Raw genomic sequence first — 72,089 nt, forward strand, 5'->3', positions numbered from 1 at the left:
ATGAAAAGAACAAATTATTTCAACTATAGTTTTATATCCATCTTTTTCACCTAACATTATATCAGAAGAATTGTCCCGTGTGATTAAATTCCTTCAGAAATTCCTTTTTTTTAGGTATAATAATTTGTTACATGGCTATACTGTGATTTCTTCAACCTTTTTTTATATTATTAATCACCCTTTTTGTCACTATACAAAGCATAGTGTTGCTGCAAAAAAGAGGTCAGTATAGCAAGGAAATTGAAAGTATGAATCTTACCATTAAAAATGGTGAATGGGAAATAAGATTAAATATAGAGGGTATGTTAGATGATATTTTTACATTAATGTTAAATGTCCCACCTGCAATAATGATATGTACTTAAGGAAAAGAATGTTTTCATTCTTTGTGTTACATGCTGAAATATTTTGGAGTGTACATATATACAGAAAAAAAGAACAAATAAAGCAAAAATTTAACAACTGGTGAATCGGATTGAATAGATGAATGGTTCATTGTACTCAGCTCTCAACTTTTCTATAGACTTAAAAGTTTCAAAATGGGAAGAAAACTATGGACCTTGAATTCCGTATACCTAGGTTTTTATCTCAGTTTTACCACTTATGAGCTGTGTAATCATTAGGTAATTAACTTTATTGGGCCTGTGTTCTTATCAATAAGAGAGAGGCAGCAATAGTAAATATCTTATAGAATTGTTCTGAAAATGATTATATGGGTTAATAATTTTAAAATTTTATCACAATTCCTATTGTATAGTAAGTTCTTTATGATGCTCAGCTATTATTGATATTATTATTCTATATAATAAAAGGCTAATATGCAAATTGTCCCCTCATCCGGGAGTTTGACTGGGAGTTCGACCAAGAGTTCAACCAGGGGGCAGGGCTGGCTGGCCAACTGCCCATGGCCCCTACCCCCAGCCAGTCCCACCCCGATTGGCTCCCCCACCCTGATCAGTGGCAGGGCCGAGCGAACTCCACTCATGCACAAATTTGTGCACTGGGCCTCTAGTATATAAATGTTTGCCTACATTATGCATTATTTAGACTATTATAATTTTTTCCTTAGGTGAAAATCCTAAAAATACAATTACTGAGTCAAGGAATATGGGCATTTTGGGGGCTTCTGACTGATAATAATAAATTGCTTTCTGAATAGGTAGGATCAGTTTACATTCCAGCAGCAGTCTTTCCAATATTGAAGATCTTTTTTTTTAATCAAGGATAGTAACTAATTAGATTGCATCAATTGATTATCTTAATATGTCTTCATTATAATCAGTGTCAAGCAAGCATTTTAAAAGCTTACTGCTATCTCTAAAACTGAAAAGCAATGCTGACATTCATTCAACTTGCTAAAAAATAAGACAGTAGAAGGAGAATTGTTTTCAATTCTTAACCTGAATAAAACAGATTCTGAGTGTTGTAGATTGCACATATTTTTCCTTGTTTTTTTCTTTTTCTAATTATTCTGATTTGAAACATGTATTATTTATTACCATCATTAGTAAAATATAAAGGAAATTACTTTTCTCACAGTGTTTTTAGAAACCTTAGTAAAGGAGGAGGCTTGAAAAGAGTGGCTACACTGAGCATTGGTGGAGGTGGAAAGGTTACTGCTGCTTCACATGCCCACTGATTGCAGTTAAATTGTGAATCTAGAGAAATTCTATTTCTCAGGCAGTTTGCAAATTTTGATGTTTCACACAAGCCTACCCTATGTTAATCACAAATTCTTATTCCTATCCACATATTTTATATACTTGCCATGCACAGAGCAAACTTAATCACAAAGACAATAGTCCTCATGTGTAGGAGGCAATGAGAAATGAACACTGTGCTTAAAGAAAAAAGAAGATTTTAGAAAATATGTAATCAAAATAGTTCATAGACTATTACATTTTTATAATATGACAGTTATTTCATCTGTAATTCAATGCACTAGAGCATAAAGGATTCACATTTTAAAGGCAAATAAACTCTGAAAAACCATCTCAAGTTTTAGCTTGTTTACAAGATTTCCACTTTAATTCAGATTCCAGTGGTTTTAAAAAAATCCATAATTTTGACTATAAAGGAGGAATTCTGGAGTAAAATCAATCAATAATTAGAAGTCCTGAACATCAATTAGCTTTCATCAGTTTCAGAGACAATTCAGGAAAGCTGTTGAATAATTTCAAGCATAGTGAATCCTGCTGTACAAGTAAACCTTCATTGGGAGCATAACTTCTGTTTACAGTCCAATAAAGAAAGTCTCTTTAGATTAACAATGTTCTCTGTGTTTTTGACACAATGACCTACATCAACCAATATTATGGCTTTCTAAATTGAGATTGCAGACATCCACGCTTCCCATTGCATCTTTCAGTTCAATGTAATGAAAATTATCTCCTTATATAGGTCTCCTTGGGTCATCAGGTCTACCTTTTTCATTTCTTCTTTCATTGATATTTTGAGCGCATCAGATCTTTCTGCCGTTTTTCTTAAGATATGTTCTAAGTATTGCATGTGTGTATGGGTGCATGCATGTATGTTAGCTATACCATAAACTTCTAGCCAATAGCTTGCTTTTTCTAAGATTATATCTGAGTCCTCTAAAAGGAGACTCTTCAAACAAAAATAAGACCCACGGAAAATATGTATCAATTCTAGATTCAAAAACAGCCCTGTAAGCACAAGGCCATTTTAAGATCCTCACTGAACCTAAGGTTCTGACATTTGGAGGCACCACTCAAACTAAAACAATTTTATTAAAATACATCCACATGCCACAATAAATAAAATGTTTGCTGTAAAAAGTTGACAAATTTTTATCATTTTGTTTTTCAAATTATTTGGCCATGAGTTAATTTTTTAATTTGGTTATAATTTTTATGGCCATTAATGTGAACGATAGTTGGGGATTTTTGTGAAAAGAAAAATATGTAATATGCCAAAAATGATAAAATATAATGCTATAAACCATGAATTAAAAATTGATAATTTTTAGTAAAGAAAATTAAGATTATACTCACATGCACATGTGCACATGCCAATACATAGAAAGCACATTAAGCATCAGCTTAGCTCTCAGCCTCAATTGTCTCTTTTTCCAGTGATGGCTGGTAAGAGGAGAAAGCCTCCATGGAGGAGGCTGAGGCTTAATTTGACAGTATGTTAACTCATCTCCACACCAAATATCTCTCACATCCTGCACTGAGGTTTCCCCAAGAGATACTGCTCAACACTCATCATGTTCAACCTGGAAATTTGGGAGAGTTACAGTTATTTGGGTTAAATTTTCTTCAATTAAAGGTAGAGGCTATTTTCTTCAATTAAAGGTAGAGGATATATTCTCTCTTCCTTTCTTCTTTTTGGGGAAGTCAGGCTATAATGTTATTTACATATAAATTTTCTGTAAGAGGTACTTAAGAAAGAACACTGGTTAACAAGAAAACAAAAGTAATATATTTTTATTTATTCATTTTCTGTCATTTGAAAATTTTTTTTTTTAAATATATTTTATTGATTTTTTACAGAGAGGAAGGGAGAGAGATAGAGAGCTAGAAACATCGATGAGAGAGAAACATCGATCAGCCGCCTCCTGCACATCTCCTACTGGGGATGTGCCCGCAACCCAGGTACATGCCCTTGACCGGAATCGAACCTGGGACCTTTCAGTCCGCAGGCCGACGCTCTATCCACTGAGCCAAACCGGTTTCGGCAGTCATTTGAAAAATTTAATGTGTTTATAGTATACTTAACTAAAAATGATTTAACAAATGCATTAAAAAGAATAATGACTTTATGAAGGCAGGGTAAACCAAAAGAATCTTAAAGGAGAAACCAAGATGGCGGCATAGGTAAACACCAGAAATTGCTGCCTCACACAACTACTTCAAAACTACAACTAAAAGACAAAACGGACATCACCCAGAACCACAGGAAGGCTGGCTGAGTGGAAATTCTACAACTAGAAGGAAAGAGAAAAGCACACTGAGATTCAGAGGAGGTGCGGAAGTAAAGTGCAGAGGTACAGAGGCAAGCGCAGAAAGGACTGGCAACTTAGGACACAGTTGTCTTTTTCTTTTCTTTTTTTTTTAAAATATATTTTATTGATTTTTGATTTTTACAGAGAGGAAGGGAGAGAGATAGAGAGTTAGAAACATCGATGAGAGAGAACCATCGATCAGCTGCCTCCTGCACACCCACCAGGGATGTGCCCGCAACCCAGGTACATGCCCTTGACCGGAATCGAACCTGGGACCTTTCAGTCCGCAGGCCGACGCTCTATCCACTGAGCCAAACCGGTTCCGGCCACAGTTGTCTTTTTCAATCAGGAGGGAGACACAAGCTCCCGACTGCTCTGAACTCCAGTTCCGGGTGAGTCTCTGGGGACCCAGGCTCATACCGGGAGAAACTGAACAGTCTGGCATTGGGCGGAACTCGAGGGCAGCTTTCTCTCAGAGGTGCTTGCAGTGATTACCGCGGGACACTGAGACCCAGGGCCTCTTAGGGCAGGGCTGAGGATCAGCCATAGCTGTTTGCTCCACCCTGTTGATTCCCTGAGACCCCGCCCCACCCAAACTGTGCACAGAGGCTTTTGCATGTGAATGGCCTGGTCCTTTGCAATCTAAAATTACCTAACAAACTGAAGCTGGGTCAGAGAGACCCAGAACATCCAAAAGAAGGCCCAAGGCCCCACAGCAGCTTGCATTGTTTCACAGTTGGGCCTCATCTGGGCACCTCCAATCCCCAAACAAATAAGAGGAATCTGCAGATCTCTCTGTAGCTCCTACTGGGTAGCCTCAGGAAGAAATTAGGACCTCCTTAGAGATCCAAGAGCCAGTGTACCCAGTGAACAGAGTGGGACCATCCAGATTACAACTCCTCAGATCCATAAGGGACACACTCAGGGGGCAGATTCAGTGAGCACCAAAGCTCCACTGAAGCAAGTCTTGTCCCATAAGGATGTCTCCAGCATAGAAGTTCTCCCACTGTAGACACAGCTGATTCTCACAGCCAATTGGCCTGGAGGTCAATTCCTCCCAGTGATACCAACAACAATCAAGGCTTAACTACAACCGGACTGTGCACACAGCCCACAAAGGGGTGCACCAAGAGTGTCCACCTCAGGTAATTGGGGAGGCTGAGTCACTGGGCCCTGAAGGACACCTAGCACAGAAAGCCACTCTATCAACACACGGAAGCAGCCAAAATGTGGAGACAAAGAAACGGGTCACAAATGACAGAAATGGAGGAAAGCAAACTACTGGATATAGAGTTCAAAACCACGGTTACAAGGTTTTTCAATAATTTTCTAGAAACTGCCGATAAATTTAGTGAGCCCCTCAATAAATCTAGTGAGACCCTCGAGGATATGAAAAGGACCAACTAGAAATTAAGCATACACTGACTAAAATAAAGAATAATATACAGAGATCCAACAGCAGACTAGAGGATTGCAAGAATCAAGTCAAAGATTTGAAATACAAAGATGCAAAAAACACCCAACTGGAAAAGCAAAAAGAAAAAAGAATCCAAAAATACTAAGCTAGTGTAAGGAGCCTCTGGGACAACTTCAAGCGTACCAACATCCGAATTATGGGGTGCCAGAAGAAGAGAGAGAGCAAGATATTGAAAACCTATTTGAAGAAATAATGACAGAAAACTTCCCCTACCTGGTGAAAGACATAGACTTACAAGTCCAGGAAGCACAGAGAAGCCCCAAAAAAAGGAATCCAAAGAGGACCACACCAAGACACATCATAATTAAAATGCCAAGAGCAAAAGACAAAGAGAGAATCTTAAAAGCAGCAAGAGAAAAACAGTCAGTTACCTACAAGGGAGTACCCATATGACTGTTAGCTGATTTCTCAACAAAAACTAAGCAGGCCAGAAGGGAGTGGCAAGAAATATTCAAAGTGATGAATATCAAGAACCTACAACCAAGATTACTTTACCCAGCAAAGCTATCATTCAGAATTGAAGGTCAGATAAATAGCTTCACAGATAAGAAAAAGCTAAAGGAGTTCATCACCACCAAACCAGTATTATATGAAATGCTGAAAGGTATCCTTTAAGAAGAGGAAGAAGAAGAAGAAAAAGGTAAAGATACAAATTATGAACAAATACATATCTATCAACAAGTGAATCTAAAAATTAAGTGAATAAAAAATCTGATGAACAGAATAAACTGGTGAATATAATAGAATCAGGGGCATAGAAAGGGAGTGGACTGACAATTCTTGGGGGGGAAAGGGGTGTGAGGGGTGCGTGAAGATACTGGACAAAAATCGTACACCTATGGATGAGGACGGGGGGGTGGGGGGTAAGGGCAGAGGGTGGGGTGGGAACCGGGTGGAGGGGAGCTATGGGGGAAAAAAGAGGAACGACTGTAATGATCTGAACAATAAAGATTTAATTTTAAAAAAAGAATCCTTAAGCTCTGAGGCTGTCAAGACTATAGCACCTCTGATGGACATCTCTAAGCAACTTATTTGGGGAGAAATTACATGTGAAACCTTGGAGTTGTAAAAAGTCAAGAATGCATAAAATTAGTGCAGTTTGGACAAAGCTGATTTTTAAAAATATATATTTTATTGATTTTTTACAGAGAGGAAGGGAGAGGGATAGAGAGTTAGAAACATCGATGAAAGAGGAACATCGATCAGCTGCCTCCTGCACATCTCCTCCTGGGGATGTGCCCGAAACCCAGGTACATGCCCTTGACCGGAATCGAACCCGGGACCTTTTAGTCCCCAGGCCGACGCTCTATCCACTGAGCCAAACCGGTTTCGGCTGATTTTTTATGAAGTCTGAAAAATCCTTCTTTTTACATTAAACACAAGGATTACTTTAAAATGTATACAATACCTTAGGAGAAAACTTCTTTAATAATCCTGAGATTCAGCAAGTGAGAAGGATCAAATTGGTATTGGTGTCCAAGAACATGCAGTTCCTACATCCTGTTCTCACTCAAAAATAAACCACAACCACTGACTCTGTAACATGAGCTATATTAAGGCTGTGCACATTAGTACAGATAAATAAGCAGCAACTAAAACAAAGTATATCCACCCAAAATTCGGCTCAATTTGATAAGGTGGGAGGTTGAAGAACTTTTAGTTGAATGGATTAAAAGATATATAACTGAGCCTTTTTTATGGGAATCAGAATGACCTAGAAATAGAAAAAGGACTAAGAACTGAACCAAAGTTAATTATAGTCATTTTCTGCATCTTTCAGCTGAAGATATTAAAGCAAACTTTATTTGGTATAAGGTGGGAGGAAAGTGGTAATTAGATATTATTTATTTATTTTCCTCAGTCAGCCTCTCACTTCAGCAAATTTAAATTTAAAATTTCCAGTATCCTTAAATGTTTCAGAGACGCAGTAAGATTACCATTCCATGCAAATTACTTTAAAGGGCAAGTTTTCATAACTTCAAAATTGGCCCTTAAACTGGTGTTTCCTGTAATTCGTATTAATAAGACAAAGAAGTACTATTTCTCAGGACACAACGTGAGAAACACTGGTGGAAGCAACTGTAGGTTAGGGAGACAATGACCTTCTCCTTGATTTTCACTTCTATATCTCAAGAAGCAAGAGCCTAGGTACTCAAGTGGTTGTGAATTGACTGCTTAACTGACTCTACTAGTAAATCAGTGATTGAAAAAAAAACAAATAAATCCAAGAGATGCAAATCAAAACAACAATGAGGTACCATTCATGTCAGAATGGTTATCATCAACATACCAACAAATGACAAATTTTGGTGAGGATATGGAGAAAAGGGAACCCTCTTACACTGCTGGTCGGAATGCAAACTAGTGTAGCCTCTGTGGAAAAGAGTTTGGAGTTTCCTCAAAAAATTAAAAATGGAACTCCCATTTGACCCAGTGATCCCACTTCTAGGAATATATCCCAAGAACTCAGAAACACCCATCAGAAAGAATATATGCACCCCTATGTCTATAGCAGCACAATTTACAATAGCTAAGATTTGAAAACAATAGCTAAGTTCCCAACAGCAAATGAATGGATTTAAAAACCGTGGTACATCTATACAATGGAATACTACACAGCTGTAAAAAGAAAGAACTATTACCATTTACAACAGCATGGATGGACCTAGAGAGCATTATGCTAAGTAAAATAAGCCAGTCAGAGAAAGATAAGTATCACATGATCTCACTCATATGTGGAATCTAATGAACAACATAAACTGATGAACAAAAATAGACCCAGAGACATAGAAACATAGAATAGACTGTCAAACCTCAGAGGGAAGGCAGGGGAGGTTGGAGGGGGGGAAAAGATTGACCAATGAACTCATATGCGTATATGCATAACCCATAGAGACACAGATAATAGGGTGGTGAAGGCTTGTGGGGAGAGGGATGGGAGAAGGCAATGGGGGAAATAAAGGGACATACGTAATACTTTCAATAATAAAGATGTATAGAAAAAACAACTAAATGGGTGGCTGACTGAATTAGTACTAGATGAGTAATTGAATAACTGAATAAATGAAAGGATGAATGAATAAATAAATGCATGAATTAGTGAGTTAATAAATTCATAGGTAAATTAAACATTGAAACACGTAAAAATACTACAATTACATAAACTGAAAGAAAAGTGCCATTTTTTTCCTTCTTTATTCCAATGGCCTTCAATTCTGCTTGCACATTGGAGTCACTTGTGAAGCTTCCTATATAATAAATGGTTAATATGCAAATCGACTGAACAGCAGAACAACCAGTCGCTATGATGTGCACTGACCATCAGAGGAGCGCCGCTCAGCCAGAAGCTGAGCTCACAGCTGTTGAGCGCAGCAGTGGTGGTGGAAGCCTCTCCCACCTCTGCGGCAGCATTAAGGATGTCCGACTGCCAGTCTAAGCCATCAGTCAGACATCATTTGAGGGCTCCCAGACTGCAAGAGGGCTCAGGCCAGGCTGAGAGACCCTCCCCCGCCCCTCCGCCCCAAAGTGCATGAATTACGTGCACCAGATCTCTAGTTAAACAATAATACCAGCTGCCTCAGCAATGAAATCTCATTTCATTGGTCCAGAGCGAGACCCAAGTATGGGTATTTTATAAAAGACCCACTGGTAATTCTATTGTGTAGCCAGGGTTGAGAATAGCACCTAGACCAGGGGTGGGCAAACTTTTTGACTCAAGGGCCACAATGGGTCCTTAAACTGGACCGGAGGGCCGGAACAAAAGCATGGATGGAGTGTTTGTGTGAACTAATATAAATTCAAAGTAAACATCATTACATAAAAGGGTACGGTCTTTTTTTTTTTTTTTTTTTTTAGTTTTATTCATTTCAAACGGGCCGGATCCGGCCCGCGGGCCGTAGTTTGCCCACGACTGACCTAGACCTCTCTCTTTTAATCACAGAACTCTTTTCAGCTCTGTGTTTTTTATGCTTTATTTCTTTCTCTAAAATCCCCTGTATTTGCATCTCTGAGTACTAATTTCCTTTCTTTTCCCACCCTGCCTCATTCCTGAAGCCTTGGTTGACAAATGGGGGCCATGAAAGCTAATGTATTTTTTCAAGACTAGTTAAACTTTTGTGTTTTTCAGATAAGTAGGCTGAAGATATTCAGATCACAGGGTCAGAAATAAACGTGGAGTGTAACAGATGTAGAAGATTATAAATTTATATTAACAATGACTTTCGTAGACATCTTCCTGTAGCTCAAATATGAAAACTATACCAATACACATAGGATGGAAACAATCTTGTTCATTTGAATTTGTCATAATAAATGTGAACATGATGTGGTGGTTTTAGAAGTTAATCATATGATTTAGCCCTACATTATGGCTGAAGTATATTAATGCTGGGAAATATTATTGGAAAACTACTCAAAGAAGTCAAATGATAATAAGTGGCACATATTTGGAACTATACACATATGGGTTCAAATCCTGGCTCTACTATTTACCAGTTACATTAACTGGGGAATGTTCTAGAACCTCTCTGAAGCCCAGGCCCCTTACTTGTGAAATGGGTTAGTAATAACTACTTCACTGGATAGTTGAAGTAAATAAATTTGATGAAATGTCTAAAATTACCTTCAAATTGCTGGACAGAGAATAATTGCTTGATAAATAAAACTTAAAATAAAAGGTAACACAGATAATCAGTACTAGAGAATGTAAACTCTACCTTTTTTCCATTTCACTCTATAGCCTATCACAAGATATTTTCTGCATATTCTTACAGCAATACATTTGACTAATTTTGTCTCATAGATAATATTCCCTGTATCAGGACTAATTCATTTAGTTTGCCTAGAAAACCCAATTTGAACTAGCCTCGAGCAGAAAAAAAAAAATGGAATAGTACAAGAGTATGTCTGACATCAGGCCCTGCGGGAAGCAGATAAAAATAATGTCATCCATATCTGATTTTATTCATTCGAAGGGCTCTTTCCTCATGGCTGCAAAATGGCTGCCAGAGTTTACGGGACTGGCAAATCCAGTCCAAATGAAAAAGAGTCATTTTATAGAGCCTCTTGTTCTGGGAATTCTTTTTTTTTTAAATATGTTTTTTATTGATTTCAGAGAGGAAGGGGGAGGGAGAGAGAGAGATGGAAATATCAATGATGAGAGAGAACCACCAATCAGCTGCCTCCTCCATGCCCCACACTGGGAATTGAGCCCGCAACCTGGGCATATGCCCTGAATCGAACCATGACCTCCTGATTTATAGGTTGACTCTCAACCACTGACCCACACCAGCTGGGCTGTTCTAGGAACTCTTCATAAGAATCTACTCTGATTGGCATGGCTTACATCACCTCCCCATTTCTGAACATATGAATGGTGACAGAGCAGTGGGGCGCCTCTTTGGCTTAGATCTGTTTCACATGTCCACCTGGAGCCCTTGTGAGCAGGGTTGCACCTCGATGACATGAGTGAAGTGTGGAGATGATCTGAATCTCCAAATAAGAAATGCCGATCCTTTGTATCAGAATCATCTTTTTATATACAAAAAGGGATAGATGCAAATATCCCTTCCATGTCTATATTTTACAAAGGCAGAAATTGTGTTCTGGCTAATAAATCTTTGCCTACACTCTCTTGCACAGTTATTATTATCCATGTTTTCTTTAAATCTCTTATAGTTTTGGCTTTTATTTCTAGGTCTATGATAACATGGAAGTCCATTGCTGTATTATATACTTAAAAGTTGCTGAGACTAGAGCTTGTGTTCTCACCATAAAAAAAGAAATGATCATTATGTGACATGATGCAGGCATTAACTAGTGCTACCATGGGAACTATATTGCAACATATAAGTGTATAAAATCAATACATCATATGCCTTAACCTTACACACTATAATGTGACAAGTATATCTCAGTTTAAAAATTGAAAGAAAAAAAATGGTAGAGCCATCATTATGTACAGCAGGTTTTCCTGGTTTCACCGTGTCACTGACCATCACAAATTTGCCTACCAAGGATTGAGAAGTAGATACCCCAGAGAGGATGCTAGAAAAAACCGTGAGGCATTTGTGGAAAAATTTATGTCTCATAAAGTAAGATATGGAAGCAAACTAGCAAGAAACCTGTGTTTTGTCACCTACTTTTATTTCTCGAATTCTCCAATCTTTCCTCTCTTTTGTTGATTATTAGATTAACTAAACTCTTTTTGAAAATTATAGGCTATCTTAATTGTATGGAAAATACCAAGAGGAGGTGATTTTATCCACATTTAACTGAAAGCTTTAAAAAGGGAAGAAATGTGCCTGGGTTGTGGGCTTGGTCCCCAGTGTGGGGCGTGCAGGAGGCAGCTGATCTATGATTATCCCTCATCATTGATGTTTCTCTCTCTCTCTCCCTCTCCCTTCCTCTCTGAAATCAATAAAAATACGTTTAAAAAAGTAGGGGAGGGAGAATGGATCTCTGGGGTCAGGGTGGAAATAGCAGTGGGCCATTCCCCCAAGACTCCCTTACCAGGACAAAAACTTCAGAGATTCTAGGCTTTGTTTTAATAAGGAATATTTTATCAATTATTAATTTCTCACAGAATATTGAAGATTAATTCAAAATGTCAGCTTTTATTTTTTAAAATAGGTTCATTTCATGGAAACAGCTAAAGCAAAATATATATAAAATATTCTCCCCAAAGAATTAGTTTGTTTGATTAAAGATTCTCCTTACACTTAAAATCCACAGGCAGAAAGTCATAGAGCTTTTAAATATTTCTTATTTCTTTACCCACCAGAAACTTTAAAAATACAAATGAAGCATGCTATGAAACCTCTGCAGGTGTTGGGGAATAAAGATAGGCATCACTTCAGTAACCAGGCATTTTTGGAACATAACATATATTGAATAAACCCTAACTTCCATCTTGCGGCATAAAACTATAGGTTCTCAAAAGGAGCCTAACACTAATACTGAATTTCTAAGGCGTTCTCTGACTTGCTAAATATAACTATTTTCTCTACCCATGAGTTTTCAATTTCTCATTCTGTCTCTGCTATAATCTTAAAAGTAAGAGAAAGAAAATTATATTTAGGGAGAAGAAAAATAGAAATTTACATTTATTTATAACCTATCCTGTCTCAAGAAGGATTTCTCTCTTATTATTTATGAAGATATGTACAGATTTTTAGAGTGCAGCTCAATTAACTTTGACAAATGCAAACAAGCATGTAACCCACAAACCTACAGAGAACATTTATGTCACACCAGAATTTTTATTCTGAAAAACTACTAAGTCAGTCCCACCATGCCATCTACCTCTCACGCAGACCAGACCCGGCAGCCCCATTAGGATAATTAGTTTGTTCCATTGTATTGCTGAGTGGTAGCTCATGTTTCTTCATTCTCCTGCTGGTGTGTATTTGGATTGTTTCCAGTTTGGGGATTTTATGAATGAAATGGCTGTGAGCATTGTTGTCCAAGTGGTTCTGTGGACATATCTTTTCATTTCTGTTGGATAAATAATTAGGAGTGGGAGAGCTGGCTCAGAGTCAGGATAGGACTTTAAATTTATAAGACATTTTCAAACAGGTTCTACCATTTTACATTCCCACTAGCACTACAGAAGAGCTACAGTTGCTCCACATCTTCAAAAATACTTGGTATTTTCAGTCTTTTCTATGTTATACCATTCTATATGTTATGTCATTTGCATATTTCTGATAAGTAATGATGCTGAGCATATTTCATGTGCTTATTGGCCATGTATCATCCTTTTGAAATGTCCATTCAGGTTTTTGCTTGTTTGGAGGTTGTTTTTCTACTATAACCGAATGTTAGTAGTATTTAACATAATCTAGATACAGATTCTTCGTCAGATATAAATAATGCAGATATTTGGTGCTAGTATGTATTTTGCTTATTCATTTTCTAAAAATTTTTAATTTTTATGAAGTCCAATTTTTAATCTTTTGAATTTTAGACAAATCTTAATGAATGTTTAACATCCACTTACAAAGAATGTGTATCCTACTATGTAAGGATTTAGTGTTTGTGGATATCAATTAAGCCAAGCTGATTGACAGAGATTGCAAGTCTTCTCTAGCCTTTGTTTGTTTACTTAATCTATCAACAATTTTAAAAGGCTTTAAAATCTCTATATTTATAGATTTTTCTAGTTTTCTCTTTAGTTCTGAAAATTATTGATTAATATATATTGAATGCTGTTATTTGTTATTCCATTATATATCCTCTATACCAGCGGCTCTCAACCTGTAGGTCGCGACCCCTTTGGGGGTCTAATGACCCTTTCACAGGGGTCGCCTAAGACCATCGGAAAACACATATATAATTACATATTGTTTTTGTGATTAATCACTATGCTTTAATTATGTTCAATTTGTAACAATGAAAATACATCCTGCATATCAGATATTTACATTACGATTCATAACAGTAGCAAAATTATAGTTATGAAGTAGCAACGAAAATAATCTTATGGTTGGGAGTCACCACAACATGAGGAACTGTATTAAAGGGTTGCGGCATTAGGAAGGTTGAGAACCACTGCTCTATATTCTTGTAATTTTATCTTAGAGTAATTTTTTAAAATATATTTTATTGATTTTTTACAGAGAGCAAGGGAGAGGGATAGAGAGTCAGAAACATCGATGAGAAGAAACATTGATCAGCTGCCTCCTGCACACCCCCAACTGGGGATGTGCCGCAACCAAGGTACATGCCCTTGACTGGAATCGAACCCAGGACCCTTCAATCCGGAGGCCGATGCTCTATCCACTCAGCCAAACTGGTTAGGGCAGTAATTTTATTGGGGTTATGCTATAAGAACCATCTAATTAATTATATACCTGCATTTATGCTGTTTTCTTCCTTGTGCCATTGTTGTCATAAATTTTGGTACATATTTTATAAATGTACCAAAATAACATTTCATCATTATTTTTCTTTGAACAGTCCATTATCTTTTAAAGATAGTTGAAAATTTTAAAAAATATATTTTATTCTAGTTCATATATTTACCATTTCTGGTTCTTTATTTCTTCACACAGATCTGCGTTTCTACCTGATACCATTTTCCTTCAGCCTTAAGAACTCTCTTTAATATTTCTTTTAGTGCAGATCTGCTGAAAACGGATTCTCTCAACTTTGTTAATCTGAAAATTTGGCCTACATTTTTGAAGTGTATTTTCACTGGATATAGACTTCTAGACTGACAACATTTCTCCCACTGCCCTCACCCTACAGTTTTAAAGATGCCATTCCATTGCCTTATGCCTTATAGTTTCTGGTAAGAAGTCAGTGAAAATTCTTACTATTATTGTTTTTAACACCTTTTTAACCTTTTATTTTTAGCAATTGCACTACGATATACTGAGATGTGGTTGTGTTTATTCCGCTTGAGATTCTTTGAGTTTTGTGATGTATACTTATATTTTTTTCACTAAATTTGCATTATATATCCTCTATATCAGACACTATTTCTTCAAATATTTGTTATGCCCCTGTCATCCCTCTTCTTCTATTGGACTTTGTTTCCAAAAACAAAGACTTGTAATCCATGGACACAAAATGTTCCCAGTCTTAGAATCATAACTGTTTTGTTCTGGCCAGCAAGGGTGGGGTTGTTAAATTTATGAGTTTGGACAGGTCTTCTATCATATCTCTGATACTGGTCTCAGAATATAGCAATTAGAAGTGTCAGGTTTTTATTAAGACTCTATAACTTTTAGTCTCTATCTCTCATTTTTGGGGGGAACCTTTCTAGTCTGTCTCCTAACTCTTTCCTTTAGTATGGCTTGCTGGACATTTAGAAAAACCCATTTTCAGTGGCTATGGGCAAAGCGTCACACATATTGAATACTGAAAGATTTAATGATTTTAAAAAGACTCTTCTTGCCAAAACCGGTTTGGCTCGGTGGATAGAGCGTCAGCCTGCGGACTCAAGGGTCACAGGTTCGATTCAGGTCAAGGGCATATACCTTGGTTGCGGGCACATCCCCAGTGGGAGGTGTGCAGGAGGCAGGTGGTCGATGTTTCTCTCTCGTCGATGTTTCTAACTCTCTATCCCTCTCCCTTCCTCTCTGTAAAAAATCAATAAAAATATATATTAAAAAAAAAAAGACTCTTCTTCCCTTTCTCCCCTACATTTTATCACTCCATATGCCAACTTCTGCTCATTTGGAAGTCTTCCAATTCCTGGCTTTCTTTTTAGATAATTTCTTCCATTTTACCCATAAGACAATATTGACAAAGCATAATTTGCTTATCACCATTTCCTCCCGCTTTTTCTACTACTTCAGTATCACAATAGTTCTGTGATTCTCCATTTATCTGGGAGCCAGACTTCTGAAAGCCTGACTATCCCAGAACATAGTCGTACATTCATAATGAAGAACACAGCCTCTGGGCTGTCAACAGAACCTTCCAAAAACTCAAGCCCTTTACTGAACCACGTCCAGCACAGCCAGGGGTGAACCTGAGGAGGGGCAATGAAGGATTAAAGAAGACAGACAAGAGAATATAGTTGGGACCAGGTGGATCACTGTGCCTGGATGAGGAAACAGTGACACAGCCTGTAAGCCTAGTCTTTATTTTATAGTCAGATCACACAAAGCAAAACAAGAGCAAGATGTTTACAATGTTCTTGCAAATTTCAAATGGCTTCTTTCCTGTTGTTGCCATTCTCTGAACTCTATCAAGCTTTGTTTAGGCAGCACTTGCTGCACCCCCTGCAGCCCACATCCCTTAGCTACCTAGGACTGCAGGGTCAGACTATAAGGTCAAGCTTACAACCATAGCCTTTTGGCTATACTTGTACTGGGAGGGCTTTGCCCTCCAAACTGGGACTTGTATGTGGCTTTGCCACAAGTCAGTCCAAGGCTTGATCCTGTCCAAATGCTATAGCCGCTCTCCACACTTTACTCCTTGAGATGCCAAATGATTTACATTATTAACCACACTAGAGGCCTGATGCACAAATTCGTGCACCAGTAGGGTCCCTCAGCCTGGCCTGTGGGATCAGGCTGAAACTGGCTCTCTGACATCCCTCAAGGGGTCCCAGATTGCGAGAGGGTGCAGGTCAGGCCAAGGGACCCCACCGGTGCACAACCGGGGCCAGGGAGGGACATAGGAGGTTGGCCAGCTGGGAAGGAACCATGGGAGTGTTCCAGGGCATGTCCGACCCATCTTGCTCAGTTCCAATCAGCCGGACCCCAGCAGTAAGCTAACCTACCGGTCAGAGCTCTGCCCCCTGGTGGTCAGTGCACATCATAGGGACTGGTTAACCGGTTGACAGTCTGGTGGTCAGTGCATGTCATAGTGACTGGTCAACCTGTCGACTCTCTGCCTCCTGGTGGTCAGTGCATGTCATAGTGAGCGGTTAAGCGGCCTTAGCATATCATTAGCATATTATGCTTTGATTGGTTGAACTGCCAACCAATCAACTGGACAGTTAGCATATTAGGCTTTTATTATATAGGGTGATATGCAAAGCTCAAAAAAGTTTAGTATAGAGGTTACCTAGCCAGAGAAAATTGGACATAGACAATTCAAATGGAAGTAAGAGGTAGTTCTATTGAGGCCCACTCATGTCATCTGTGAGAGAAGTGACATTTATAGCAAGGCAAGAGACAGAGCAACTACTAAAACAGAAGAATTATACATGCTCAACAGGGTAGAGCCATTAATGTAGGTCAAACCAAAAAGGTCAGATTAAATTCAGTGGAAACCATTTAGGAAGGCAAGGAAGTGTGTAATACATTTCAGAAAGGTTCCTATCAAATTATTTGTTAGTGTTTATTTGCTATTTAGTTTTAGAACTTAAATGGCAAGTTTGAATTTTATTAAGAACTCCACAGCACTAGAGGATGATGAGGCATTCCTGTACCACAGAAAACAGAAGTAGCTCCCATGCTTTCATCAGTTTTATCAGCAGCATCTTGTTCTGATTATTTTTGTCTTGTTTTTCAAACAAGATACTGAATAACTACCTCGCCTCTCACCCACACAAATTTTAATATATCTAGTTTTTTTCTCTGTTTGTATCTAAAAATGTCTATTTGCAGTAACATCTTGCATGAAACATGTAGTACAAAAATAAAAGTAAATTATATAGTTTCTTTACACACCTGTTTAGGTGATAGAACTAATGATGAGAATAATTTAAAATGGTTCCATGAACTCTGTACATAGATTCAATTTATTTTAGTATATTTTGTTTTAAAGCTCATTCTTCTTATAAAAATGTTTTAAAATTTTGAATATTAAAAAGAAGAAAAATTAAAATAATTCTATTTTGATTTTTAATATCTTTCTGATTTTTTCTATCTTTGCATATTTGTCATGATTGTAATTATGCTGCATTTATAATCTATTTTGCTTTTCATCTAATATTATATGCTAATTAGAGGCCTGTTGCATGAAGAAATTCGTGCAATAGGCCTTCCCTTCCCTTGGCTGCTGGCACCGGTTTACCTCTGGCACCCAGGACCCAGGCCTTCGCTATGGCCGGGCTCCTGCCAGAGCCGGCCCCAGAGCCATCAAGCTTTGCTGCTCAGGCCCCGGGGCCGTCAGGCTTCGTTCTGCCGCTTGGAGCCTACGTATGCAAATTAACTGTCATCTTTGTTGGGTTAATTTGCATACTCTCCTGATTGGCTGGTTAGCATAGTGAAGGTATGGTCAGTTTACATGTTTGTCTATTATTAGGTAAGATAAGTATTGCTGCCATATTTTATAAGATATATATCTTATAGTAAAATACACTTAACATGAAATTTAATATCTTAACCACTTTATTTTATTTATTTATTTATTTATTTATTTTAAAATATATTTTATTGATTTTTTACAGAGAGGAAGGGAGAGCGATAGAGAGTTAGAAACATTGATGAGAGAGAACATTGATCAGCTGCATCCTGCACATCTACTGGGGATGTGCCCGCAACCCAGGTACATGCCCTTGACCAGAATCGAACCCAGGACCTTTCAGTCCGCAGGCCAATGCTCTGTCCACTGAGCCAAACCGGTTTCAGCTTAACCACTTTAAAATATGCAATTTTTCAGATTTATTAAGTGTTCATCTTAAAAATTTTATAATTGTTCTATTGTCCAATTGTTAGATATTTAGGCCATTTTCCCCCCAAACTCTACATAATATGATGATGAACAAATCTGTATACCTAAATGTAAGGTTCTTAATTTTTTTTCTTAAGATACTTTCCCTAAATGAATCACTAGTTTCAATTGACCATGTCTTCAGCAATGTATGAGCCTAACAATTTCAGAGCTAACTTTCAAAGACGTCTATGGCAGATTATTTTCATAATGCAAATACTTGTTTCTAATTTATCAGATGTGTTCATTCATATTTTATATTTCAGAATCTCTTAAGTCAAGGCATACATGATTGCTTAAAAACTAAAGTTCTCCAAAGCACAATCAATGCCATTGACATACAGAATAAATTAGTTCTCTACTACTTTCTATGAAAACAAGACAGGATCTACAATGTTTAATGGTTTTATTTTTAAGACGAATCATTGTGATATTTAAATTATAGCAGCATAGCAATTGCAGATATGGTAATGGCTGGCAATGATTAGACTGACCGTTTTGAATTCTCTTTGAAATTTTCAGACTTGTCTTCACCATCAGGTAGACAAACAGATGATCAAAATTCAGTTTAAAAGGTAGAAGTATGTTTTTATCAAAAGAATATATAAATATAAATGTGTTAAATAATAAAGTATGCAGGTGCTTAGAAAGAGTAATTGGAAATTTGATGTCAATTGTCAAGATTAAAATTAAACATCAAATTCTAAATATATATACATATGCATATACATATATACAGATATATGTCTAGATAAGTTCTTTTTAGTACATAGCTACTCATGATTGCAATGATAAAATTCCAACCAAGTTGTTTCAATGGCTGGATTGTTTTATCTTCATGCACCAAAAGAGACAGGGAACGATGTGACTGTGTTTGCTGGGGAGGGGAGGCAAGACAGCAAATAAGACTACTGGAGGAAAATGTGTCACCATAATAGTCTAAAAGCTATGACATAAAGACATAAAGACAGCTCTTATCACAGATTCTACTGTTGTTTTTTTATGGTTCAGAGGCTTCAAATACCCCATATTAGTCCTTCCTAGTGTGTACTCAACTGGTAATCTGCCCTTTTCATTTTCTTATTATGACTTCTATGACTATTCCAAGGTTGGCCCTCATAAGTGAAAGATTAAAACAAATCCTATGAGAGGTACAAAAGCTTTATGAAGGTACTCTAGCAAGTATCTTCATGAAAGCTAAAATTCCTTTAAAAGACAAAGCACCTAATTTCACAATTCCTGATGAAACTTAAACTGTAAAACTTAAAAAAAAAAAAAAGACATCATGGGGAAGGAATACACTTTCTCAGAAAGAAACCATTGATTTATTTGGTCAACAATGGCTGCCCAATAGAAATACTGGGGAGCTTCTAAAATATTCCAATGCCAAGACCTCAGATCAATTAGATTAGATCTCTAGAGGGAGGGGCCCAGAGAATGGCACTTTTTTTTTTCTTAAATATATTTTATTGATTTTTTACAGAGAGGAAGGGAGAGGGATAGAGAGTTAGAAACATTGATGAGAGAGAAACATCGATCAGCTATCTCTTGCACACTCCTTACTGGGGATGTGCCCACAACCAAGGTACATGCCCTTGACCGGAATCGAACCTGGAACCCTTGAGCATCTGTAGGCCGACGCTCTATCCACGGAGCCAAACCAGCTAGGGAGAGAATGGCACTTTTGAAACTTGCCCCTACTCCAGGGTCTAGCCAGGTTTCACTGCCAGGCTGTAAACAATTCTGCTCCTAATTGATTACATTTTTACAGCACTTTACAATGTCCAGAACACTTTCTCATTCATTATCTCATTTGATCTTCATTAGCAACACGATAATTAGAGCTCACAGATTAGAATCCTTATTTTATAAATCAAAAACTGTGAAGTCCTAAGAAATTAAGAGAATTCCCCCAAATTGCACTATGCAGATTTTAAGATCACAAAGAGGGTGCAAAATATAAGCTATAGAAATTTAGAGGTATTTGGTAAAAGAGGCCCCAGATTCTACGAGAGATGCATAGAAAAATAAGACCCAGGCCACCAAAGACAACATTTGCCTGTGTTTTTTTTTTTTGTTTCTATTGTAAATCTTATAAACCCAGAACCTATATGGTCTATTACAGAATACTGATGAGGATGGACAATCTGTAAATCAGAAGAGACAACTATATGCAAAGCACCTGCAAGCTGGAGTCCTTGAGAGCTAGTCCTTGGTTGACCTTTAGCTCTCCTGCTTTCCCCAGCGACTTCCCAGGAACCTTTTTTTTTTTTAATGACTAAATCAAAGTAAAATGTTAAATTACCTAAAAATATAAAATTGTATTTTCCAGAATTTGAAATGAGATTATGAAATCCTTAGAAACACTAATTTAAAATCTGTTTTCGTTCTACCCATCTTTTAACTTGCAGCTAATCCACTACAGCTTTCCCCACCGTGTCTTCCACCTCCAACCCTCTCTTGGCAAATGCTTTTCGTTATCAATTGCACTAAGAATCCTTCCTCTCTAGGAGAGGAAAGGAAGGAGAGAAATTGATTTCAAAATAACAGGGTTAGTATTAGGAGAGGAGAAATCTGTGACCATGTCCATATTAATAATTTATGTTCAGACACACTTGCCCAGCTGGAAAATGGGTAACTTCCCAGGAAACAAACATGAGACTCTAGCATTTAATACTTCCCTCCCTAAGGCATTGTCTTCCTTATGGGGAGGAGAGATTGCATGGGAGCATTTAGCCACTAGATACCCCACTTATGTCACACGTCACAGTAATGCTGCTTCTGTCTTACTGGCAGCATATTAGTGGTCTATTTTCACGGGCCTGGATGAGGGGCATCCTACAATTAAGCCTAGTGGGACCTCCTTATACCCACCCATGTGCCTAAGTAAGATCTAGAACCCCACTGACAATTTCCAAAAGACTAATTTTTATAAATTTGATCTTTACATAGTCCTGACTTAAATTAGTGGCATGGCCCTAACTGGTTTGGCTCAGTGGCTAGAGCGTCAGCCTGCGGACTGAAGGGTCCCAGGTTCGATTCTGGTCAAGGGCATGCACCTTGGTTGCGGGCACATCCCCAGTTGGGGGTGTGCAGGAGGCAGCTGATCGATGTTTCTCTCATCGATGTTTCTAACTCTCTATCCCTCTCCCTTCCTCTCTGTAAAAAAACCAATTTTATATATATATATAAATTATTAATATATATAAATTAGTGGCATGGTTTGAGGGAATACAATTAGCTACCAGAGGAATTTAAAAAAACAAACACACCTCAAAATATTGCTGTATGAAGCAAATAACAGTGATACCTTAAATACATAGTCCTCAGGAATCCTCTTCGTTCTCCTCTCTAGTGCTTTTATTTCCCAGATGTTTCAGACAACCTCATCAAAATTTTCCCAGCTTTTTCTCCATATCCAGGCCCCATGCAAGTATTTTCTTCTTTTCTACTCTCTTACAATTTCATCATCATATGCTGTACATTGACCTAACATTTATCAATTAAACACAGTGTCTCTCAAAGAGGAGACAGGGAGCAACATTTGGGCCACTGTCATAGGATTCTGGAGAGGAGAAAGCTGTGAACCTATTATTGTTCACTCTTGTTGCATAACATAATGTGGGGAGGCCAAACTATAGTTTGAATTAGCGTATCTTTTACTTACCTGTTTCTTAATAACCAACTTTTATCTTCTTGGTATAATATCTCAATAAATGTAATTTGAGAAAGCAGTACACATTTTATGGAATATAGTCCTCCCAATTTCTAGAACAGCTGTGAAATCCAAGAATAGCAACCGTGATTGTACTCAGCACCAAGGGATAATGTTAGTCAGAGGAAAGACGATAAAAAATTTTGTGAAATTGTAAGGACAAAATGAGAACAAAAGAAATAGTCTGAAAACTTAGAACATCAATGCTACAATGAAACTCGTCTTGAAGATGGGAAAATGAGCAATTCAGGTATAAAAATGGAAAGACATTGAATTTAAATTGATAATATGACAATGGGCAATTGTATTGGATAGCTTCCTTCGGCCCTCTGGATCCACACCCTACCGTTTCCCACCAAACTCTGTTCTCCAAAGGGTTGATCTATATAGATTTTGTCCACGAGCTCACTTGCATTTTGGTTTCCCTTTGGTTTTTGCAAAAGAGAAGTAGGGGCAAGAAATAGCTGGATGGGAAGAGAGTAAGACAGGCTAAAATTTTTGTGTTTCCAACTCTCTTCTACATGATTTAATTGCTTCCACTACAGAAGCCCATGGGCCTATTAGACCTTCCCAGGCAGTTCCTCTAGCAGGGTGCTGCCTTGCCTGTTCTTGCTGGCCCTTTGGTATTGCATATCCCTTGTTGAATTCTCTGTTTACCCCACAAAACCTTCTATAAATGGTTCCTTTATCAAATTCCCCTCAATTAGTAGTTCAAGTTTGCTGTTTCCTGACACTACCTTAATTCAGATTTCTTAAATTAAAAAAGATAGATTTCTATGTCCTGAAACAACACTGAAAATCATTTCCCAACAAATTTTCTAATCATACATCAACTTCCCATAATTTTCTCCCATCAATATTCTTTAAGTATGCTACATCCTTGTATATCCAAGCTAAAAGAAAACTATCCCATAAAATAAAAATTATTAACATTTATATTATTCAGTTTTGCATTGCATTATTTTTATTTGAGATGGGGAATACATTTGTCTTTAAATATGCCTTGTGTTTTTGCCCCAAAATCAATTTATTTTTTGAGGGTTGAGAATGAAATGAGCTCTTTAGAAGACTGCTGCTTTGTAAAAAAAAAAAAAAAAAAAAAAAAAAAAAAAAAAAAAAAAAAAATTATACTGAGATGAAAATATGACTGTAATTTAAAAATCAATGCCCTTACCTCCCTGTAAAATATACATGAATGTCCTCATAAATACAAGTTGTTTTATCTTCACACAGAAACAGAATTATTTAAAGAGTATTCGTGGAACCTATAATAATCCCAAATTGTCTCCTTCTTGCAAGTATTAAAATGTTTGAAAGGTTTTCATTAGTTATTCCTTGGGTTTGGTTAAGCATTGCTCCCGTCTTCCTATTTGCTCTTTTTCCTCTTTTTTGCAGATACATTTATCTATAAAGCAGGAGTCACACATTAAATCATTAAAACCTTAGAGTGAATTTTCTATCAGTTCTTGTCTTGTTAGCGAGAGTAAGGCACTTGAGCTGCCTGAGAGAACAGGGGTTCTGCTCTGTAAATGTGAGAGGCTGGACTAGCAAACAGCGAAGAAAAAGGCAGGATGAGGATGCTTCATAACTGGTGTACTTCACATGACATTTCTGTAGGTGAGCAGCACACCTTTCTCAGGAAAGCCCCTAAAAAGAAGAAGATGGGGAAGGAAGAACAGAACAAAGAGGATAAGAAAAGGAAGTAGCTCCTTTGAAGCCTTCCATTAATCCAGGTAGTAATCCATGAGTCAGTTACCCTAAACTAAATTATAAAATAATTTCTGGCCTCCCCTACCCCTACCAGTGAGTGATATAACAATTGTTCATTAACCTGTTGCTGAAAACTGAACTCACAAAGACATAGGAGATCGCCATTCTCATAAGCTTTTACCGGCATATGGGTAACTGCAAGACCTGACAAAGTCTTCAAGGACTGAATTTTGAATGGTAGCATATCAGTCCCAATGACAGATGGTTTGAGCTTCAGGAACCCTCGGTCCCATCACACAAAGGTGACCAGAAAGCCTGCAAATACGTGTGTCTGCCTTGGCCTGGGTATTAGCAATTATCTGCATGGCTTCTCTGCAAAGTTCCTTCCTGGTTGTACACTTCCAACTCTCTAGGTCCCATAGTTTAAGATCAGAGACCACCTAAGCTTCAAGAAAGTAAAAATCTAATCAGAGTTAGGAAGCATAGTAGAGATATGCCCAGAATATAACCACATAACAACAAAAGCAGCTATAACAAAACCTCGGTGTCAGAGAGAAAGAAGGCACATCCGTTAGTTCTCTGAGGTAACCTGCTCATTTGTTTGAATATGTTCCAACTTTCTCCTAAATTATACGCCCAGAACCACCCAGAGTAGCTGCATGCAGACCTTTCTGAGAATGCCTTTATGTCCAGATACGTTTTATTCTTGAATCAAAATGTTTTCTCTCCCTCTTGCTTTGTTGAATCACTCAGTTTGAAGGATTTGTTCTAACTCAAGCTTCTCTTCAGTCGGTACATTGTGATACTGCCATTCGGAGAGACCTGCTCTTGCTGTCATCAAGAGGAATATTTTATTCTGCCCGAACCTCTTAAGCCCATTCACTATTGTTAGCCTCAGCAATGGCACTGCAATGATTTGAGTCCTTTACTAACACCCTCTATGACCCTTCATTAATTCTTTCTTTTCTAATTTAGTACCATGTACAAGACAGAAAACATGCTTTCCGAACCATCAATCAGCTCATCCTTAGAGATTATAATAAAGCTAATGATAAATGTTCACATTTGTCATTTCAAAGACAAGCATAAGGGGCTTCATTTCCAAATTTTTACTGCAAGTTTTAATTCCACATTGTCAATTATTTAAAGTATTCTTTCCCCTCAGCATTGCTGTGCTAAATATACAGGTAGAATACTCTCTTGTTCAAATACTCTGCAATTTCATGCCTCTTCCAATTTTCCCTTTATGAATCTTCATGTAATTTTCCTGGCTTTCATATCTTAAATTATCTTCGCTGCCTCACAGCTTCAAGTAGAAAAATAAAGACCTCCTTTGGGTTGACATTTAGAGGTTTATTATTCTCTCTTTGATATATGAGCTTAATGCTCATTAACACTAAAATGAACCAGCTGAGGAAAAAAAAAAAAAAAGCTGCCTTCAAAGATTCTGGGATAAATAATGTAACACCCTCTTCCTTCCTACCGACTACAATGATATGAACCAATTCCACAGTCCTACAATGTAAGCTTTTACAAATTTAATATTGTCTGTTTTAACTTTTCAAAGGTATGCAAATGCTGCCCTAGAATCTGGTTCCTTTGTTAGAATTTCTTTTTCCTCAAAATAGATTTAATGCAGCCTCTTCCATTCCATTTTTCTAGAATTGCCCCTTAAGATTAAATTTAAAGCAACCTCTAAACACTGAGTTATTTGAAATTAAATATAAAGCATGCAGTCCTTTAGGAAACATGATCGCGTGGTCCTCTTGGGATTTGGGGAGCTCCAATAGTTGAGGGAATTTTTAAATTAAAAACTTAATGTAGGTATTTAAAGTAATATTTTTCATTAACCATGTTTTCCAGAATCCCTTTGTGGTCTGTATATTTACCAGTTTCTTCCTGTGTAGATTTCTTTCTTTCTTCTATCAGAATATTTTAGGTAAAGTCAAATTTACCCAGCCTCTGCTAGAAGCTACTGGGAACACAGGTTGTTTCTCTGACCATTTAAATCATACTCTTTCACTCTGCATCGGCCAAGAAACATCCTGCCAAATAAGTCTGATGGTGATTTGATATAACTTTTCACAGGCGACCTATCATATATGAATCATGTATTATGTATTGGAAATAGTTCAGGAAAGTTGCTGCGTTTTCTCTCTCCACAATGAACTTCCAATTCCAAAACAACACTAAATCCTAGGATTTCCTAAGATGGAAAACACTTGGATTTCCTGGAACAACTATTCAATTCCCCAAAGGGATAACAAGTTGCTCATTTTGCCAATTATCACAAGTCATTCCTCAGAGATCTTATCCTCAGTGGATAGGTTTCTAACCACTATGATAGTTTTATAAACAGAAGTTTTCCAGAATAGGAAGCCCAGGCTCTACCTCCTATTGGTGCTAATTTCAATTCCTACCTGAGGTCCCCTTTCCAGAATTTTCCACTTGCTCCATTTCTCCATCCTCAAGTTTCAGTGATTAGTGCTGATCAGGATTATCTCGGGGTTCTGTTTTGTGTAGCAGACCGCATGCAGAGATAATAAGATAGCTAGAGTTTTCATATCTGATGGGCCTCACTGCTTCAGCTGTCTGGATAGTGGAGCAACATTTTCCATAAGCTTGTCTGATAAGTAAAGTCGGACCAAGCAGGTCCTCTAACACAGGCCTTGCCCCGTCCTGAGGCAGACACAGAAATGAGGACAGCTGACTCGAGCTTCGTTCAGGGAAAAACCAAAAGTCAGATATATTAAATCCCAAGTGTATCTTCCTCGATTTGCTAAGACATTTATTAGCTTTTAATGTTCAGGTTATATCAGTGCTTCTCAGAATTGAATGCGCCTGTGACTCTGAGAATCTTCTTAGGACGCAGATTCTGATTCCCAGAGTCTGGGATTTGGCGGGAGGTTCTGCATTTCTAACCACCTCCCAGGTGATGCTGGTCCAAAGCTGGTCCATAGCTTATACTTTGAAAAACAAGAGATTCTAGAAGCTTAGAAGTTCTCAGACTTTTCATGTGCAAAAGAATTCCTTGGGGAAATTGTTTAAAATGCAGAGTCCAAATTGCATGCCCAGAGGGTCTCAGGTGGAGCCCAGGCACTGGGCATCAGGGCATCAGCAGATCACGCCACAGTTCAGGGTGAGCTGGATTCAATTTTGGACAAGGTGCCAGCACTCTTGGCTTTACAACCTATTAAATCTGTGATCTGCAATAAGTAATTTAACATATTTTAGGCATAGTTCCCCACAACTGTAAATGGGTTTTGTATTGTCTGCTCTGTCAGTGCTGAGACGTTCTATATGTTCACAAGCTACACAGATGTAAGTTTCTGGCAGCCCTCTGTAATCATTCCCACATCATTTGATACCAGGATGTCACCGCATTCTGCCTGATGTAGGGCCCGCCCCACTTTTCTGTCCTTTGAAATATTCAAAGAGGATCACAGGAATATGTTCTGAGGGAGTTCTGGAACCTCACCAGGAAGCCTCAGATGCTGAGAAACAAAAAAAAATCTACTTAGCAGAGTCAGTCAGAGGTAGGCTTCACCCATGTCAGTGCTGGCTATCAGAACAATTGCAGATGCAAATTTGAACCCAGAAAGCACCTGTCCCCTACAAGATTACTTTTGTCTTTATGCTCCAATAGTATCTTTGATATTCTTTTGTTCTTCAAACCTAAAGCTTTGGTTTAAAGATCTTATGATACACTGACGAAGCTTTCTTTTTCCCTCCCTGCCTAGTAAAAAAAGAGGACCAGGGGCCCTCGTGTTTGCATCAGCTATGTTTCTGAAGCTAAAGTGGTGACACTGTTTTTGATTAATTGAAAACAATGCAAGTATCACGTAACATTCTGGTTCTTCCATTTCTTCCATTTCATTGAACATCTATTCAATCTCACAGTCCCATCAGCCTGTAGAATACATCCGCTCATCTTTCTGTGTGCATCCCCTTCCACCCTAGCACCCTCACATTCAACATCTGTTGCTTATTCAAGATGCAGGAAAATTCCCTTTTGGGAGAGATCATACTCCAAAGACATGTGAGTGCACAATCGCTTGGAAATAATGATCTGAGCCAATACAAAACATTAACGTCAAAAAATAAAAATAAGTGAAACTGAATATGTAAAAATGTACTGCATAGTATGTGAATCCACATTCATGCCAAAATATGGACACACACACCCACATACACACAAATACGTGCACACTGCACGCACACACACATGCACAGGAAGTTTTGAAATCTTTTATAACTGAAAAGGATTTCACATGCAGAGGTTGCCCTGAGCTCAGTTGAGTCAGAGAGTCTCTGTGAGACTTGGAGGAGGAACATGACTCCTGGAGCCTGAGTGTGATGAAGGTCCCCAGGGAAGTTCTTCCCATCACATACGCTCACCCAAGACCAGCCTCCCCAGCAGACTCATTCCTGAAATTGTAATATTAGAAGGTTTTTCTTTTAACACGTTAAGCGCCAAGCCTGTTTTATCTTCCTTTCCGTTTAGCCCGCGATATCCGATTTCACCAATATGCTGGCTGCACCAGTGACTGAGGAGGTCTGGATGGAAAGTATAGTGTCAGTTACCGTGACTGACATGGCGTTTAAGGTGGGAAAGGAGGAAGGGAGGAAGGGAGGGAGGGAGGGAGGAAGGGAGGGAGGAAGGGAGGGAGAAAGGAACAGCCCTGGCCGGTGACTCAGTGGTTAGAGTGCCGGTTCGGTTGCAGGATCAGTTCCTGGCCCTGGATGGGGTGTGCGCGGGAGGCAACAAACTGGTGTGTCTCCCTCACATCCATGTCTCTCTCTCTCTGTGTGTCTCCCTCTCCCTGCCATTCTCTCTAAAATTCAATGGGAAAAAAATCCTCAGGGCTGGAGCCCGAGTAACTAGATGGCGGAGGAGTGACCGGGGTCCCTCTGGGCGGCCATGGTGGCAGCGGCATCACTGCCCTAACTCAACGCGCCCTTTTCCAGCCCTGACGGCGCTGCCGAAGCCAGGCAGTGGCGGCCCCCGTCACACAGGGCCCAGCCTGGGAGCCGAGAGCCCCGCACGCACTGCAGCCAGGCACAAGGAACCCGACTGGGCGGCGGTGACCGCGTTCCCCTCGGCGGTTCGGGCCCCTGTGACGCCAGCAGCCGACGTGCCAGTTCCCTGCCGCGCTCCCCGCAGCCCTGCCCAGCGGACCAGCCCAGAGGCCGCGTCCTCCTCCCCGAGGCTGGGCCGGGCCTCCGCCTCCGTCTCCCGCGATGGCGATGGCGATGGCGACAGCGAGCAGCAGCGCCTCCAAGGCCGAGTTCGTTGTCGGGGGCAAATACAAGCTGGTGCGGAAGATCGGGTCCGGCTCCTTCGGGGACATCTACCTGGCGATCAACGTCACCAACGGCGAGGAGGTGGCGGTGAAGCTCGAGTCACAGAAGGCCCGGCACCCGCAGCTGCTGTACGAGAGCAAGCTTTACAAGATCCTGCAGGGCGGGGTGGGCATCCCGCACATCCGCTGGTACGGGCAGGAGAAGGACTACAACGTGCTGGTCATGGACCTTCTGGGGCCCAGCCTGGAGGACCTGTTCAACTTCTGCTCCAGGAGGTTCACCATGAAAACTGTGCTGATGCTCGCCGACCAGATGATCAGCAGGGTGGAATACGTGCACACGAAGAACTTCATACACCGAGACATCAAACCCGACAACTTCCTCATGGGCATCGGGCGCCACTGCAACAAGTTATTCCTGATTGATGTTGGTCTGGCCAAGAAGTACCGAGACAACAGGACGAAGCAGCACATACCGTACAGAGAAGACAAAAACCTCACGGGCACCGCCCGCTATGCGAGCATCAATGCGCATCTAGGGATTGAACAGAGTCGCCGGGACGACATGGAATCCTTGGGCTATGTTCTGATGTATTTTAACAGAACCAGCCTGCCATGGCAAGGGTTAAAGGCTGCCACAAAGAAACAGAAATACGAAAAAATTAGCGAAAAGAAGATGTCCATTCCCGTGGAAGTGTTATGCAAGGGGTTTCCCACCGAATTTGCCATGTACTTAAACTACTGCCGTGGGCTGCGCTTTGAGGAAGCCCCGGATTACATGTACCTGAGACAGCTCTTCCGCATTCTTTTCAGGACCCTGAACCACCAATATGACTACACATTTGACTGGACGATGTTAAAGCAGAAGGCAGCACAGCAGGCGGCCTCTTCAAGTGGGCCGGGTCAGCAGGCCCAACCCTCCACAGGTCTCTAAGCATGAACCAAGGAACAGAAGGAGCAGTGCAGCTGACCGGAGCAGCATGTTTCCCCCCAAATCTAGACATTTTAGTCCCTATGTACACTAGCCAGTGGTTGTGGACAACCATTTACTTGGTGTAAAGAACTTAATTTCAGTATAAACTGGATCTGGGCAGCATTGGTGATGCTGTGTCCCGAGTTGTAGCCGCTGTAATTGTGAATAATAACTGAGATGGTGAAACATGGTGTCCAGTTTTCTATTGCTTTTTTTTTCTTCAAGTGGAAACGTTAACTAGACGGTTGACAACACAAATTGGTGGAGAAATTGTGCATATGCCAATTTTTTAAAGTCTTTTTCTTTAAACTAGAGCAGTGGTCGGCAAACTGTGGCTCGCGAGCCACATGAGGCTCTTTGGCCCCTTGAGTGTGGCTCTTCCACAAAATACCGACTTCTGCGCATGGGCCACGAAGTTTCAATCACACTGTACGTGCGCGCCCGCACATGGTATTTTGTGGAAGAGCCACACTCAAGGGGCCAAAGAGCTGCATGTGGCTCATGAGCCGCAGTTTGCCGACCACTGAATTAGAGTGCTTTGAGATTTCATTTCAGAAGAATGACATGAACAGTCTTCAGCCACAGTTGTGATGGTTGTACATGCTCACAATTGTGCACACTTAGGGTTTATCCATCCCTGGGGTTAGCAAGTTGTTCACTTAAAACATTCTTAAAATGTTTAGCTTCTTGTTTGCAAGCCAGCTGATAGGGTAGCAACCAAAGATTCCAGTGTTTGGGCATATGAAAGACTGCCTGCTAACCTGAGCTAGAAATAACATCTAAAGTGGAGACTTAAGAAAAACTTAGTGACTACTAGATTATCCTTAGTACTCTGCATTAACTCTATAATCTTCTTGGTATTTTTTTAAAAAAACGTATTTGTCACAGAAATTTAGTTAACATATTAAAACTGAATATGTATGTATGTTGCTTAGATAAATGGAATCACTGTAAATATCTATATGACCTGGGATTTTGTTTTTATTTTGAAATGGGAGCTTTTTTGTTTACAAGTTCATTAAAAACTAAAAACTGTTTATGTAAGGAAAAAGAAAATATCCTAGGTTCGGATTAACAAAAGAAAAAAGAAAGAAAAGAGCACATGTTAATCTTTGTCAATGGTTTGCTCCTCCCTATGAGTGGGTCTATGTGCTTCTTTCAGATAGATTTCTGTATGCGTTTCCTATGACAAATTACCACCAGCTTAATGGCTCAGTGCAACACAAATTACTTATTTTACAGCTGGAAGTTGGAAGTCAAAACTGGGTTTCACAGGGCTGCATTCCATCTGGAAGCTCTACTGGAGAATCCATCTCCTTGCCTTGTCTAGCTTGTAGAAGCCATCAACATTCCTTGGCTGGTGAATGCTTCCTAAATCCTAGCCAATAGTATAATTTCTCTTTCTTCCTTTGAGCTCTGTTTTCATCTTTACAATTTCTCTGACTCTTCTGCCTCCCTCTTCCACCTTTTAAGGACCCTTGGGATTATACTGAGCCAATCCAGGGAGTCTGGATAATCTCCTCATCTCATGGTCCTTAATCACATCTGCAAAATCCATGTTGACATATAAGGTAACATATTTACAGGTTTCAGGGATTAGGATGTGAACATCCATTATTCTACCTACCATTATTTCTAGAAAACTATAGTATAAAGGGTTGGTTTTGCTAATAGGCCCCAGGAAGTAAAGGAGTGAGAAGGCAGGACCTGGATAGAAATGGGTAGGACACCAAAATAAAGATATTAAGCACCTGAGAAAGAGGAGGTGTTCCCAAATTAGAGGAATGACACTAATACGGATGGCACTATAAGCAAACATCAGAAGCCTCTATAGAAAGTCCAAAAAGGTAAACAGTGATGAAGTCAAATTTTTTCTACTTCATAGTTTTCATTAGAGCTGGCGACAAAATAAAAATATATAGGCAATAAGCACAAAATTGCTCATCACTATCTATATATATAAAAAGCCAGCGACCAGAACGACCTATCACTATGGTGCCCACTGAGGCCAGCGAACTGGCCTGATCTGGGGTTGGGGCTGGCCAGCCAACCTCCTACAGTCCTTCCCCCCAGCCAGCCCCTCCCCTGACCCCCCCCCCCACCCCAATAGGGGGCAGATCTGGTGGACCAACCTCCTGCAGCCTCTTCCCCTGGCTGGCCCCACCTCTGATGGGCCCCCACCACTCCGATTGGCCTGCAGTCCCTCCCCACAGCCAGCTCTGCTCCGATTGGCTGCACCCACACCAATTGGGGGTGGGGCTGGCCAGCCAACCTTCCACGGCCCCTCCCCCAGCCCTGCCCCCAATTATCCCACCCACCCCAATCAGGGGCAGGGCCCACCAGCCAATCACCTGCGGCCCCTCTTCCCAGCTGGCTCGGTCCTGATCAGGTCCCAATGGGGTGGGCTGGCCAGCCAACCTTCTGCCTTCTCCTTCTCCCAACAGGCCTGGCCCTGATCTGCACTGATTGGGGTCAGACCAGCCAGACTCCACCCATGCATGAATTCATGCACTGGGCCTCCAGTCTATAGTAATAAAATATGCTAATTAGACCGGATGTCCTTCTGGCCGACCTTCCAGATGAAGCCAAGGCTGCGAGGGAAGCCCGGGTCCCGGGTGCCAGAGGGAAACCCATGCTGACAGCCGAGGGAAGGCTTACTCTTGCACAAATTTCGTCCATTGGGCCTCTAGTCCATATATATATATATATAAAAGGTTAATATGTTAAGTGTCCAACTATCCAACCAACCACTATGACGTGCACTGACCACCAGGGGCAGATGCTCAATGTAGGAGCTGCCGACCTGCAGTGAATTGGCAGTGGCGGTTCTTAAGTGACGCACCCTGAAAACCAGAGAGAAGGGAGCCCAATTCCTCACAGGGCCACGAGATTCCACCTTTGTCGGTGGGTTATGTTGTTACTGGGGCACTATCGGCCCCTAATCTGGTTTACTGCACACTTGCATTTGTGTTCCACACCCTGTACGACAGCAACTTTGCAGAGTGCTTTCTTGCACTCCGGGACCCCTCGAGAAATGTCAGAGAGCCAGTTTTCGGCCCCATCTCTGCAGACCAGGCCGAGGGACCCCATGTGCTGGAGGGACCTGGCTCACTCCAGAGACGCTGGGGAAAGACCACTGGAGGTTGGCTCCAGGATGTGTCCAGCCCATGTTGCCCAGTCTTGCCCAGCCAGCCACCTTCTAATTAATTTCCTTTCAATGTGCATGAATTCGTGACCGGGTCACTAGTATATAAATATATATACATATATACATATCTGATGAGAATTATACTGTTTGTTTTTTGTAGTGTCATATGAATAATTTTTCCTTCCTTCTGCTTTCTGTAATTTCTCTGGATTCTACCTTCTAAATATTCTCCCCTTCTGCTGTGAATTGCCTTAGTCCAGGTTACATCTCTTCTCCCTCTAAAATTGTCTCTTATTTTCAGGTTTGTTCTTTTAATCCATTCTCCAAACAGCATTCAAAAATATCATTCTAACTGCCTATCTGCCACCTTAGCCTCCCTGCTTCTCAAACCTCAGGTCTTTGCTGGCTTTTCTCACTGATCTTTTTGATGGTCCTTGCAGCCAGACCACCTGCCACGCCCCCCATTATCCCCTGAATACCTCCACTACTATTTCATGCTGTCTTTATGTTCCACTAGATTATATCTTCAGAAAGGCAGGAATCGCTATACCCAGCATTTGAGATGATGACCAGAATATAATAATTCTTAGTAAATGTGCTTAATAAGTAAATGTACCACTTTTTAAATAAAAATACAGACAGCAGAGCTTTTCCTCTATTCTCAGACAGGAATATAGAGGGTGCTTCTGCCCTCGCCCACACTCCTTTGCCAATCACTCTTTCCAGGATAGAACCTTTGCAGTGAAAGCCCAATAGTCATTGGTCTATATCCTTTTGCTCACAGTGATATGTTTCAGAAAACTAATCATTAAGTTAGCATATAAATGACTAACTATATATGAACTATGATCACAGAGATGTGAAATACGGATGGCACTATAAGCAAACATCAGAAGCCTCTATAGAAAGTCCAAGATAGCTTTGTTACTGTAGTGGCATTGTGGGTAATGAGCTTTCTATTTTCAAAATGTTTTTTTTCTTTATTGATTAAGGTATTACATATGTGTCCTTATCACTCCATTGTCCCCGCACCCCACCCCCACTCATGCCCTCACCCCTCTGGTGTCTGTGTCCATTGGTTAGGCTTATATGCATGCATATAAGTCCTGCATATATTGTTCATTATATCCCATAAATGAGTGAGATCATGTGATATTTATCTTTTTTTAAATTAAATCTTTATTGTTCAGATTATTACAGTTGTTCCTCCTTTTTCCCCCCATAGCTCCCCTCCACCCGGTTCCCACCCCACCCTCCGCCCTCACCCCCCCCCCCCACCACTGTCCTCATCCATAGGTGCACGATTTTAGTCCAGTCTCTTCCCGCATCCCCCACACTCCTTTCCACCCCCAAGAATAGTCAGTCCACTCCCTTTCTATGCCCCTGATTCTATTATAATCACCAGTTTATCCTGTTCATCAGATTATTTATTCACTTGATTTTTAGATTCACTTGTTGATAGATATGTATTTGTTGTTCATAATTTGTATTTTTACCTTTTTCTTCTTCTTCTTCCTCTTCTTAAAGGATACCTTTCAGCATTTCATATAATACTGGTTTGGTGGATGAACTCCTTTAGCTTTTCCTTATCTGTGAAGCTCTTTATCTGACCTTCAATTCTGAATGATAGCTTTGCTGGGTAAAGTAATCTTGGTTGTAGGTTCTTGGCATTCAGCACTTTGAATATTTCTTGCCACTCCCTTCTGGCCTGCAAAGTTTCTGTTGAGAAATCAGCTGACAGTCGTATGGGTATTTCCTTGTAGGTAACTGACTGTCTTTCTCTTGCTGCTTTTAAGATTCTCTCTTTGTCTTTTGCTCTTGGCATTTTAATTATGATGTGTCTTGGTGTGGTCCTCTTTGGATTCCTTTTTTTGGGGTTCTCTGCACTTCCTGGACTTGTAAGTCTATTTCTTTCACCAGGTAGGGGAAGTTTTCTGTCATTATTTCTTGAATTAGGTTTTCAATATCTTGCTCTCTCTCATCTTCTGGCACCCCTATAATTCAGATGTTGGTACGCTTGAAGTTGTCCCAGAGGCTCCTTACACTATCTTCGTATTTTTGGATTCTTTTTTCATTTGCTTTTTCTGGTTGGGTGTTTTTTGCTTCTTTGTATTTCAAATCTTTGACTTGATTCTTGTGATCTTCTAGTCTGCTGTTGGAACTCTGCATAATATCCTTTATTTCAGTCAGTGTATGCTTAATTTCTAGTTGGTCCTTTTTCATAACCTCGAGGGTCTCACTAGATTTCTTGAAGGTTTCACTACATTTATCGGCGGTCTCACCAGTCTTTTTGAGGATCTTACTAAATTTATCGGCGGTTTCTAGAAAGTTCTTGAAAAACCTTAAAAGTGTGGTTTTGAACTCTATATCCAGTTGTTTGCTTTCCTCCATTTCTGTCATTTGTGACCTGTTTCTTTGTCTCCACATTTTGGCTGCTTCCCTGTGTTGGTAGAGTGGCTTTGTGTGCTAGGTGTCCTATAAGGCCCAGTGGCTCAGCCTCCCCAATTACCTGAGGTGGACACTCTTGGTGCACCCCTTTGTGGGCTTTGTGCACAGTCTTGTTGTAGTTAAGCCTTGATTGTTGTAGGTATCACTGGGAGGAATTGACCTCCAGGCCAATTGGCTGTGAGAATCAGCTGTGTCTACGGTGGGAGAACTTCTGTGCTGAAGACACCCTTATGAGGCAAGACTTGCTTCGGTGGGGCTTTGGTGCTCACTGAGTCTGCCCCCTGAGTGTGTCCTTTATGGATCTGAGAAGTTATAATTGGATGGTCCCACTCTGACCACTGGGTACACTGGCTCTTGGATCTAAGGAGGTGCTAATTTAGCCTCTGCCTGAGGCTACCCAGCAGGAGCTACGAGGAGATCTGCAGATTACCCTTCCTTGTTTGGGGTTTGGAGGTGCCCAAATGAGGCCCAGCTGTGAAGCAATGCCACCTGCTGTGGGGCCTTGGGCCTTCTCTTGGAAGTTCTGGGTCTGCCTGGCCCAGCTGCAGTTTGTTAGGTAATTTTCAGATTGCAAAGGGCCAGGGCATTCATATGCAAAAGCCTCTGCCACAGCTTGGGTGGGGCGGGGTCTCAGGGAATCAACAGGGCGAAGCAAACAGCTATTGCTCATCCTCAGCCCTGCCCTAAGGAGCTCCGCGTCTCAGTGTCCTGGTAGTCGCTGCAAGCACCTTTGAGAGAAAGCCGCCTCGAGTTTCGAGTTCTGCCGGCTGCCAGACAGTCCAGTTTCTCCCTGTATGAGTTTAGGTTCCCAGAGACTCACCTGGAACTGGAGTTCAGAGAAGTTGGGGGCTTGTGACTCCCTCCCGATTCAAAAAGACAGCCGCGTCCTCAGTTGCCAGCCCTGCCACATGCGCCTCCGTACCTCTGCACTTCCGCACGTCCTCTGAGTCTCAGTGTGCTTTTCTCTTTCCTTCTAATTGTAGAATTTCCACTCAGCCAGCCTTCCTGTGGTTCTGGATGATGTCCATTTTGTCTTTTAGTTGTATTTTTTAATTTGTTGTGGGAGGCAGCAATTTCCGGTGTTAACCTATGCCGCCATCTTGGTTTCCCTGATATTTATCTTTAATTTGGTTCATATATCTTTCAGGGAAAGTGCTTGCTATTACTTATGTACAGTACACTAGCTAGACAGCATTACCCCTTGCATATAAAGACACAACCACATACAGTTCAATTCAATCAAGTGGTAGGTGTTTTTCCTACATATCTCTAGACAATTAGTTTTTTATACAAACTTAATAGATTTAATACTTTATTTTCTTGTCCACAAAATGATCTTTATTTCCCTTTTTGAAGATAAGCAGCCCAGCAGAAAATATCTAATAGCTATGCCATGTCATGGTTTTTATTCCATAGATGGGGGGGCGGTAGGGGGGGGGTGGATTGGGGGGGAATGCCTCAGGTTTTCAAGATGCAAAAGTCTCCTGATATTTTGGGGTAACCCTCAAGCCAGCATGGTGTCAGGGATGGTGGTTTAGGGAGACAGAGCTCAGGCACTGACCAGAGTAAGGAGAGGGAAATGCTCACAAACAAAATCTTTTGAACTATGTTTCTATGCAACCCTCGGTGATGAGTAAAACAATGAATAAATCACAGCCCACCTTCATGGAAGACAGATGATATTCTGAACATTATCTCTCTTCACAGTACAGATGTTTTTATCTTTTCTTTTTCAACCTAAAACTTAAGGTACAGCTTATTACACAAATGTTGTAAAATAAAAAGAGTAGTATCAGGGATCTTTTCTGAAATGATGCAGACACTGTATCATTCTGTAACTACAACTTTTATCTTAACCTTTAGTATTCCTATCAATACTGCCTGGTTAATAGTCATGTCTGGTGGCAACAGTCAGCAGTGATGAATCTTTGAACATCTGTCAAATAACCCCCCCTGGAATACATTTTGATTAATAATAAAAAAAAAACAGGAAGGTTTTTTGACTAAAACATTTAAAGAACTTCTAACAAACAAGTGAAAGGGCAAGGAAAATGTAAAACAATGTTTAGATTTAGATCTTCTAAATTTCATAGCTAACAATTTCGAGAATATTTATTCTGCTACGTTTATAAAGCTCTATGATAATTAATTGCAACATCAGGTTATATTTTTCCAAATGGATAATGCTAATAGATCTAATATTGCATTTCTCTTACATATAAAGTTGTAGCACTGAAGTATATCATCAGTTTTACTAAAGAAACCATGAAACTTCTCCATGCAAGATACAAAATAAAGCTTTTAAGGGACAGAGGGGCATAATATGTAGGAATTTTAAAAATCCTACCTTGGTCTTACTCACAGTTATTCTGTAGAGAGTACTGGACATGGAATATAGTTCTGCCACATATAGTCACAGAAGTGCAATAGAAACAATGAGAAGATTGGTATGTTGCATTGGGCCCTACTAACACAGCAGGTACTTAATAATACTAGTAACTATTTGGTGATGATGTATAATAAAGCAAATAGCACTCAGAGGTAATTGTTCACAGTGACAGAATTTTGGTAGTCAGTTCCAACAAAGTTCTTTAGTAACTTTTAGAGAAGAAATCACTTTATTTAAAATATGTAATAGCCATGAAGAAACATTTTGGAAAACATTAAATAATACTTTCTCTGTGAAGTAGTCATGCTATAAGACCCTTTGGTATTTGAAACATCTTTGCTTAGATGAAAATTACCCTAGCTTACCCTATACTAAAATTCTTAGCTAACAATAATAGTTATAATATTTAAAAATATCACTGACAATTTTTAGGCAAAACAATCAATTGCAAATTAGAAAGACTAGGTATCTGTTTATGTCTTATTGCATTTATTCATTTAATAGTTATCATAACTGGAGTTTTAATGGATAAGCTGATTTTGAAGTTAAGAAGGAAATAATAAAAATACAAGAACAGACATTTCTTTCAAAATAAATCAATTGCTTAAAATTGTTCAGATGAAAACCAAACCTCCCAGAAGTTAGCAACCTGCCTTTAATCACACAGTCAGGAAATGATGCAGCTACAGTTTTGATCCATGTCTGTCTGACTCCATTTTCATGTTCCTAACCATCTTGCTGTATTACCTCCAAATATAAGAACACATCTTAAATTAATAGACTTCTATGATTGCATTTGTTTACTAGCGAGGTTCTGCATAGTGCCTCATGGTGCCAAATTGGACTCCAGAAATGTTCTTTTTGGCAGGCAGTTTACTCCTACCCACCTCATTCATCTTCCTGGGGGAGTGGGAAGATATTTGAACTGCAACCTCTGATTTAATGTAGACTGTAGTTCAAATTATTTTCAAAGTACTTTCTCATATTGTATTTGCTATTCAGGATAACTCCAAAGGTTAACAGGAAATGCACTGCTATTCCCATATGGTGAGAATGGACCAAAGAACAGAAAACTTAAATAACTCACGAAGGATCACTGGAAAATGGTGAAAAGAGCACCAGCTCTGATACAGGTTCTCATTTGATTTACTTTGGAGCAAGTCTCTAAAACTATCTAAGCCTCAGTTTTATCACATATAAAATGGAGTTGGTATTACCATTCCTACAGGGTGTGATGAGGCTTAATTAGATTATACAGATAAACCCTCCGACAGAAGGTCTGTCATCTAACAGATTCTCAATAAAAATTATTTTTTTTCTGTTGTTAATGATTGAAAATGAAGTTAACAATGTCTGAAGAAATGAGGTCAGTGGGTAAGGTAATAAAGGTCCCTTCTGCTGTCTCACAGGATATGGTTCTACCCATCTTTGTGAATGCTGATTAGAAGCTTAATTAAGTTAAAGAGTATGATCAATATATTCTTAAGTTAAATGGAAAGGGAATCAATATTTAACTAGATTTTTAATTATAAAAATGAATATATGCTTATGGTAAAAATAAATTCAAAGAGTAATAGGAATAAAACTATAAGTCATCTGACAAAGTTCCAACAACACTTCAGAAATAATTACTACTGGCTATGTCTATACTCCTATTCTTTTTATGCTCATTCAAATTAGTTTTATAACATCTAAATATACAAATAATATTTACATATAGCTACTTAACTAAAATAGACTATAAATATCTATAATAATAAAAGTATAATATGCTAATTAGACCAGATGTCCTTCTGGACATCCTTCCTGACGACCTTCCGGATGAAGCTGGCACTGTGAGGGAAGCCTGGGTCCTGGTTGCCTGCTGATGGCTGGAGGGAAGCTGGTGCCAGCAGCTGGGGGAAGGAAGGCCTACTCTTGCAAGAATTTCATGCATCGGGCCTCTAGTATAAAAATATATAGAGAGACATACATGCAAAGGAATACTACATACACAATGGAGGTGTATATACAAATATATAAATGCATAAACTTATACTACATATAGCACATTCTTTATAACATCTCTGTATTACTCTATAAGTCAGAATTTTTCTGTCATCTTGAAACTCTTTTGGGCTATTATAACAATACTGCAACAAACATAAATCTTTGCACATATCTAAAGCTGTCTCTCTAGAATACATTCTAGAAGTAGGTCTCAGACAAGTCTCTCTCTGCTATACTCCAAACAGTGGCTCATCCCTCCAACAGTGTATGAGTGCCTATTTACTCTCAACCACTCTAATACTTGTTTACATTTGACAAATGGAAAAGAGAAAAATGTAAACTCACTGCATTTACTTTAATAATTTGTGAGGCTAAAAAATGTTTTTGGCCTTTGTAAATCTTTTTCTATGAACTATAGTTAGCTCATTTTAATATAGTTCTTTAATTTGTGAGAGCTATTAGTCATTATATTTTCTCATAAATCAATTTCATTAATCGCCACTTAAATTGTCAAATTATTTAAAATAATTTTAAGATTTATTCTTTGTGTTTTCACGTGATTTAACAACAATGTAAATTATTGATAAAATAATTATTTAATATTTTTAGTTTTTATACTTATTTAATTATATTGGTTAATATTAAACCATGTCACTTAATATTAAGAATAAATTTACTTCTCTTTTCTAGCATTCATACTTATTTTTCTTTTTGTTTAATTACATAGGCCAATATTTTTAGAATAATATAATATACTTTCATAGACATTTTTCCAAAGGAGATATACTGATGGTCAAGAGGTACATGGAAATATGTTCAACATCATTAATCATTAAAGAAGTGCACGTGAAAACTACAATGAGAAACCACCTATCACCTGTTAGAATGTCTATTATCAAAAAAAAACAAGGTGAGGATATGCATAAAAGGGAACCTTTGTGCAATGCTGGTGGGAGTGTAAATTGGTGCAGCCGCTATGGAGAACAGTAGGGCAGTTCCTCAAAAAGTTAAAAATAGAACTGCCTTACACCCCAGTGATATCACTTCTGGGTGGTAATAATGAAAACATTAACTTGTAAAGATATACGCACCACATGTCCAAGGTGGCTCTGTCTACAGTTCCAAGGAATTTAAACTACCTAAATGTCCCTTGATGGATGAATAGATTTAAAAAAAAAAAAAATACATATGTTTTTTTCAGCAATAAAAATAATAAATTATTTCCATTTGTGCCATTAATGATCTTGAGGACATTATGCTTGATTAGTGAGACAGGGAAATACAGATACCATATGATCTCTCTTATATGTGGAACCTAAAAAAAATAAATAAAAAATAAATAAACAAGCTCATAAGATACAGAGAACAGATTAGTGGTGTCCAGGGACAAAGACAAGGGAAGGAAAGAAATGGGTGAAGATTAAAAAAAAAGTCACTTTTTAAAATTAAAAACTAAAATGCGTTATTCAATGTTTTAAAAAAGAGAAAGCAAATAACTTATCTTTAGTGAGGAGTTAATTGCAATATTTGTTTAGATAAATGGGATGATAAACATTGTATAATTCATCAGCTTTACAACATAGAATGACTTAGATGGAGAATATGCAAAAAAACCCCAAACCAGGTATATCAGTTTAGCAAGTACAATTGCCAGTTCTGGGGTTAACAACAACAAAATTTTTAATAAAAATAAAAGGATAATGGCTCTAAAGTGTTGATTCTGCCTTAGAGTTACGATTACAATCGGATAAACTCCAATTTGAATTCACATTTTATTCCACTAAGATTGTAAGACAATTATGATTTGTTACAACAGTGCTGTTCAAAGCTAGTCAGATCTGTGTTAGTGATTTATCCGGTATCTAGTGAAGGACTGCTTTATCCTTAAAATTTAAATTAAGGACCTCTTTTTTATTTAAAAAATAAAAGTGCATTAGAAGCCAAGCTACAGAGTGGGAGAAGATATTTCAATGCATATAGCTAACAAAAGATCTAAATCTAGAATATACAAATGACTCCTTCAAATCAATAATTAAAAGACAAAGAACCCATGTAAAAATGAGCAAAAGATCTCATAAAGGAAGGTATATTTAAATCTTAAATAAACAGAAGAAATGTAGTCATCAGAAACTACAAATTAAATGCACAATGTGTCTGTTAGAGATTTGGGACTATAATAACAAAACAATAAAAAAGAATAAAAAATTTCATATCTACAGTATGTCCCAAAAAATGTATATACATTTTAACAGCTGAGAGCTCAATTTTGAAAGTGAGATGTATTTTAATAATCACTGCCTTTATAATTATTCAAAATATGTATATACATTTTGGGGGATACTCTATATGTAAACATTTTATTTATGACAAGGTGGTATTTCAAATTAATTGGAAAGGAGACACTATTCAATATGCAGTGTGGAAAAAATTGGCTATCTATTTGAAAAAAATAGTTATTCCACTATCTCACATCATACAGAAAAATAAATAAATTCTAGCCTTATTAAAGACTTAATCATAAAACTGAAATTATTAAAGAAAAGTACAGAAGAATACATTTTATGTTTTTCTCTTGGGGAAAGCTTTCCTATATAAAGCAACAGCAACAAAAAAGAAAACAACAACAACACAGAATTATAAAAGAACAAAACTTGATAAATTTAACTAAATGAAAGTATAAAGCTTATCTACACAATATAAAACAAAGTATAAAGACAAGTGACAGATGAGAAAGAAATAGATTACAATATATAATAGACAAAAAGGTTTTATTCATAATATATAAGATCTAATATAGAAACAGGAAAATACTAGGATTAATAAATTAACAAAATAAAATGCAAATGGCATATAAAAATATGAAAAGATGCTCAACACCATTAATAGTTCAGAAATGTAAACTCAAACAACAATGAAGTACAATTTGTAACCAATCACTTTGATAAAATTTAAAAGATAAATGATAAAAAGTATATTGAGGACATTATATTGGTGATGATGCAGGGAAACAGGTACTCTCATAAACCCTTGGTAGGAATATAATTGATACATTGGCAATTTCAGTGTGTCAATTTCAAGTTGCAGGATCAATGGAAAATTTTTAATTTGTCTCTACCTTGACCTCAAGGTTTATTTCCTGGAATCTACCCTACAGAAACATAGGTACATAAAAGCATATTATTTGTAATGGCAAAAACCGAGAATAAACTTAAACACATTAATAAATCATGATATTGCCTTAACATAGAATACTTCCTTCCATTAAAAAGAATGATGTAGCTATATAATTGAGACATGAGAGGAAGACATAAAGTAATCTCCAAGACATATTGCTAAAATCAAAGAGCAAATTGTAGAGGAATCATTTACTATGATGTCATTTATGACCTTTAAATAAAACCCTACACTAAATGTGTATGTCTCCATTCAAAAGGTTGAACTGAATACACACCAAACTATTACCAGTGATTAATTTTGAGGAATTGAGCTAGGAGTATCAGAGAAAATTAGAAAGAACTTGACTTTAAATTTCTTATTATTTGACTTTATATCTACCAGGTATTTCATATATTACATTTGTAATTCAAAAATAAAAGGATATGTTTAGAGTTAGACATTTGTAATTCATCAAATATGAAATCATAGAAAGAAGAAAATGCTAATATGCTAAGCCTGGTTGACCACCATGTTTGTAACACCTAGAGTCTTTGGAAAGATGGGATATAGGCAACACTTGTGAGATAGCCTTCATCATGTACATCTTAAAAATCTGTTGCCCCGAAGGCAACAAGAATTGGAAATGGGTAAGAGGTTGGGAATATGGAAGTAGGAGACATGAGATCTTTAATAGCATTCAACCCCTGGCAGCAAATGAGAGAGAAAGGAGGTCAGAGCAAAGAGAATTCAACCACACCTAGAAAACCAGGAGCTTTACACAGAAGGAAGAAAGGCTCCAAATGCAGAATCTGCCAAATACAGGGATTTGAAGTCACCAAACACCCACTTTGTATTCCCAGCCCTGGCTATAGAGAAAGAAGCCAGTTTATGGAGCAGTCACAACTGACATCAGGGACTGAGGTCCCAGACTTTTATCACCAGGCCTCTTCTCTTCCTCAGTTCTCTGCAGAACTCTCCCATTGTAAGCATCTCCTCCTTCATAGTTGCTCACCCGACCCTTTTGCCTTTTACAGAATTTCATGGTGCAAAACAGCAAGAACAGGAGGAAAGGTAGTAGCCATTGCCCATTGTTGAATGATCACTGCCTCAATCTCAGTCACCGTCCCCAGTGTGGCGGCATTCTTACAGACTGACATAAACACCCATTGAGCTGAGTCTCAAATAATGGCAGGCAAGCCATGATCAAAAGCTATAAATTATCTTAACGTTTATGAGAATTACCAGATATGTACCTGCTGAACATCCCCAAGGAGTCTTCCTAGATGCTTCCTATGGTAAACAATCAAAAATAAACTGAGCTAAAAACGAAAAGGAGTTCACGCAATTTCTGACATTTATTTGGGAACTAATTAGAAATAGAAAAAGAGTGAAATTCAATTTTAAATATATAAAATTAAGAATATGAAATATATATGTGTGTGTATATACACACACACACACACACACACACTATTATATGACCAACAGCTATGACATTTGATTGCTCTCCAGTTGAGACAACTAAATGAAAAATTCACCCTCCTGTGACAGTCATTGAAAAGCAGCAGTAGCTTGATATAATCCTCCCTGTTATGCCTTCATGAGCAGGGCCATTTTAACTCCTAGATTTGATCTTGACCAACATATAAATATTTTTGTACCACCCATGAATCTTCAGACACTTTTTAATTATCATAATTAATTATAAGAACTATGACCACCATCAGTATCACCTTCAGAGCATGGCACTGTATCAACATATAACAAATCCATTCATCACTAGGGGCTATTCTTTAGACACCAGTTAAATTGGAAGTACAGAGTAACAGCATATTGGAAACAAGTTAATTAAAACCATAAAGGTAATTGTAGACAAAGGATAAAGAAGCAGCATTTAGTACCAGGCTTTCTACCTAATGATATCCAGATTGGTTATTTTTACTTCATAGTCCTCAGGAGTCCTCTTTGTTCTCCTATCTAGTTCTTTTATACTCCAGATATTTAAGACAATCTCATCAAAATTTTCCCAGTTTTCCCTCCATATCCAGCCCCCATGCAAGTATTTTCTTTTCTACTCTCTTACAATTTCATCATCATATGCTGTACATTGACCTAACATTTATCAACTAAACACAGTGTTTCTCAAGGAGGAGACAGGGAGCAAAATTTGGGCCACTGTCATAGGATTCTGGAGAGGAGAAAGCCGTGAACCTATTATTGTTCATTCTTGTTGCATAAGATAATGAGGGGAATCCAAACTATAGTTTGAATTAGTGTTTCTTTTACTTACCTGTTTCTTAATAACCAACTTTTATCAGGACGTGTATGGGAGGCAACCAATCAATGTTTCTCTCTCACATTGATGTCTCTCTCTCTCTCTCGTCAATAAAAACATATGCTCAAGTGAGGATTAAAAAATATATATTCTCTGGAATTATGGAGGAGGCTTAAATTATATAGACTTTCATTGTGGTGAGTGTGGCCCAAGAGAAGAGGCCTATACATGAAATAAGCAAATTCTATTTATTAGAATTTCTACCCAGGTAATGATAGAAACAAATCAGTCTTACCTAAGAGGTACCATATAACCAATGACAATAAAACACTCTTTAAGCAGCCTCCACAGTTTTTAAAACAAAGAGACTCTGTGGTTTTAAAATAGCTTGCTTTATTCAGATCCGTGTTTAAAGTTTAGGTTTTGTGCTCTTGCAACACATATTCTGTTCTATGAATGAGGTATTACTTCCTATGTCTTTACCACAGATTATTTTACTAAAATCTATTAGCTCCTGGACACATCAAACCATGCATTTGGGTTGCATTGAAATTGATTTTTAAGGAAAGTGCTGAAGTTAGAATGAAAGGTTAATGTTATGCTGACATCTTCCCTGAGCATTGACAAGGGTCAGTGCATGTTCTGGCATTTCTTTTCCCAGCAGTTGAAAACCACCACTCAGCACCACAGAAAATAATGGGGCATATGGGACCAGGAGAAGAGATCCTTACCAAGAGTCAGGTCCTCAAAGATCACAAGTAGAGCTGCTGAAACCAATACATTTTAACCCTAAATTAAACATTCCCTTGATCATGAACTCCTGTAAAAAGGAGAGGTAAAATTGTCCACTCTTCCTCATCTAGAGAAAGTATTTATTTTGAAGCCCAGGATAATAATAGACAGAAATCTTTGTGATTTTTTTCAATAAGAGAAAAAGTCAGATAAGAAAGAATTATAGAGGTGGTAGCTGACAATTTATGACTTTTTGTCATTTATTTAACAAGATAACTTAAAGAAACCCTATTTGGGTAACAGAAGGACTATCTACCCTATTGTTAATGTATATTGTTAGGCTAGAATCCTAACAGTCCACTCTGATGTTTATTAAATAAACTTTTTAGCCCTGGCTGGTTTGGCTCAGTGGATAGAGCGTCGGCCTGCGGACTCAAGGGTCCCAGGTTCGATTCTGGTCAAGGGCATGTACCTTGGTTGCGGGCACATCCCCAGTGGGGAGTGTGCAGGAGGTGGCTGGTCGATGTTTCTAATTCTCTATCCCTCTCCCTTCCTCTCTGTAAAAAATCAATAAAATATATTTAATAAATAAATAAACATATAAACTTTTTATAAATAAAATTTCTATAAATTAAGCTGTTATGTTTCCCTCTCAAGAATAAGATGCAAAAGCAGTGCAGAATCTTAAAAGAAACCATCTTTGATCTTGTCCAAATGAGAGCCCTATTCCATACTAGCAGCTCTACTGCATCACTTTGCCATCTGCAAGCTCTTCTCTGAAAAGGACAGATGTGAAAAACCTAGGAAGATGTGAAGTCTCATACCCTAGCAATTTGCCTCTACGTATTTCTTTTTTTTAACTGAGTTCAAATTTCAAAATTCTCATTAAAAACTTGAGACAATTGGTTTGGGGTGGGAGGAGAAACCTAATGCGTCTGCTGGCACAGCTCCAGCCTCTGTATCATCCCCCTACATTCCTGGGAGTATCTCCATTACCTGGAGGTGGAAAAGCTAAAGTGCAGTTTAAACCAAAGAGATTGGAGAAGAAGGAAAACACCCATCATGCAACATAATGGATGAATTTTCATCAGTATCTCCAGTCAACCACTCCTTAGGACAATCGAGAAAAGCATCCTAATAAGTGTCCATGTCCAAAGCAAAAAAAAAAAAATGTGGATTAGCCTAAAGGAAATAAGGCAAGAAGATTTAAAAAGCTGCGATTTCCCTCAGAAAATTTCATGAGATCTAAAGTTTATCTTGTGGATTTCATAGTAATGTATATATGGGCAAACCCTCCAAGTCCAAGCCTGGAAGCTCTGTTCTTCCATTCTAAGGCTAGTATTAAAAGGAGGGGTTGACGGGGAAAATAAAGAGCATATGGGAGAGGCCAGTAAACTCACTAGAGAGAAGGATACTAATTCTTAATTTTCAAAATTATTTCCAGATGTATACGTATATATTTAAATCACGTAGTACAGTCATTTTAGGAGAAGATGATTGCTTTATTGCAGTCTGACTGCCCTCTATCAACCACTGTGAGCCACATAAAAGAAATTAGCCGTAACATCACGATGAATTATTTGAGGCTCCTCCATATCACAGCTAATAAGATTGTGGCTGCATGCCATTATTAAGTCAGCATCAGGCAGAGGCCGACCTAATGCAGTAAGACACAACTTTGTCACAAAAGGAGCTGCTTAGGATTGTATACAATGCAGGAAAATAGTCACCAATATTGGATTAAAAGGTTAAAATGCCCTGTGTCATAATATTTCCATATTTCTGAGTATATCCAATTGATCTAGTCCAAAAAGAATCATAGATGAGGATTATTATCTGCTTATAAGAAAATTTAAATAAATAAATAAATAAATAAGAGCAACTCTTCCCCAAATTCCACTAGAGTCTTGGTTCTCCCATCCCTATCCCCAACATATACTAATTTTTAGCGCATAGAAATAAATTAGCAGGCCTGAAAATATACTGCTTAAGCCAATCCTCCCCACTTCCACTTCTCATAGCCACCCAGCATGCATTCTAGAGAGGAACCACATAGAAATTCATTTGATCAAATATTCAATGCCTCTATCTAACTTCTTAGAGTAGAAAACCCAAAGATTTCTAATATTGTCAGACAACCATAGCACAGTGATTTCACTGGGCATCTCAGGACCAAAGGTGCTGAGTGAATATAAGATCATGAAACTCCATTAAAGGGCAGAGTTTAGCCAGGGTTCTCTGCATGCTTACCTTGTGAGGCTGGCTTTGCCCTCTGCCATGCTATTAAACTGCTACAGTGCATTTCTCTGTTGAATCGAATGACCTGGCAACTTGTGAAATGGAGGAGAGATTTAAAGACTTTCCAAGGAATGTAATTGCCAAGTGCTTTCTGGGTAGATAGAAATTGAAATGCACTGTTTCCTGATTGACCCTCACCAAATGCAAGCTTTTCAGACTACTCTCAAGTCATTAGAAAAAACGAAAAGTATATACATCAGTCTGGAAATACGAATCATACTTATAATAAAAGGAACAATAGAAAATAAATGATAAAATTAAGTGTATCTTGTGTGGACCCAGTCGACTAATGATCATTTTCAGGGAATATAATTTGGTTTTTCCTGAAAAATGGCAGATGATTGCCCCAGATAAGTGGTCTGTAATTTACTTGCACTTTACAAAGGGCTGCTGATTAAATACTATATAAAGAATTTACCCAGAAGGTTAGTAACTATGGACTCAAGAGTAAGATCCCTGGTTATGATAGGAAACAGCCTGGCTAAGGTACACAGGGTAAGGAAGCAATTTAGCCTAGAAATGAGTGACCAGCCAAATGTCACAAGCTTCAATATTAGAACCAGTTCGCTTATTTACTTGAGAGATTAAAGTCTTAAAGGAAAAGGGTGAGAGAGTGATGGCATTTCTGATATAAAGCTGGAGAGCTCTCAAAGTCAAGCTCTCATTCATGGAGAGCTCGACGAAGGATGAAAGCTATGCTTTACAGTGTGTGCACCACTCATAATTGAAACGGGATCTGCTGCAAAAAGCATGAGCAGAAGTATAGCTTTATAGAATAAATTTACCCAGAGAAAGCAATGGGTAGAACGAAAAAAATCAAAATGTCAGTTCTCACTCTGTCTTAGCCTTCGGACCACAGTTCCCTGTTGTTTAGTGAACACAAAGGTGGTCAAAGTAGTTTTCTGCCTCCAACATCTGGATTTGGATACAAAGTAATCAATTTGTAATCATTTCTACATCTATAACCATCTCTTACTCAGAAAGTCCTAGCACTGTTCGAAAAGTTTGATTCTGCCTACCTAAACACAAAGAACTTAGAGGTGGAGTAAAATAAGTGCAAGTCCAGATTGGAGTTGAAAGCTAATACAGATCCGTGCAATTGTAAGGCTTGTTTGTCCATATCCTGAGATTATCTCTGCTCATGGAGGTAGCCCAAATAATTAAATGCAGGCACTTTCAATATTTAAAACAAACAAAGTAATCTAGGCCTTTGACACAGAAGAGTAATAGAACTTCTTAGAAAGGATCGCAGATATTTCTTTGCTTGATCCCTTTATTTTATAAATCATAGAACTACAGCTCTACAGTGTCACTTACCCAGGACCAGGCAGGATTTTAAGAACCAGAGCACAGAATTCACATTTTATGACTCTTATTCTAGACATCTCCACCTACACACAGATGTTTCACTTGCGTTTTCTTTTTTGTCTTACATCCTTCAACAACTCCAGGTATTGCATCTTAAAGCTCAGTATTTTTTGTTACATGACCGACTGCTTGAGAGCAGGAGGAAACAGATTTATGTACTGTATTTAAGTGGGATTTGAGAACTTTGGACAAACGGTAATACAAAAGCTATGGATTAAACTGTGCCAGCTCTCACCCACATAAACATAATTCTGTCCCAACTGCTGGCATCATCCTAGGCCAGCAATTTTGAACCAGTGTGCCACAGAATTTTTAAAACATGCAATACCTGACTATTTAGTTGGGGGCACTGACCTCTTTTCCCTTAGACTGTTGAGTAAAAGAAATAACAGCCAACACAACAATAGCTATCCGGTGTGAGTGAATTATAATGATGCCTATGTTTTTGTCACATCAGCAAAAAAAAAAAAAAGTAATATATTTTTTGGTGTGCTTCAGAATGTTAGTAATTAGTTTATTCGTGCTATGAGATGAAAAAGGTTGAAAATCACTATCCTAGGCAATTGCAACAACCAAGTGATCTATTCATTCAAGCCCTTAGAGTTCCTTTACCTCATCAACTCTAATGGTCTTCACCTCCACTCCAAATATCATAGGTGATTCCCTGAGAAATTCTCACAAGCAATTGCAATCTCCTCACCCCATCTCCTTCCACTGCATTGGCCTTACAAATTCCCAGCCAGAAGTCCACCCTATGATTCACCTGCTGTGCACCCACATTCACCTACCAGTGTGTCCTGGAAAATACCATACCATCACTTGAGTCAAGGCCATCACAGATTCAAGAATTATAATTTTAGTGGTCCACTCAAATCTCTTTTGTCCCCTCTGGAAAATTTCATTTTTAGTGCTTTGGTATCTCTTTTTAAAACGATACCACTTTATTCAAGTATCTCAATCTAACATTTTTGTATTCTTTCTCATCAAACGATGACTCCTTCTTCACAAAAAAAAGAATAGATAAATCAGGATAATAGGCTTGAACTGTCCCTGTGCCCTCCTCCTAGAAAAAACGCTGACCTCTATTTGTACTTACTTCCCTCCAGTGTCAGAGGAGGCGGTGGTCACTTTCCTGCTCAAAACCAGCGTCTATTCCAGATTTTGTAAATGCTCCCCCGTGCTCTCTTTTTTCTGACACATCCCTACATCAATTACCCTTCCCTTTCTGTATCTTCATCCTCTCACTGTCAACTGTTTTCTTTTCCCTCAATTTATAAAACTTCCCATGCTCTCTTGTACTTTTTTATAAGCAAAGCCATCCTTTGACCCTGTGTGCCACTTAAGCTACTTTTTTCTCTTCTTCCAATAATGGCTAAGTTCTTAAACTTGTCTTCACTTATTGTCTTCATTTCCTTAATACCTATTCTCTTCACTAGACTCAGATTCTGCCCCCTCAACCACTGAAAGCTCTCTGGCAAGGGTCATAAATCACTTCCTCATTGTCCTCATAATTTCTTTGAATCTGCCCTTTTTGAGGTTACGAAAGGCATAATACCCAAATCCAACTGGAATTTTCCAATTCTAATCTTATCAGCCTTCCCCCTGAATTTTTATTATTGACAACCACCTTCTTGTCAAAATTCACTCTTCTCTTGCTTTCCTTCACCTCCATCCACTCCTGGCTTTCCCCTCAATCCCTCTGACCATTTATTCATAGTCTTCTTTATAGACTCTTTATAATCTGCCCCTTCCTTAAAATGTTGCTTCTCCCCAGAAGTCTGTTATCTATTTTCTCATTGTACTTTCTATTTACAAAGGCATCTTTTCCATTCTTACAATTTTACTGTACCTCATATGCTTAGACTCCTACTCCTGACTTAGATTTGACATCTAACTGTCTTTTTCTATTTTCCTAAGGTAAAACGTAGGCTATTGATATTAGATCTTTGTTTTAACACATCTGTTTATGCCATAAATTTCCCTCCAAGCCCTGTTTTCATGATATCCCACAAATACTGATAGTTTGTATGTATATCCACTTATATTTAGTGGAAAATATTTTTAAATTTCTTTTGGGACTTCATCTTTGACCATGTTTTCTTAGAAGTGTTTTATTTAATTTCCAGAGACATGGGGATTTTTCAACTTTCTTTATGTTATTGATTTCTAGTTTAATTCTATACAGTCTGAAAGCATATTTTGTATGATTCTTATTCTTTTAAATTATTAAGGTGTATATGGTGTATTTTATTACTCAAAATGTGTTTTATCTTGGTGAACATCCCATGTATACCTGAGAAAAACTTGTGTTCTGTTATTGTTAGGTGGCATATTCTCTAGTGTTAATTAGGTCAGGCTGATCAATATTGAAGTTCAGGTTATTTATATACTTGCTTGCTTTGTTATCTGTCTGCTTGATCTATCAGTTACTGCAGAGAAGTATTGAAATTTCTAACCATAACAGTGGATTTGTCTGTTTCTCCTTTCAGCTTTATCAGTTTTCACCTCCTGTATTTTGATGCTCTTTTGTTAGATGCATAGACATTAAAGATTGTTTATCTTCTTGTAGAATTTACCCCCTTTACCCTTATATCATAACCCTCTTTATTCAGATACTCTTTCTTATTATGAAGTCTTCATTGTCTAAAATTGATACAGTTACAACTTTCCTTTGATTTTTGTTGTCATGATGTATTTTTATTCCCCCATTTACTTTTAGCCTATTTGAGTCTTTATATTTAAAGTGGAATTTTTGAAGACAACAAGAGTTGGTTCTTGTTTTTTAACCATGCTGATAATGTCTTTTAATTGGTATATTTGGAATATTCACATTTGAAGTGATTATTGACTTAGTTGGATTAGTATCTACAGTGTTTGTTACTGTTTTATATTTGTTTCTTTTACCCAATTTTTCTGCCTTCTCTATTTCAAATTAAACAATTTATATGTCTCTATTTCATCTCCTCTCTTAGCCTATCAGTATACTTTTTGAAAGGGCGAGGACTATGCCCTCCATCTTACCCTGGGTCCTCCATTTTGGGGCAGAGCCATGTGCTCAGCAAGGCTTCTTCCCGGAAGCCCAAGCCTCTGCTAGCCACACCCAGGATTTCTCTAAACTAATCAATGACAATCAAGGGAAGTGCATGCCATAGAGATGACCACATCCTGTGTAACGAGACACCGACTTGCGCCTGGCCAATCGGCAGGGCCCACAGTCCCCTCTCCTCCCCTTACTCCACCCCCCTATAAAACTCCTCTTCACATCGGGCTAGCTCTCTCTGCCACCTGCTGCTGTGTCAGTAAGGAGGGTAGGGGAGCCAGACCCGGGTTTGAATGAAAGACTCTTTGCTTTTGCATCGGACACGGCTGGCTCCCTGGTGGTCTTTTGGGGATCCTGAAATCTGGGCATAACACTTTTAAAAAATTATCTTAGTCATTGACCTAGAGTTTATAATATATATTTTAAGTTAGCCTGTGTCCACTTTCAAATAACATTATACTGCTTTAAATGTAGTATAAGTACCTTATAACAAATAGTCCCAATTTCTACCTTCGTTCCCTTATATTTCTGACATAGATTTCACTAAATCATCTCCCATAATCACCAATACATTATTATTGTTGTTACTTTAAACAGTTATATTTTAGCTTAAGAATAACAAAATAAAACAATTTTATTTTACCTTCAATCATTACTTCTCTGATGCTCTACCTTTCTTTATTAGATCCATGTTTCTGATCTGTATCATTTTTCTAATTCCTGAAGAACTTTTTAAAACATTTTGTACAGAAAATATCAGTTGATGATAAATTCCCTCAGTTTTTCATCATCTGAGAAATTATTTCTTCTTTCCTTCTGATACCAAATTTTTGGAATGGAACCTGGATTCTTTGTCCACCAGAATCAAAGAATGAATCCATGGACAGAAAGTGGTATAGCAAATATGGAGATTTATTGAAGAACAAGTACAGACTCCCACATGGGGAGAGGGAAAGAGTCCCACAGAACTGACTCCCATGTAGTGAGGGGGAAGAGTCCCACTGAGTTCTTTTTCCCCATGGCTTATAAAGGCTACAGTTCCTGTGTCCTGATATCCCCTCTGATTGGTCACTATTCTGAGTTGGTTACTATAGTAACTCCTGAGCTCGAAGGTTGAACTTCACATGGGACATGTGAGGTTCTTCCCCCTCCTTCCCCATTGTTCCCCTATTCCCTCTGGGCTTTCTTCTTCTCCTTCTGAATGAAGCTCTTTATTTTGTAAATATAGACCTTTCTTGGCTACTTCCAGTTCCCTTGTCTTACGTAAATGCAACTGCACCTGGCTTCCTTGTGTTATGGAAATGTACCTTCTCCCAGTCTGCAGCCCCCGCTTTTTCATGGACCCCAATTCTAAAAAATCCCTAAGCCTGCCTATGTTTCCCCAAATTCCTGCTTTACTTCTAAAGAATAATTTCACTGGATGATTAATTCTAGGTTGGTGGTTTTTCTTTTTCAACACTTTAAATATTTCACTTTTCTCCTTACTTGCATGATTTTGATTAGAAGTTGGCTTTAATTCTTATCATTGTTCCTTTATAGGTAAGATATTTTTCCCTCCGGGCATCGTTCAAGATTTTCCTCTTGTCTTTGATTTCTGCAGTTTGAATATGATATAACTACGTATGGGTGACTTGGTTTGGTTTTTATCTTGCTTGGTGTTCTCTGAGCTTCTTGGATCTATGGTTTAATTTTGGAAATTTCTCAACTATTATTACTTCAACTATTTCTTCTGCTCTCTTCTCTCTTCTGTTCCTGGTTTTCCAATTATACATATGTTACTTATTGATATTGTCCCTAAATTCTTAAATTTTCTGTTTTGTTTTTATCCTATTTTATCTTTGCAATTAAGTTAGGGATGTTGCCATTACCCTTACCCTATCTTCAAGCTCATTGGTTGTTTCCTCAGCTATGTCTAGTCTACTGATATGTATATAGAAGGCATTCTTCATTTTTTGTTACAGTATCTTTTATTTCTATCATTCCTTTTAACTCTTTCCGCTTGCATTGCTCATCTGCTCTTATATGTTGTCCACTTTTTTTAAAAATTACAACCCTTAGCATATTCATTACAATGTAAAAACGCTGTCTGATAATTTTAACATCTGGGTCTGGTTGTGATTATTTGCTTTGCCTTTCATACTGTTTTTTTCTTGCCTTTGGCACGTCTTCTAATTTTCTGTTGAAAGCTACATACTGGGATATAAGAACCCAAATAAATAAGCTTTTCTTGGGAGGATTTAAATGAATCTGTATAGGAGTTATATTGGGTTTAATGTTTACCAGAGGTTTGAAATTTCTCTTGGGGTCTCTTCTTGACTTCAAACTTCCCTAAGTACTCCTCAGAAAAAGTCTGCCGGTCTTTCAGCTAAAGTCCATTGTTTTTATACTAGAGCCTGTTAGGATGCTGCTAACGTGTGGGGGAGATGAGCATTCTATAACCTTCTGATGAAATCTCAGCCTTTCTGTGCTATTGTATCTCTGGGCTGTGATTTACATGTGTTTCTCCAGGGCCAGCCCATTACTCCCTTCCTGGATGCAGTGTTCATAACCTGTTTTCCTGAAGCCTTAAAATGTGCTGATTATTTTCTTCCCTTCGGTGAGAGAGAAAAGCTGGAATTAAAGAAACTCCATTCCTCCCGCTGGGATAAAACTCTGGCAGTCTTTTGCCTAGAGAGCAGATCTTTGTTATGCAGAATACTCTGGAAGGATTGCTCAGTGATTACTCATTAGCAACCCTGGCAAGAGCCTTGAGGGGATTTAATAGACCTTCATCATGAATTCCTGGAGGTAGAACCCATAAAAGTATGGGGGATCCCCCTAGAACCTTGTGCCCCAAGAGTTAAAACTATTTCTCAAAATAGTTGAAAGCATTATGTAAGAAAATGTACTTAAACTACTGAATTTATTGCTGGTACCTAATACTCAATAAGTGGTCAATTTTACTGTTATAGTAATAGCAATTCTAGGTTCTACATTATATCTAAGAACTACAAAAATAACTAAATTGCTCTCAAGGGGCCAATTATCTAGAAGGAAAAACAGAGATATAACAGATAATTAATACATATTATGATAATTGTTATAATACATACTAGCTGAATCTACCTGTCTGGAGAGAATAAGAAAGGTATATTGGGAATATATTATGTGCTATCCTATCTAATAATAGACAAACATGATAATTAACCATACCTTCGCTATGGCTCCCATTGGCTAATCAGCGTGATATGCAAATTAACTGCAAAACAAAGATGGCAGCTAATTTGCATACTGCAGGCAGGGCGGGACAGCGCAGCCACCAGTGCGAGCCGCCATCCGGGGCCGCAGGTTGGCCCCAAAAGCCCCAGAAGCCGCCCAGAAGCCAGTGATCGGGGGAGGAATGGGGGTCCCCTGCCCAGGCCTGACACCTCTGGCAGAGGTGTCAGGCCTGGGCGGGGGACAAAGCCGTCAATCGAAGGGGTCTGGGGGGTTCCCTGCTCAGGCCTGAAGCCTGGGCCAGAGGCGTCAGGCCTGGGCAGGGGGTGGAGACGGCAATCAGAGGGGTCTGGGGGCCCCCTGCCCAGGACTGACGCCTGGGCCAGAGGAGTCAGGCCTGGACGAGGGCGGAGCCGGTGATCGAGGGGAGATGGGGGTCCCCTGCCCAGGCCTGAAGCCTGGGCCAGAGGTGTCAGGTTGGCGGGGGGTAGGGGAGGGCAAGCCGGCGATTGGTGTGAACTATAGAGGAAACACCTTTTCTGACCGCTCATTGGCTAAGCTCCCTGCATGCCACTGGTAATATTCTTAGTAACTTGGGTAATAAGAATCCAAAAAGATGATCTAGGGTTTTTCACCACACTCCTGGAGAAAAAAATGAAGGTCCGCTGCTGGAGGGCTAAGAAATGTCATATCCTGCCCTAGCCAGTTTGGCTCAGTGGATAGAGCCTTGGCCTGCCGATGTCAGGGTCTGAGTTCAATTCTGACCAAGGGCATGTACCTAGGTTGCAGGCTCCTCCCTGGCTGGGGCCCAGGTCAGGGCTCATGCAGGAGGCAACCAATCAAAGTGTTCCTCTCACTTTGATGTTTCTCTCTGTCTTTCTCTTTCTCTTCCACATTCTCTAAAAATCAATGGAAACATATCCTCAGGTGAGGATAAAAAATAATAATAATAAAGAAATGTCATATCCTATGAAAGACACATCTTGAAAATGCCTAAAGAAAGTTGTCATTTTTTCATGGTGAAGGGACTGGAGTCCGTGTTGATGAAAACACCTTGGTGGCTGCGGTGACTGGCAGTGGCTGCAGGAGCGGGTGATGGGGCTGGTGCCTTCCCCTGATCAGCCCGGTCGCCTCCCACAAAGGGAGGCCAGACTGCGGCTTAGGCCTTATCCCGAAGGGGAGCAGGGAGCGGGCCTAAGCTGTCAGTAGGACATCCCCTGAGGGCTCCCAGTATGTGAGAGGGGGCAGGCTGGGCGGAGGGACACCTCCCCTCCCAGTGCACAAATTTCGTGCACCGGGCCCCTAGTTTTCTAATAAAGTTATAAATTAGTCACCCAATATTTATTTATTTATTTTTAAATTTTATTTTCTTGTACCCAATATTTTTTTAGCATCTACTACTTGGCAAATAATATGGGATTTTTGGACTGGAAACGTGTGGTGTTCCCTGGGCAGGATGGCTCCCCAGGCTCTTTGTCTGTTGGAGTCAAAGAATGAAACCATGGATGGAATTAGCAAATGTGGAAATTTATTGAGAAATACACACAGACTCTCACATGGGAGGGGAAGAATCCCACTGAGTCCCTTTTCCCTACGGTTTATAAAGGCTGCAGAGCGTTGTGCCTTGATATCCCCTCTGATTGGTCACTATCCCCTTTTTAAAAAAAAAATATTTTTATTGATTTTTAGAGAGGAAGGGAGAGGGATAGAGAGATGGAAACATCAATGATGAGAGAGAATCATTGATCAGCTGCCTCCTGCACGCCCCCTACTGGGGATCGAGCCTGAAACCTAGGCATGTGTCCTTGGCTGGAATTGAACCTGGGACCCTTCAGTGGACCCTTATCCACTCAGCCAAAATGGCTAGGGCACCATCCCCTTCTGATCTGGTCACTATAGCAACTCCTGAGCTCAAAAGTCTTATCTCACATGGGACACATGATGCCCTCCTCCCTCATTGTTCTCCCATTCCCTCTGGGCTTTCTTCCTCCTTCCCTTTATTTTGTAAATGTGTACCTTTTGCTACTCCCAGCTCCCCTGTCTTATGGAAATGTAACTTCTGCTGCTCCCTGCTCCCCTATCTTATGGAAATGTACCTTTTGCAACTCTGTAGCCCTGTGTTTTTTTCCATGGACCCCTTAATTTCTAAAATTTCCTAAACCTGCCTATTTCACCCCTAAAAAACTCCTTTCACTAACACTCGTTTAAGGCTTTGTTAATAGTTAACCTGGTCCTAACTTGATATTTTGATCTTCAAAAGCAGAAAGAACAAGACGTATAATTTTCATTTTGGGAAAACTGGGGATCAAAGAGGACAAGTGACTTTCTCAAGTTTTCACAAGCTGGTTTTAGAACAGAGATCACAGTTCAGGGCATGTAAATGTTAGAGAATCCTCTATCAATTTTACTAGACTAAATATTTTTACTCCTCTATAAAGGAATGGAGACATTCTGTACTTTCCCCCTCAGATTCAGCAATGATAGAATTGCCCTTAACGGATGTCATGAGGATAAAACAGACGCTGGAAGATGGATCGACAGGCACTTTACTTCTGCAGAAGGGTGCCAGTGCAACCAGCAACAATACAGCAGCAGGCACAACCAACAAAGGGGAAGTCCCTTCTCCTTTTTATCCCTGTCCTGTCACTGCATTGGACCCTGATTGGCTCAAGGGTGTGGTTTCACAATCTGAGGAGGGCGGGGCAGCAGGGGTGGGGGCTGTTTCAAATGCCTGTGGGAAAGTAGTGCAAAACTATGCCTTGTCTCCTACAGGAATGTCTGTGGTTTTAACTACCTGTTAGACTTCCACTGCCAGCCAGGAAATGGGGGTGAGCTATGCCTTTGTCTTTTCCAGCAAGGGAGGCCTGGGTGGATTTGAGTACAAAACGAAGGGTTATAAAAAAATAATAAAAAAATAAAACAAATGGAGCTAATATCTAAACTGTAGCTTTGATAGAAAAATTTCCTGATTCTTACAAGCAATAACTCAGCTTAAAGCACTTTCAAAGAGAAAGGGGGGAGATTTTCCCATATCAATAATATGTTTTGAAACAGATTTGTTATCTGGAGCTTTCTAAGTCAGCTAAAAAGTTTCAGTTGAAAAATGATCATGCTGCAATAACTAGTTGTTCTAGTATATTTTCCCAATTCTAAACCAAATTACAACAAAAGTAGACACTAGGTTGTACACTGTGAAAGGAGTGGGTAACTTGATATTACAGGAGTCAAATACCTACACAGTCTAAAGTGAGTATAAAATTGAAAAACTAATACTCATTTCACTTAGCTCAGCACTTAAATCACCTACAGTGCAGAAAAGGCCATTCTGAATGATTGAAGACAGCTGTTCTGCTGGGAAATAATGGATTAAACCATCAGGTGGTTTCTCTGTATTGAGGAGATATATATATATATGGTCTGGACTTCAAATGGAAATTTCCCATTTTCTGCCAATAAAGCAGAGCCCATTGACTTCACAGGGAGATCATATTGTCTTACCAAAAACATCTCTTTCAAAACTGAATGTTATTAGTTTCCATTTCTGCTTAGTAATAACAATGCTACCATTTAGAGCCCCTAATTTCTTGCTAGCTTCCTGAAGAAAATTTAGAGACAATGACTGAATAGGTAAAGGATAAATTCCTTATTAGAATGGATGCTTTGGGATACATAGTCTACTAATTATCCTACCGAGTAGCCATCCCAAAGAGGAACTCAATTTAAATTTGATTGAAATGTCAGTATTCAGTTGTATGTACATATAAACTGCAATTAACAAATACTTTCAGTTTCTGTCTGGATTGTAGAGAGCTGGAAAGACTGTCACTTCCAGCGCCTTACCAACAACAACAAAAATAAAAGCTGAAAAAAACTGCAACTTTTTTTTTTACTTTGTCATACCCACCAGAGAGTTGAGGTCACAGGGCAACCAACTAGCCCACACTCTAAGGCTATAGAAACAGAACATGAGCACTTTTTTACCAGTGGCCAATGTTGCCAGAGTACAGTTAGAAGAAATCTGTCAGAATTGTTAGCAAATTTGTAGATGGCAAGTGTGAACTGGAGAAAATGTGGAGCCCCTGGGGACTGGAGATACAGAATGAGCTCACAAATGCTTAGAAGCTCTTTTCTGTGAACTTCACCAAGTTCTTATAGGGAGGGAAAGAGGGAGGGAGGGAGGGAGGGAGACAGAGAGGAAGAAATGGAGGGAGGGAGGGAGGGAGGGAGGGAGACAGAGAGAGAGAGAGAGAGAGAGAGAGAGAGAGAGAGAAAGAGAGAGAAATGGAAGGAAGGACAAGGAAGAAAAGAGATGTGAAGGGAAGTACTGAAAAAGGAACAGGAAGGGAAGAAAAAAGGAAGAAAGGTGCTGGAAGCCAATTCACCCTGGCTACTTGAGGCAGTCCCTGCAGGGATGTTTCAAGGGACCTTGTAATGGAGATGAGAAATGCCCTAGCCTTTGGAATGGAATGGATGGGATTAAGATCAAATGGGATAAATGCAGATGTAAGAGGACAATAGGGGAAGGAACCTGGCTAGGAGAAGAAAGGTTGTTTCCCCAGGTGAGGATTTTTATCAGTAAACCCTTTAAATGAGTGTCAGAGGGGTGGTTGGTCACTTTGATCTTTGCTTGGAGTGACCTCCTTCAATTACTTCCTTGTAGCTTAGTGGAACAATAGAGTAGCCTTTGAATGGAGTTGGGAAGCCCCCTGGCCTTTTGTATTGAATGGATAGGATTGGGACCAAATAGTATATATACAGATGTTAGATGACAATAAAGGGAGGTACCTGGCTAAGAGGAACCTGGCCACGATGATCACCTGAACACTGCCTCCGTGTCATTCATTCTCCGCCGACTCCGTCCACACCTTTGGGAACCCCTGGACCCGCTGGGGCTGGACCCCAGCAGAAAGGCTGATGATGTCCGAGAGGGCATTCATCATGGTGAAAGCCTGGAAGGGGGACATCAACTATGGTGGGAAGAACATAAAGGAACATAAAGCCCTCAGATTCTTATTCTCTATCACCACTAAGTCACAAAGGTCTTGCGTGGGGAGAGAGAACAAATGCTGTTGCCCTTAGAATACTAGTAAAAACCAATTCTATCTGGGAAAGAAAATAGGAAAAAAAAAAAGCCATTGTGTCCATGGGAGATGGACAGCAATACATGCTGGGCTCAGAGAACTTCTCCCCCATCTATCACCACCAGAAAAACAAGTATTTAATTACAAGCAGCACTGGAATATTGCTGGAGAGAGATAAGAGAAAGATAAGAAAGTGGGGAAGTTATCTGAGGCTCATAGGGAAGCTCATAGGGAAGCCCCAAAGAGCTGAGAGTTAAGCATACATTGGGGAAAATCCCTCTGGTAAATGAGCCTTAACCCTAAACACAAATATCCCCAAAAGAATTCGAAACTGTGGTTCTCTTAATGTATCCATAGCAACAACAAACTCTCACCCAGCTCCACTCCTGACTAAATTGGCTCATATCCCCACACTACAGACGTAACAGAAGGAAAGGCGTACTCATTTCTAGACATGAAAACTTTTTTACCTCAATCCCTACTGCTGTATATAATACATAAAGCTTTAAGAACAAAAATAATGAGAAATATAAAAAAGAAGAAGGAAAAAACCCCCAGCACATTGCCATGTAAGAAGGCATTTTATAGATTTAGACTTATGTATGGCACAGCTATTGGAAATACATCTAATTGTGTTGAAATTTAAAATAACTGTAATTTATATTTTAAAAGCTTTAAATGGAAAAATGCATGATAAAATGGATAATTTCACCAGAGAGATAAAAGTCATAAGAAATAATCAAGTGGAAATGCTACAAACAAAAAACACCAGAAGAGGAATGAACAATGCCTATGATGAGCTCAACTGAGGAAAGAATCAGTGACCTTGAAGATATATCAATATAAATCACCCTAACTGAAATACAAGGATAAAAAAAAACACAGTAAAAATATAAAAATGAATCAGAACATCCAAAAGCACTGAGATAATAGCAATAAAAAGAACATTAGAGAAAGCATGAGAAGATTCGGTCTTAACCCTGAACATGTGTCACCTTTTTGTGTGTCCTTAGAAAGGCCCCTTAACCTTCTCAGTTTCACCCAAGTTACAATAAGTTGTTAGTATTATGTAGGGGAATGACATGGACTTTTCAGTTCGTCAAACTGGCCTCATTTCAAATCCTCTCACCTTCAATTTTACCTTATATGATGTTGAACAAGTTATGAAACTTAATGGAGTGCCAGAGTCATTTATCAAATGGCAATAAAATATTAATGTGTAAATTAAGTTTAATAACACACTGTATTGGTGAGACTGTGTGGAAGTAGACACCTGCTCCACCTGATTGCATATAAAATTCTCTGACGGATAATAAGAAAGCAATTATGATGACCACTTCTGTGGGCGTGTGAACAATGGGAATTTGTTGGGAAGCAGTAGGAGGAAATCTTTTATTTTTTTTAATATGGAACACTTCACGAATTTGCGTGTCATCCTTGCGCAGGGGACATGCTAATTTTCTCTGTATCGTTCCAATTTTAGTATATGTGCTGCTGAAGCGAGCACAGGAGGGAATCTTTTCACATAGCTGTTGGCAATAAATCATGTGAATGAATTAATAGTCCAAAATACAAATAAAAATTTAAATATCCTGTATAATAAAAGGGTAATATGCAAATTGACCCTAACAGCAGAACGACTGGGAATGACTGGTCACTATGACACACATTGACCACCAGGGGGCAGACGCTCAATGCAGGAGCTGCCCTCTGGTGGTCAGTGTGTTCCCACAGGAGGAGCTCTGCTCAGCCACAAACCAGGCTGACGGCTGCCAGCACAGTGGTGGTGGCGGGAGCCTCTCCTGCCTCCTCAGCAGTGCTAAGGATGTCCGACTGCAGCTTAGGTCTGCTCCCCGCTGGCAAGTGGACATCCCCCGAGGGCTCCCGGGCTGCCAGAGGGATGTCTGACTGCCAGCTTAGGCCTGATCCCCTGGGGAGTGGGCCTAAGTCAGCACATCCCCCGAGGGGCCCCAGACTGCAAGAGGGCACAGGCCGGGCTGAGGGACCCCCCTGAGTGCACAAATTTTTGTGCACCAGGCCTCTAGTATGAGATATAAATAGAGAGCCCAACCCAGGGCCTGGCACTCAGAAGGCATTTATAAGAAAGATATTCCAAGGGTCGTGGTGATAGAGAGAGGCATTGCCATAATAAAGTTAGGTTACAAGGGATTCAAGGGAATAGTGTTCTTTCTAACATTCAGATACAGCCACAAAAGACCATCTGAGCATAGTTTCACTGGTGGGTGCTGTTTGAGTACTCAATAGCATTTAGGTAACTTTCAAAGATATTTACAAATCAAGACATTCCCAGTAGGACATTATTAAGCAGATGCTTTACTCTCTACTCTCTTTTTTCTAGTATTTCATTTTTTTCTTATCTAGCATATAGATTATCTATATTTTAATTGAATGTTTTTCACAAAATCAACTTCTGATAAAACTTCTAAGTTTTATTTCTAAACGATCTGTGTTATTCTAAGTATTAAAATATTGGCCTTGCTATTTAAAGTTTTGACCAAATGTTTTTACTTAAAAAAACAAATAAAACAAAAAAACTTTCCTTATAGCAGCTACTAAAAGAAAACATTTCATCATGGTGGCCTGTCACAAAGCACACAGTACCTGGCAATTGAATGTAGCATGCTATCATACCTTATGACAACATGCTTTCATGTGCAAACAGCATGAAGTCCGGTTTTCACAACAAATGATTTTATTAAAAGTGGGTACATTTGTGCAATAGGAATTATGATGATGGAATATGTCACTTCTCATCACCTCCTGGCAAACATTTCCCTTTCCATTTCAAATGGTCATTGAGTCATCATAAAACTGCTCCAATACAGAAGGGCCATTTAGGATGCTGCCATTTATCAGCTATGGTCAATAGTCCTAACAAGGTGAACATTTTCTTAGTTTAGCTCTGCCAATATGAAATTCATCATTGGAGCCTAGCATTGCCCGGGAAATTAACACTTGGAGTGCGGGAAACGTGTAAACTCGGGCCGATTGTAACTGCGTATTACCAAATATTTGTTTGTAATCCACCCTTTTGGTGGATGGGACAAAACCAAAAGACAGAGCCATCTTATATTTTGGCGGGAAATTCACCCGCACTCCAAGTGTTAATGGGTATTATATGCTGTGTGGAGTTCTGTCTTCCAGGGCCCAGTCCAACATTTTATAGGGTTTTTAACCACTGCATAGGACTTACCACTATTTTAAAATACTTCATTCACACTTCCTGAATAAGAGAAAAATATTAAATCAATAGCATATATTTTTAGAGAACATAATTATATAGAGCAGCGGTTCTCAACCTGTGGGTCGTGACCCCTTTGGCAGTCGAACGACCCTTTCACAGGGGTTGCCTAAGACCATCCTGCATATCAGATATTTACATTACGATTCATAACAGTAGCAACATTACAGTTATGAAGTAGCAACGAAAATAATATTATGGTTGGGTCACAACATGAGGAACTGTATTTAAAGGGCCAGAAGGTTGAGAACCACTGATATAGAGAGAGACCTCTCACTAGACAAGAACACATACATTCATTCTTGTTTGACATTAGTGTTACATCATAATGATAATGAGATTTTTCTTCCTTCAACAATATGGATGAACCTAGAGAATATTATGCTAAGTAAAATAAGCCAGTAGAGAGCCTGGCCAGTGTGGCTTAGTTGAGCATCAACCCATGAACCAAGAGGTGACTGGTCTAATTCCTGGTCAGAGCATATGCCCAGGTGTGGACTAGATCCCCAGTAGGGGACATGCAGGAAGCAGCAGATGGATATTTCACTCTCATCTTTGTTTCTATCTCTCCCTTTCTCTATCTCTAAAATAAATAAAATAAAAAAGAAATAAACCAGCAGAGAAGACAAGTACCATATAATTTCACTTATATGTGGAATCCAATGTGCAAAATAAACTAACAAATGGAGACAGACTCATGGATACAGAGAACAGACTGACAGCTGTCAGAGGGGAGGAGGTTGGGGGCTGGGTGAGATTGGTGAAGAGACTAAACAAAGACTCATGGACACAGACAACAGCAAACACACAATATACAGGTGATGCATTGTAGAATTGTATAGCAAAACCTATATAATTTTATTATCAACGTCACTCCAATGAATTCAAGAAAAAGATAAATTATGTTCAGCAAAGTGTCTTATCTTCTCTATTTTTACTTATTTGAAAACACTACTGCTCTTAATGTGTACTAGTTCTTACTAGCATCTCAATATTTTCATTGTATCAGCAAATGAATCCTACTTAGTTAACTGTATATTTCATTTCAACCTCAAAGAAACCCTGAAAGATGGGTAATTGTGTCCATTTTACAGATGCGGGAACTGAGGCTCAGAGACCTAAAGAAACCGGATGAAACTCACACTGCTGTAAGTAGCAAAAATAGGATTAGAACCTCCATCTGTGTGATTCTCCAAATAAGCTCTTGCTAATAGATTGTTTTCCTTCAGCAAGACCAAGGCATATCATTTGTATCTTTCCTCTTCTCTTGTCCCTTACAGCATCTGGTGTAATAAGTACGTAACATTGAGAGACAATTTTTCATGGCATTTCTGCACACCCTTGGACTGCCTTTCTAATGATGTTTGTATAACAAACAGCCTGGGAAGATATAGTGTCTCCTTCTAGAGCAGAGGAAGATTTGTTTCCAGTCCTGGATAATAAAGATCACATCTCCTGGTGGAGTAAAGGTTGGGCAGATTTTTCTCACAGTCTCTTTAGAAGATTGGGAGGTTAATGGGGGTTTCTTGAGGGGGATGGAGAAGAAGTGAATCAGTGGAAACATGACCTATGTAACAAACCGATGATAAATGTCCATGTTTCTCAATATGAGGAGTAATAAAATCCCAGTGATCTTGTGTGACCAGTTACCTTGTTAGCTTGTGAGCAGGGCAGAATCGCAAACCCCTCACAGTTCTTGACAATGGTAGGTACCCAAAATATACCCACTGACTTTTAAAATACATTAGTTAGTATTCAAATATTTTTCAATTTCGTGAGCCACTGATGGATAAAAACTCTATTATAAATAGTATTTTACTAAAGAGTATTTTGCATAGACATATAATCCATTTTCTGATACACAGTAGCAGGATTTGGTACAACCAGCTGAGCAGTCACACACATGCCTTATCTCTAATAATACCAAAGAGTGACTGTGATTTCTATAAGAATACAGAAAGAAAGGAAGGAAGAGAAAGAAGGAAAGCTACTAAGTCTATTCTCTATTTTGAGCAACCAGACTATAGTGGGGCTATCAGAGTAATAATTATAATAAATAAATAAAATCCTTGATTCCCTCTGTCCAAAGCCAATGAGACTGCATTTCAGATTTTATTCTGTTTAATTATGAAAATCAATATATAATACTTGACTCTGAAAAAAAAAAAACCCAGCCAGCTTTTTCTAACATAATTTTCAAATCTATTATATTCCTAGTAGAGATCCTCACATCAGGTGAGTCACAAGTAACCTGTAATTGTTTTAGGCAAATTATACTGCAACTATCAGCAAGAATTAATCACCCTCTATTTCTTTGCTCTCAAATTAAGCCTTCCTTAATTAGAGGCTTCTAATCTTTAAACTCTCTTGACTTAATTTATGAGCATAGTGGCACAATGTGCACAATGGAAAGAGCACCCTGCTCTTTAGAAAACAATGTGGAGTAATTAAAAATTTAGAGAAGGTGAAGGCAGACTAAGACAGTGTTTGAGGGGGTAAATCAAGAAGCTGGCATGAAAGGATTTTAGCATAGTTCACTTTGCCGTTCTAGGTTAGGTTTTGGACTATTCACATGCCTGTTAAGTTCTAAGAGACTAGTCATTTGAAGAGGGGTTGAGAAGGATGTGTACCTAGAAAGAAAAGAATAGGCCTGTTAAATATTGGCAAGTTTCTAATACCTGGTGGGAATCTGACAGTTGAATGTGCTGAATGTTAGAAAAACTACAGGACAGACACAGCACCCAGATTCCTAAGTATCTGTTTTTGAAACAAATTTTTCTATTCTCCCCATAAAATCTACTTATTTCCCAGGGTCACTTTATGTAAATGGCGTAAGTGTGGGGAAAAGAAGAGGGAAGGTGTTCCTGAGCAGCCTATCTGCCACAAGTTACTGGTGCCTTTTTCTGTGGTTCAGACTTCAGCTGATAAGTGTGTTTTATTTTTTAAATTTACCTTTATTGTTGAAAGTATTACAGATGTCCCCCCTGTTTCTTCCATTGACCCCCTTCACCCTACTCCTGCCCCCTCCCCAGACCTTCACCACACTGTCTGTGTCCATGGGTTATGCATACATGCATATAAATTTTTGATTAATCTTTTCCATAGAGAAGAATCAGCCCTCTTCTTAATGCACCATGTTTGACTCTTACTGTTTCCAACCACCTCGTACCCTGCCAACTCTGCTCAGCCAGTGTTCTCCAAGCCTTAGTGAATATCAGAGTCACCTGGAGGACTTGTAAGACCCCTCCCTCAGTCTCTTGATTTAGTGTAGTGGGTGGGAACATGGATTTGCCTTCCTAATAGCTCCTAGGCCACACTGATGTTGCTGATTCTTTACATATCACTGTGACCACCATGTTATCAAGAGTGCAGAGTAGACTGTATACCAGACTTTGAGGCCTTTAGCTTCTACTCTCTTCTCCTCATGAAGATTAATGTTCAGGTGGGTGGCAGGGGGAAGAGGGAAACTATATTATCACTAGAGGCCCGGTGCATGAAATTCATGCACTCAGGGGGGTCCCTGAGCCTGGCCTGTGCCCTCTTGCAGTCCAGGAGCCCTTGGGAGATGTCCGACTGACAGTTTAGGCTCGCTCCCCTAAGCCATCAGTTGGACATACTTAGCACTGCCGCGGAGGTGGGAGAGGCTCCTGCCACTGCCATGGCGCTCGCCAGCCTTGAGCCCAGCTTCTGGCTGAGCAGCACTCCCCCTGTGGGAGCGCACTGACCAGCAGGGGGCAGCTCCTACATTGAGTGCCTGCCCCCTGGTGGCCAGTATGCATCATAGTGACTGGTCCTTCCACCGTTCAGTTTATTTGTACATTAGCCTTTTATTATATAGGATTATGGTAGCCATAGAGAAAAACATTGGAAGAAGTTTTAACAAGAATGTCAATGTTAGCATTATAAGGGCTATACTGAAGTTGTTCTTTACCTTTAAAACTCCATTAAAGCCAAAAGGATTATGTAGTAAATTACCACATAATTGGATATAAGTGTGTTGTGTCTGGTCTTCTCTGAGGAGTTTTATATAAAACCAGTTTCTGCTTAGTACAAGGCTCAAAATATGGCAGTTAGCTCACTGTAGTTATTATTATTAATATCACCAGTAGCTAATATTTATCAAACATTACTAAGGATCAAGGGCCAGGATGAGTTCTTTCTCAAACACTACATAATATTATCTCACTATCATTCGTGGTAGAAACAGAAGCTCCCAATACTGAATCAGTGCATTAACTAGTCACAAAAACCTAGTGTGGCAAAGAATTTGGAATGGCCTAAAATTTGACAATAATTAGTGGGGGTTTTTCTTATATTTAAAAATATAACAAGAGTTAACACTTGGATTGCGGGAAACGAGTTAAGTCGGCTCGCGTGAATTGCGCGTACTCCGTGGGAGCCGTCTTAACTCGCTTCATATAGATTTGCGGTGGAGTGCGGGAAACGTGTAAACTCGGGCCGATTGTAACTGCGTATTACCAAATATTTGTTTGTTTGCCGTTCACAAAGATACCTACCTGCGTATGCGAACCGTTTCATACCCATTGGGGTAATAGGTATCATAAAAATCCCTTGTAAGTAGAGAACACTTTATGGCGCTGGTCGAGTACAATACCGTTAGGGTACCAATGTATTGTTTTCTCATTTTATAACCGATATCCCTGGATATCTCACCATGCAAAGAGAATAGCTATTGAGAAATACTTCTTGTGTCCGGAAGTCTTTAGTTTTGAGTTTTGTGAATATTATTACGTGTTTAAATATTTAAATATATTGTGATAAAGACATTCATATAGAATTTTTTAACCAAATAAAATAAAATCGTTCCGCAAAGTGTTCGCATAATAATTATTTTTTTATATCAGATATCTATCGGAGTACCGCTATTTTCAGTTAGTATTATTTTTATTTGCTTTAACCTAGAATGTCGCAGCATTCAGACTATAGTGATGATGAGTTTTGTGCAGACAAGTTGTCCAATTATTCTTGTGATAGCGATCTTGAAAATGCGAGTACAAGTGATGAAGATTCTAGTGATGATGAAGTAATGGTGCGTCCCAGGACATTGAGGCGACGAAGAATTTCGAGCTCCAGCTCTGACTCAGAGTCAGATATAGAAGGCGGGAGAGAAGAATGGTCGCATGTTGATAATCCACCGGTCTTAGAAGATTTTTTAGGGCATCAAGGATTAAACACAGACGCTGTTATAAATAATATAGAAGATGCCGTGAAATTATTTATCGGAGATGATTTTTTTGAATTTCTTGTAGAGGAGTCAAACAGGTATTATAATCAAAATAGGAATAATTTCAAACTTTCAAAAAAAAGCCTAAAGTGGAAAGATATAACCCTTCAAGAGATGAAGAAGTTTTTAGGGTTAATTGTTCTCATGGGACAGGTGCGCAAAGATAGAAGAGATGACTATTGGACCACGGAGCCATGGACGGAGACACGGAGCCATGGACGGAGACGCCATATTTTGGTAAAACGATGACGAGAGACAGGTTCCGACAGATATGGAAAGCTTGGCACTTCAATAATAATGCGGATATCGTAAATGAATCAGATAGACTTTGCAAAGTGAGACCAGTACTAGATTATTTTGTGCCTAAATTTATAAATATTTACAAACCTCATCAGCAATTATCACTAGATGAAGGGATCGTACCTTGGAGGGGAAGATTATTCTTTAGGGTATATAATGCTGGCAAGATCGTTAAATATGGAATATTGGTTCGTTTGTTGTGCGAAAGTGATACAGGATATATCTGTAACATGGAAATTTATTGCGGCGAAGGAAAGCGATTATTGGAAACGATACAAACAGTAGTGTCTCCATACACTGATTCGTGGTACCATATATATATGGACAATTATTATAATAGCGTCGCAAATTGTGAAGCACTTATGAAAAACAAATTCAGAATATGTGGAACAATCCGGAAAAATCGAGGTATACCTAAAGATTTTCAAACAATTTCTTTGATAAAAGGTGAAACAAAATTTATAAGGAAAAATGATATATTGTTACAAGTGTGGCAATCAAAAAAGCCTGTATACCTGATTTCTTCGATTCATTCTGCGGAGATGGAAGAAAGTCAGAATATTGACAGAACATCAAAAAAGAAAATTGTCAAACCGAATGCACTCATTGACTACAATAAACATATGAAAGGTGTTGACCGGGCCGACCAATACCTTTCATATTATTCGATATTGCGGAGGACGGTCAAATGGACAAAAAGGTTGGCAATGTATATGATAAATTGCGCATTATTTAATTCTTATGCAGTTTACAAATCAGTGAGGCAAAGAAAAATGGGTTTTAAAATGTTTTTGAAACAAACAGCTATCCACTGGTTGACGGATGATATTCCAGAGGACATGGACATTGTTCCAGACCTTCAACCAGTACCGTCTACTTCTGGAATGCGGGCTAAACCACCTACATCTGATCCACCATGCAGGCTATCGATGGACATGAGAAAGCATACGTTACAGGCAATTGTCGGAAGTGGAAAAAAGAAAAACATTTTGAGAAGGTGTCGCGTATGTTCCGTTCATAAATTGCGCAGTGAGACACGCTACATGTGCAAATTTTGCAATATACCTCTACATAAAGGGGCGTGTTTTGAAAAATATCATACGCTAAAAAACTATTAATTTCTATTTGTTTTGATTTATTATGAAAATTTTATTTTAAACTTTAAAAATATGTGTATATTTTTAGGTAATAAGTATTTTTTGGGTTTTTCGTATTTAGTTTATATATATCGAATTATTTATGTACTGAATAGATAAAAAAATGTCTGTGATTGAATAAATTTTCATTTTTTACACAAGAAACCGAAAATTTCATTTCAATCGAACCCATACTTCAAAAGATATAGGCATTTTAAACTAACTCTGATTTTGCGCGGGAAACCTAAATAATTGCCCGCGCCATCTTATATTTTGGCGGGAAATTCACCCGACACCGTAGTGTTAATTTTCCTCGACTTGATGTTTAGCAGTTTCAGACTACAGGGAGAAAGTTTTCTTTAACAGGATTATATAACCATAACTGCACTGGTTGCTTTCCCCCTATGCCTTTCATCAGAGAGACCTGGGACAAAAAGTTGATCTCTTTGGGGATTGTGCTTTTCCTAAGGCTCTAAAGAATAATCAGCACCCTGTCCTCTCCTCCCACTTTGCTAACAGGGCCCCCAGGGCTTTCCCCTCTCTCCTGGCTGGGCCTCGTCACTGCTGACTTTTCAGTCAGGAATGGGTTACTCAATGTCACCCAGTTCCACGGTTCCACTGAGGGTCTGATCTGCAAAGCCACTCTTAGTTATCAATTTATTTTCCAGTTGCACAAATAGCCAAGGATCTGTGATGCTAGCTCGAGTAAGAGGAGTGGGGAGGGGGAATTGTAATGTATTATTTTTTCTTTTTACCCTTTAAA

At 39.0% G+C, this 72,089-nt stretch overlaps 1 non-coding gene and 1 pseudogene across 1 annotated transcript; one reads left to right on the forward strand and one right to left on the reverse strand.

Annotated features, from left to right (window-relative positions):
• Positions 1 to 29,229: 29,229 nt before the first annotated feature.
• On the forward strand, positions 29,230 to 30,225 carry LOC139015786 (casein kinase I pseudogene; annotated as a pseudogene).
• A 32,558-nt stretch (positions 30,226 to 62,783) lies between these two features.
• On the reverse strand, positions 62,784 to 62,890 carry LOC139015847 (U6 spliceosomal RNA). Its single transcript, XR_011472504.1, has one exon. It is a non-coding gene; the product is annotated as a U6 spliceosomal RNA (small nuclear RNA).
• Between the last annotated feature and the right edge of the window lie 9,199 nt (positions 62,891 to 72,089).

Source organism: Myotis yumanensis, unplaced genomic scaffold, assembly GCF_028538775.1.
Source record: "Myotis yumanensis isolate MYYU_CA2020_CCGP unplaced genomic scaffold, mMyoYum1.0.hap1 SCAF_8, whole genome shotgun sequence".
NCBI lineage: Eukaryota > Metazoa > Chordata > Mammalia > Chiroptera > Vespertilionidae > Myotis > Myotis yumanensis.